The following is a 72,089-nucleotide window of genomic DNA, read 5'->3' as shown; positions in this document are numbered from 1 at the left end:
TAAACCTTAATTAAATGTCCAGAATCGTTCAGAGTGTGATACTAAACACAAATCTACAAATTAAACATGTTAATTATGCCTGAAAGATTGTATTCGTGTTCATTTTTGTTGGAACAAACCGTGAGCCTTAGTGGATGATTCTGAGTGCTTTGCTTGCTGAAAATGATTGGGATAGGTTCAGGGGTGTTTGAGGATCGTGTTTAGATAATTATTTGGACTTGAAATTAGCTTAAACTCAGAATTCAAAATTTAAATTTCTTTGAAAATTTCAAGTTGATACAAGTGTGATACAAGTATGATATTGGTTCAAAATTCGTGTGTGTTCTTGCTGAAGTGTTCTAAGCTATTTATAAGCAATAGAGGTGCTGCAAACTTAAGCTAACAAGCTTTGAGTGTCTTTGAACTTTTGAATTTTTTAATAATAAAAGCTTTGAATTTCTTGGCCATGGCTTTATTTTTCTTCATCCCTCTTGCCATAGGTATTCTGTACCTCTATGCTGCAGAACTTGGATCAAACTTGGTGACTCAAGCTAAGGACAAAAGCCTTGAATCATTATCTTGAACCATTTCTTTTTTAATTTAACTTTAAATGAAATTAAATTAAATTTAAAAAGAAATAAAAATGTCATGGGCCTAATGTTGGTCGTGGGAGCCCTTTAACATCATTAGAAACATGTTTGGATCATGAATGCTTGGCCTCTTTTGGAAAAAAAAACAATTTTGATCATTGCTAGTTTCATGCATTTTCCCAAAAAATAGCCAACTTCAACAAGGCATAACTCCCTCAATTTTGATCATATGAAGGAGTTCTTGTACTTTTTAGAAACCTCAAGATGTCCTCTACAAGCTACTTTGGAAGCTTTTTTGCATTTGGAGAAGTTATCTTGATGTTATGGGCTTTGACAAAAAACTGCTTTTTGTTGACTTTGAAAATGACCTGTAATGTCTTGGCTCATATTTTCCAAATGGTAAATCCAATGACCATGGGACCAATTTAATTTGAAAGATAATTTAATTTCCTTCATAATAAGCCTTGGTTGGAATTTTTTGGATGAACGAGGAGAGAGTTATGGCCGGTCAAAGTTTAGTTGACTTTTTAGGAGAAAACCCTAATTTTGAAACTTAGAGTTTTGTCGATTTCTGAACTTTTATTGATGAATTATGATCAACCATTGATCAAATGATTAATCTTTTGACAAAATATGGATGTTGACAAAAAACTTCATTTTTGACTATCTGTTGACTTTTCGGTCAAAATGGTCGTCTGTTGACTGTTTGAGCTGTTGACTGTGCGTCCGAGCGAATCGAAGTTTGAAAATTTGTCTGGTGGTACTTTGAGACATATGGAGATCCATGAAATCCATTTGAAGTCTCAAAAAACTTGTTCTCCTGAAAAAAAAACAAAAACCCTAGTTAGGGACTGTTTGTGTAGGAGACAGTTAAGCATACCTGATTTTTGTGCAGTGTTGAGTCTCTGCTGATCATGTGATTATCATAAGACTTCTAGAACAAAAATATTGGAATTTTGAAATGCAAAAGATTGACTTGACTGATGGTACAAACACGGAGAATCGTGCTGTCAGCGGGTTTGACTGTTAAAGTGACAGTTAAAGTGAAAACTTTAACAGTTAAAGTTAATTTTTCTTTTTGTTTTTGTTGTGTTAATGGTGAAAAATTATTTACATGATTTTTTAGAAAAACAAAAACATAATAAATAAATAAAATATACTGTACGCGATCGAAATTACCGATAATAAAATTGAAAAGGATTTAATGCACAGAAATAAATATTTAACTAGCAATAAACACACATAATATTATCTCGATAATTAAACGACGGTACAACAGATAGTACAATATTTAATACTGACAGTACAAATATTACATAAAAATATAGCGAACAGTACGACAAATATAATGAACGGTACGTTATTTGAAAGCGAAAGATACGACAAACTTTAATTATGACGATTAAAAACCCATGCTATAAACAACAATATATAGATGTACGGGAGTGCAAGCATCCCAGGTCCACATTTTTTAGGACTATGCAGACAGAAAAAGGACATGATCACCACAAAAACAGTGATGACAACAAGAAAAAATGTATCCACCCACTTTGCCATTTTTGCCGGGGAAGAAGAGAAAATAATTATGAGATAGTATGATAGAAATTTGGGAGATGAGTGAAATTTGATGTGAGAATTTATGGAAAAAATGAGGGGTATATATAGAGTGAAAAGAAGGATGGAGACGTTGGGGAATGAAGTGATACCGTACAAAAAAGGAAAGTTTGAGTGGTAGTAGGATTTGAAAGAAAGTGTATGGAATAAAGTTAGGATTTGATTTGAAAGAAAGAGATTTGAAAAGAAAGGAAAAGATTTGAAAACAATAATATAGTACAAAATTTAGTGGGAAACAAAACCAATAATAATTTAATTGTTACCAGTACAGTCTGAATTCCCGGACTCTGCGTCTGCAAAATTTAATTCTGTACCAATTGCGTCAGTATTATTTATCTGAAAATAAATCTCAAATAAACAGCGTGTGAAGTGATAAATAGTATTTGGCGTTTGTGTAAGAATGAATTCAACAGCGAACCAAAATACCGTATAAAAATATTCTAAAAACTGAGTATTCTTAAAATCAAGATATTTATGAAATAAAATCCAAGATTATATAAAACTCCAAATTTTTAGACAGAGGTCTGTTGTCTCCTCCTTGAAAAAAGATGCGGGCAAATTTTGGGGTATAACAATGAGGTAAGCAAGAAGGTAGATCAGAAGATCTACAGAAGTATGATAGGATCTCTTCTCTATCTGACTGCTTCTAGACCTGATATTTTATTCAGTGTATACTTGTGTGCTAGATTCCAATCAGATCCTAGAGAATCTCACTAAACTGTTGTTAAGAGAATTCTTAGGTATCTGAAATGTGCTACCAATGTTGGTTTAGTCTACAGAAGATCTGAAGAATACAACTTAGTAGGATATTGTGATGCTGATTACGCTAGAGATAGAGTTAAAAGGAAAAGTACTTTTGGAAGCTGTCAGTTTTTGGGAAGTAACCTGATCTCCTGGTACAACAAGAAGCAAGCAACAATTGCACTCTCTACTACAGAAGTATAATATGTAGCTACTGCTGGATGTAGTAAACAGATGCTCTGTGTAGCAACCTGCCCTAAAAATTAAACTTTTTAGAGTCGCCACCTATTCTACCAGGACGAATAGGAAACCCTACGCAGTTAAGAGATTCAGGGTTAGATTATTATAATCAGGTCAAAGAAAGGTGTTAGGCACCCTTAACCCTTTCCTAAGGTTTGCATTTTAAGGTAAAGGTTTATGGCAAAATTATTGAGGTTAATAGCTGTCATACCCCAAATTTGTCCTACCCTTTCATTTTTATCTGGCTTATAGCTTTTGAATCATATGCATACCTCCATTAGGGCATTAACAGGACTTTGCATTCATTCATTAAATAAAACATCTAAAAGCATGGGATCAAGGGTCATGAAGCAAACTGGGATTTCATCTAAGCCTTGACATATTTATTTCCTCAAAGGATGTTTGGCACTTAATCAAGACTGTGATTGGTACAGGTCTTCTAAAAGGGCATTTGATCATATGACTCATTGTTAGACCTAAGGTTTATTTCCTGGGACATTTGAATAAAAAAAAAACTTCTGATCAGAGTTATGGTCTCATGTATACTTCATCAGTAGATTCTGTTACGATGTTATGATTTGAGTTGAGGCTTTGATTCTTGGGTGGGAAACCATTGTTCGGGTTTTGTTTCTTATATCACAAGATATTAGGTTAATGGCCAATGTGAAGATTAAAGTGCAAATTCTTTTGATGTCAAACTTTGAGAGAAATAAGGGACGAGTGGTCATTTGAATTCGGAATAAGGAAAGAATTCTAAAGATGATCCCACTTGGCATAAGTTGATATTTGGTCAACAAGTCAACCTTGCAAGGTTGACTTTTGTTAACTAAGTCATGTGTATTTCCTCATTAAAGATGGAATATAGTTGATTTCTTTTGAAAGACATTACACTTATAGTGGATTTTGAAGCATGAAGAGAAATTCAAAAAAGAAGGTAAAACTCCTCCACTTGCTTGAGATACATATCAATACAATTGCTTGAGATACATATCAATACAAGATTCAAGTCACGGCTAAGCCAACATCCAGAGTCCAAGAATTCAAATTTAAACAAGCTCATGGAAAAGAGAAACTCGTTACAAAAATTCTACATCATTCAAATTCAAGAGTCAATATCATTCCTTCACCATTCAAATGTCCAAAGAAAATGTCCAGTTCCAAAAGAAAATCACATTATTCAAAATTCACTTGCAAAATAAAAGAAAATATATATTTTCCCGTTGGTTGACTTTTTGGTCAACTGTTGACTTTTAGTCAACTGTTGACCTTTGACCCTGACCATTAATCATAACATTGACCCTGATGACTATTCCTGAGCTCAATTTACAGAACAAGTGCAATCCATCTCTCCTTGGGCTTCATCCCTCTTCATGCTGGAAAATTATAAATACTGAAGCTTTAAAGTTGCAACCAAGTGCCCAATCCCTCAAAACTCTCTGCTACTGCCTATAATCCCCTGGAGATGCTTTAAGCATATACGTGATTGCACCTATGGAGAGTGACCTGAAGAAATATGCGGACAACCTCATGCGAGTTCTCAAAGGAAATCAATTCAAAACTTGCAGCATCAAATCATCATCATTATTGTTGCAGCCCTGCATCACAAAAAACCATCCTGCACATTGATTCAAACCAGCCTGCAAGTAAACCGAACCGATACCGGTTCAAACCAATTAACCAGCAGTCATCGCCCAGATTTGTCCATAACCATACAATTGGTAAACCATAACAGCCGGCTCTGCATAACTGTAAACAGATGCAATACACACATTACAAAAACCGATTCAAGATAGTTGTTCATTTGAAACCGCATCCGATTCATACCAGTTCACACTACTCTACTAACCTATACATTCAACCATACACAGGTTCATAGACCATTTGCATCATCCAATAACATACACCAAAATTCTTGCAGAAAAAAAAACAAAATACCTACATGCTATTTCACTATTGAGCAACAACCAAAACCACAGCTTGCATTTGAATAAAATCCAAACTGGAAACACACATCAGAAGAAAAGAATTAGAAGAAATCCATAACCCTAAACTAACTCTCTAACAGTTATAACCTCCATAACAGAACTCATAACCTTCATAACCAACTCTCAATCCCCACCCTTAATTCTCTAACCGAATCTCAGATCTAATGGCCCTCAATCCTCACTCTCTAACTGAAATCTCTTCCCTCTAACTGAATTCAATTATGACTCAACCTATATAACCACCCTTCCCTCCATAATTCACACAGACGCTCATTCTCAACCCTTCTCCATCTTCAATCCCTCTCCATAATCATCTTCAACCTCTCTCCATAATCATCTTCAACCTCTCTCCATAATCATCTTCAACCTCCTTCAATCACCATCACTTCTGCAACTTCTCTTCTTTCAACTCCATCACTCTCCACGCCATTTCACACTCTCTTCTTCTCCACACACACCATAGTCACCACTTTCACCTCATTCACCACCATCTTCTGGACCTCTCGTCATCTCCATTTCTCATCATCATCTTCATAACCTCATCTCCATCACCATCTTCTTCATCTTCTCCCTTCAACTCTCTCTGCAACTTTCACTAAACACACGCCATAATTCACTTCTCAGACACTTCATCACTCTCATTCGTCACTTCTCTTCTGCAACTCCCTCACCCTCACTCAAAGCTCACCAATCCACCATTGATAGAGCTTCAACGTTTGAAGCTCTTATCAGTCGAGCTTAGCCCCTGCGACTACACCATCTCTTAGCAACTCACGCACGACCTTTCTCCCTCAACGCAACAACAACATCGCACTCAAAGATTGCACAGAGAATTGGGAAGAAGAAGAAGAATCCTAAAACAATAGAAAGCGGAAAAGGAAAAGTGATAAACCTTGCTTGAAGTTTCTCACCGCAGGTAAGTTCCTCGAGTCTTCGGTCTTCATCTCTCTCTTCTTTGCTTGTTCTTGTCACTGTTGCGTAGAGCAAGACTCCATGAATGTTTCCCCTAAGGTTGTGCGCCTTGATTCCTATTGTATATCGTTCAATCGCGGTTTGAAATACTAGGTCTCGTATTAGTTTTTCTGGATTTATGGTGCGATTTGAATACGGGAAGGGATGAGAGGGCATTCGGTGGAGGTGGCCGCTCGGAGGAACGGTTTTCTCCGGCGCCGTCGCGGGCTTGAAGGAAAGCGTGAGGGTTCAGAGGTTGACGAAGGAGTTGAATCGTCACACCTAATTTTACCCTAACTCCCAATTTCACTTCTTTTCTTTTTTATTTTTAATAAAATCTTAATAAAAATCTGGAAATGAATAACAAAAATGCACTGGGCCACGAATTGTTAATGCACACCCCCCTGTGGCCCGTTCCATCGTTTTTGGCACGTGAGAGAAACCTGAATAAAAACTCTAGGCTTTTGCTGACTGCACCCCTATGGCCCAACATAATTTCTTTTTTGGTCAACAATAGTCACCTTGGGCCAAGCTTTGGGCCTCCTGCGCCAATTACTCTCGGCACCACTGATTTCACTAGTAAACCCCCTGACTCCATTATTCCATGTGTAGAATTAGTTTTTGTACATAGTTTTTTTTCCTATCTTTTTTAGATAATAAAAACACAATAAATTCATCATTTTCTAATTAGATTTTAGGTGTTTTGTTTAGAAATTAATTGTTAGATTTTTAGGATTTGTTAACAATAAAAATCAATAAAGATAGTAGTATTTTTTTAATTCATTTTTGCACTATGTTTTTGACTTGCTACTTCATGCTTGTGTATAATTTTGTACCATTGTATCCTTACTCAATTTTGCTCATGATGTGACTTTAATTTCCATGTTCTTCTATTCCTAACCTTAGGTAGAAACCATGATAACACTAGGTAGAAATTCCCTTCATACTTAGGCTAGTTTCTTTTTCTTTTATAACACTAAAACATCTATAAATACTCAAATAAAATCCCCTTTAAAACATACAAAGAAAATACTTAAAACATTAATAATCAAAGTGAAAATTCTTAAAAAGGGAATGGAAGCTTGAACGTCCCTTGCTTAAGGGAATGTTCGAGTGCTTGGATCTCCCTTGCTTAAGGGTCCCATTCAGGCGTAAGTTCCCAACGTTAAAAGACACAAACCAAAGAGTAACTCGAGTTTCCCTTGCTTTAGGGATTTCCTCGAAACACTCAAACTCTCTCTCTCTTTCTCTCCTTTCTTAAGGCCATTGTTATCTCCGCTCCATTGCATCCTAGGCTGTCCCCTTATGCAAGAGCGCGAGCGTTAACTCCGCCCAACTAAAAAACACAAAAACAAACAGAAAATATTGAGCCGAACAACGGCGCTCTGATTCCTGAAAAGGATACGTAGGCATCAAGTCGCGGGGCTTGAACGAGCACATTTGTAAATATTTCCTTCTTTTCCCCGTATTTCTTTTGCATGCATTCACATATAGGTAGACATAGTACACACCCTTTAGATAGAAACAAACATAGGTGGATACCATCGAGTACGATGGGCGTGAGGGGTGCTAATACCTTCCCCTCGCGTAACCGACTCCCGTACCTTGATTCTCTGGTCGCAAGACCCTGTTCCTTCCTTTGTTAGGTTTTCTGATATTCCTTTCCCTTATGGGATAAATATATTGGTGGCGACTCTGTTCATTTTTCGCGAGCGTGCGACAATAGCTAAGAAAATGAAGAGGGCGAAAAGTGAGATTTTGAATGAATTGAAATTTTAGTGAAGGGGACTCGCCTTGTTGCCAAGTGCCTACGTACCTCCTTAGGGAGGATCAGAGTCAACGTAGTTCGGGCAGGGTTGTACGCCTTAGAATGATATGAGGTTGTTGAAGGCATTTTGAGTTACCTTATCGTAGTTTTAGAAATTTGTAATTTGAGGATGAAAGGAGTGTTTTAATTATAGCGTACAACCCTAGTTTAATATGTTTCCGTTAGGTGCGATGATCAATAGGTTTGATCACCATAGTTAACGGATTAGATGAAGGATTGCTGACCACTCTGATCGATAGATTCAATTATGACGAACAGCAAATAAGATGTATTTTAGTTTTCAATAATTAAATTACTAGTTTTATCATTATCTCTCATAATCAATAGATTTGATTATCACATGATAACGAATTTCATTATTATATTTTATTGCTTTATTTCTCGCCAATGTGATAATTAGGTATGATCGGATCGAAGAGGAAATTAACCAAGGATCAACTAAATAAGAATTAATGTTAACAAATAAATTAATTTTTATTTTATTAAATTTATTTCTCGCCAATGCGCCCCTTAGATATAGTAGGATCGAAGAGAAAATTAACAAATGATCAATTGAAATTAATGTTAATTGTATAAATTAATTTGTTTGTTTTATTAACCTGGGGGTGTATTTTACTAAGGCTGGCCATTCAAGGGGTGTATGAATAGCAAATGGTCAGGCCCAGAAAGCTTTTCAATCCGTGTGATTGGGTGTGGTGAGGTGTATGGGGTGTGGTGCGCTACAGATCTAGGAGCGCTGGATTTTAGATCAAGGGTCATCATGCGGTCTGCATGCGTTTGATGAAAGGAATGTATAGGATGGATGGCGCACTGAATCATGTTCAGTGGCGCAGAAAAGTGGACATGGGAAGGCCACTTGTCATCATCCTGTGATGTGTAGACGCAAATAAAAGGGGCCTCTCTTCGATCTCCCCTCTTTTTCCTTTTCTCGTTTCTCTCTCTAACTTCTCTCTTCCTCCCACGCTCTCAACTCTCTCTTCCTCTTTTCAGAAAAAAACATAAACCACCACCTACCACCGGCCAGAAATCGCCTTGGCCGGTGGCTCCATCCTTGCAACGCCCTAAACCACCATCAGACCACCGTAAATCTCCAGTTTTCTGATGAAGATCATGATGATCTTCATCATTCCCAACCCAGAACCACAATAACCCTTAGAACCCTAGGTTACCCCTGAAGAACCCTAACAATCGTAACCCTAAACCTGCAAATTTTTAGGAACCCTAACCTACCTAAACCAAAATTTCCAGAACAACAAACCAAAACGCATGCAAACAAGCCAAGCAATCATAAGCTAAGTCTGGATTCAGGGTTTACCTTTTGTCTTTCGTTTCTGGAACGTGTGTGCTCCCTCGATCCCTCTCTAATCTCCTCTCTGTTCTCTTTCGTTTGCAGGTGCGATGAAGATGAGGATGAATGTTGCTCGGCGTTCACGGCCAAAGTTCAAGTGTCCAGAAAAAATCCCCCCTCATCTAATTCTTTTTTTTCTTTTATAGAGTTAGGGTTTAAATCTATTTTAAGTTAGATTAGATTTAAGATTCAATTAGTTTTTTAGGATCTGATTTGTATTTTTCGTTTTTAGTTTGTAATTGATTCTGATTGTGTAATATATTGATTGAATAAAATTTGATTTTTGTTATATCTTGATTATTATTTGATTTGATTTTGTTGAGATATGATTTGATTCTGAAGATTTGCTAGGCTTTGGATATTTGCGCCGCTAGGGTTTTTTTTTGTTGAAGCTTGCAGCGGCTAGGGTTTGCTGCGTGAGGCTGGAGGTTGGGGGAAGTGAACAGGACCCAGGTCAATTTGACCCGGTCCACTCCCTGACCCAGTTGGCCCAATACCCGGATCCTTGGCCCAATATCACTAACCCAACCCACTTTGCTTAATTACCCAATTATCTAATTAATAAAATTAATAATAATTCTAATAATGATATTAATGAAATAAACTAATAACAATAATAATATTATTAACAAAACTATAACCAATATACAATTAACTCCTTATTAATTAATAAATAGAAAAATTATATAATAACTTTACTAATAAAAATTAATAATAATATTAGTTAGTGAAAATACCAATGTAACATGATTTAAAAAATGGGTAAATAATACAAACTAAATTGTAGTAGATAAAAAAAGAAGTCCTTAGACTGAGATAATTGGGCCATCAGTTTGGGCCCAAATTTCTGCTAATTGCGCACCTCTGTTTAATTAAAAAGAGTTTCATAAGAGATCAGGTTTAACAATAGGTATATTAAACCCCACAGCCCTTAATTTTAACACCCTTAATAAATTAAAAAATGCGAATCGTATCGGGTAAATTTTGGGGTATGACAGCTGCCCCTATTTAATTACCTTGGATTGAATGGCGTGAGAATAGGCAGGTCTCACGCTTTTCGGATCAAAGAGTTATTAAATAATGGAAGACCCCTAAATTTACCTTCTACAGAATTGTGAAAGAAGGTGATTGTCTTGCTAACGCCTGAGACTTACATAGCGAAGACTCGCAGTTTATTGTGTATAAGATAATCAACTTGCTATAGTACTAGCAAGCTTTCGCAGTTTGTGAACCCCACTTACTATAGTTCTAGTAAATTTCCGCAGTTGGTATAACCCACTTACTATAGTTCTAGTAAGTCTTCGCAGTTGATATAACCCAAAAGGATCACTTGCTATAGTTCTAGCAAGCTCACCTGCACCAATAGGATCACTTGTCATAGTTCTGACAAGCTCACCTGCACCAATGGGAGTCACTTGCTCTGGTTCGGACAAGTTTACCTGCACCAATAGGATCACTTGTCATAGTTCTGACAAGTTCACCTGCATCAATAGGAGTCACTTGCCCTGGTTCGGACAAGTTTACCTGCACCAATAGGAGTCACTTGCCCTGGTTCGGACAAGTTTACCTGTATAGAAGATTGTTTCGTAAATGCGTATGCATCATGCGTATGCATATGACCTTGTTGTTTGTATAATGTAGATGTGTGAATGTTTACACATGTAAATGTTGCGTGTATGCAAATGAGTATGTATGTATGATAACTCCAACGTCTTATCTCCCTATCACCGATTGAATTTGTTTAACCTTTCCAAGCTGTTTGCGAATCCTAGTTCGGATTGTACTTGAATGATCCATTGATAATATCTTTGTAAGAGAATTGTGGTAGATTAGAGTGATCGCAGCGTAAGGCGTATGTAGCCTTCCGGAGGTTTTCGTAGTTTTATCCCATTGCTTTTGTATTGAAAGTTTGTAAGTTTCTCATATTAAATCCAAGTTAAAGTTTATGAAAATATTTTATCCTTTGCAAATGGTATTGAAATGACGAGAAAGAGTAGTATGAAAGAAAAGAAAACTTTTATTGATATTGCCTTGAATTGGCGAATGTACAAAAATGCGAGAAAAGAAAATGACAAATAGAAATGATATTAATACTGTCGTTGCTCCTTTGTTATCGAGGGTCCCAGTAATCCTTTGACCTTAGAAGGAGATGATTGCACGAATCCTTATCCTTCGTAGTTTGCCTTTGGCTCATAGCCTGTAATCCTGCTTTTGCTAGGCGTAATACTTCTTGACCGCATCAGAATTGATTGGGTGCGGTAGCTCATCCCCATCCATTGTAGTGAGAACCAGTGCTCCTCCTGAGAATACCGTTTTTATGACGTATGGACCTTCGTAGTTAGGTGTCCACTTTCCACGGGCGTCAATTCGAGGTAGTAGAAATTTCTTGAGGACGACATCACCTTCTTTGTAAGTTCGAGGACGGACCTTTTTATCGAATGCCTTTTTCATCCTTTTCTGATAGAGTTACCCGTGACACAAAGCTGTCAGTTGTTTTTCTTCAATGAGATTAAGTTGATCAAAACGAGTTTTTACCCATTCCGATTCTTCTAACTTTGTGTCAGCCAGGACCCTTAATGAAGGAATCTCCACTTCGATCGGGAGAACTGCTTCCATACCATAAACCAAAGAGAATGGCGTTGCCCCTGTGGATGTGCGTACCGAAGTTCTATAACCGTGTAGGAAGAAGGAAAGCATTTCGTGCTAATCCTTGTATGTTTTCACCATCTTTTGTATTATCTTTTTGATATTCTTATTCGCAGCTTCAACAGCGCCATTCATCTTAGGCCTGTATGGTGAATAATTGGGGTGTTCGATCTTGAACTCCTCGCACAGCTCCTTCATCATGTTGTTGTTTAGATTCGATCCATTGTCAATGATAATCCTGCTTGGATCCCCATACCGGCATATGATGTTATGCTTAATGAATCGGGTGACCACTTATCTTGTCACATTGGTGTAAGAAGCTGTTTCAACCCATTTGGTGAAGTAATCTATGGCCACCAGTATGAATTGGTGTCCATTAGAGGCTTTCAGTTCGATCATCCCTATCATGTCAATCCCCCACATTGCAAATGGCCATGGTGAACTCAGTATATTCAACGGATTTGGCGGCATATGTATATTGTCGGCGTAGATCTGGCATTTGTGACATGTTCTTGCGTATTGGAAATAGTCAGCTTCCATTGTCAACCAGTAATATCCCGCTCGCAGTATTTTTCTTGCCATTGAATGTCCATTTGCATGAGTTCCGAAGGTTCCTTCGTGTACTTCTTTGATGATCTCCTTGGCCTCATTTTTATCCACACACCTCAGTAGCATCGAGTCATAATTCCGTTTGTATAGGATATTCCCGCTCAGGAAGAACTTGGCTGCCAACCTCCTTAATGTCTTTTTGTCAATCGTAGAGGCGTTCTCCGGTATTCTTGTTTCTCCAGGTATCTTTTGATATCATGGTACCAAGGTTTATCATCAGACTGCTCTTCAATTATGAGACAATAGGCCGGTTCATCGAAGTGTCTAACCGTTATCCGTGGTTCATGGTTTGTCCAAGTTACCTTGAACATAGAGGAAAGCGTTGCCAGTGCATCAGCCATTTGATTTTCTTCCATTGGGATATAAGTGAAAGTGATTGTCTCAAACTCAACCATTAGCTCCAGTATGAGGTCCCGATATGGGATTAGCTTTGCATCTCGAGTATCCCATTCTTTATTGACTTGGTGGATTACCAGTGCTGAATCCTCATACACCTCAAGCAGTTTAATCCTTAGATCGATTGCAGCTTCTAACCCCAATATGCACGCTTCGTATTCTGCAATATTATTGGTGCAATCGAAGCATAGTCTCGCAGTGAAAGGTAAGTGACGATTGTCAAGAGATGTCAGGACTGCCCCTATACTATGTCCTAGTGCATTTGAGGCACCATCAAACATAAGTGTCCATATTGCCCCTGGTTCAGGTCCTTCGTCGGGTCTTGGTATTTCGTAGTCCCTCACCATCATAATGTCCTCGTCAGGAAAGTCAAATTTCATAGACTGGTATTCCTCGAGGGGTTGGTGAGCAAGATGTTCTGCCAATATACTCCCTTTTATTGCCTTTTGAGTGACATATTGTATGTCGTATTCTGACAGTAACATTTGCCACCTTGCGATTCTACCCGTGAGAGCCTGTTTTTTGAACACGTATTTCAAAGGATCCATCCTCGATATCAGCCATGTTGAATGGTTCAACATATAATGTCGTAGACGTTTGGAGGCCCATGCTAGGGCACAACATATCTTTTCCAATGGTGAATACCGAGATTCGCAATCCGTGAATTTCTTGCTAAGGTAGTAAATAACGTGCTCCTTTCTGCCCGTTTCATTCGGTTGCCCCAGTACACATCCCATAGACCTTTCGAGGACTGTGAGATACATGATTAGTGGTCTTCCTAGTACGGGAGGTATGAGTATTGGTGGTTCTTGTAAGTAGCTCTTTATAGCTTCGAAGGCTACTTGACAATTGTCGTTCCACTTAATCGGCTGATCTTTCCTTAGTAGCTTGAATATAGGCTCACACGTGGCTGTTAGATGTGAGATAAACTTGGAGATGTAATTCAAACGACCCAAGAATCCACGAACCTCTTTCTGTCCTTGGAACAGACATTTCTTGTATAGCCTTCACCTTGTCGGGATCTACCTCTATGCCTCGCTGGCTCACAATGAATCCCAATAGCTTTCCTGACCTTACACCAAATGTACACTTGTTCGGGTTTAACCTTAGCTTGACTTATTTAAGCGCTCGAACAGCTTCTGCAGGTGTGTAATATGCTCTTCTTTCGTACAGGACTTAGCAATCATATCATCCACGTATACTTTGACCTCCTTGTGAATCATGTCATGGAACAGTGTGACCATGGCCCTTTGATATGTTGCCCCTGCATTTTGCAATCCAAAAGGCATTACCTTGTAGCAGAAAGTGTCCCAGGATGTCATGAAGGTTGTTTTCTCCATGTCTTCGGGAGCCATTTTGATTTGATTATACCCAGAGAACCCATCCATGAAGGAAAAAACCGAAGCTTGTGCCGTATTGTCTACCAGTACATCGATGTGCGGTAGTGGAAAGTCGTCTTTCAGACTTGTTTGTTTAGATCCCTGTAATCCACACACATGCGTACTTTCCCGTCTTTCTTAGGAACTGACACTATGTTGGCAATCCATGGTGGATAGTCAACCACGACAAGAAACCCTGCGTCGAATTTTTTGAGCACCTCTCCTTGGATTTTGTTATCCATGTCCGGTCGAACCCTTCTGCGCTTTTGTCTGATGGGTGCACACCCTTCTTTGAGCGGTAACCTGTGTATGACGATGTCCGTATCTAACCCTGGCATGTCACGGTATGACCAAGCAAATATTTCTACGTATTCGTGGAGGAGCTTGATCAGCGTTGCCTTTACATCCTCGTTTAGTGTTGCCCCAAGTTTGATCTCCCTGGGTTCTTTGTTTGTACCCAAGTTTATGATGTCAATGGCCTCCTGAGGAGGGAGCATACTCTTGGATTCCTTGTCCATTAACCTTGACAATTCTTCTGGAAGTTCATCGTCTTCCTCATCCCCTTCCTCGGACTGATTAGCGAGAGCCTCGAGTTTATATTGAGTTTCAGCAGTATTATTATTGGTAGTGTTAGAAGGTGATCTGCACATGTTTTATGTTTTGCTTTTAGTATGCAGATATGGATGTGCTTTTTTTGTGCAAGAAATTTATTTGTCATTTTTGAAAGAGATAAATGCAAGAAGAGACAATGTTTTTAATACCAAAATGCAAACGATAATTTTAATAATAGACCTTAAACTTTGAAAGTAAATGGTGCCCTTACAAACCAACTTTATGCTTCGGGCGAGGCATGAGCGTTATTGTTTTTTTTTATTGAAAGGAAATAAAACAAAAAAAGCAAATTACTTTGAAATGAAAACTATCTCCGGTATCTCCAGACTTGTCCAATTTTTGAGCTGCTCTCCTGATCTGACCCTTCGGATGAAGTTGGATGTTCCCTCCTTAGAATCCATGTTGGATATCATAGCCACATGTTCATACCCGCCTGTCACAGAAGTCTGCATAATCGGGGGGAATCGTTGTTCCTCTTTCACAGCGCTTGTGATCTTCGACGGTTGATATCCTAACCCTAAGCGATCCTTCTTCTCCAGGATTTCTGGTACTTTGCCCCAGCCTTCCACATTCAAGTCTTGCAGGTCTCTCCAGGATGTTACCTCCCTCCGTATCTTTTCCACAGGTAGTGTGATAGCAGTTGCAATCTCTAGTGCTTGGAATGCAGTTTCTAGTGCCCCTTCTCCAACCTCGATGTATTGTATGAATCCAGGTTGCTGACAAATATATATTCTTCTCCATTGATGGTTACTATGGAATTTCCATCCACAAATTTTATCTTTTGATGCAGATTGGAGGTGACTGCCCCAGCTGCATGAATCCAAGGGTCCTAGTAGGCAGGTGTAAGCTGTTCAATACCCATTACTTGGAAATTGATGCAGAAGGTGTGAGGACCAACTACGACAGGGAGGTCTACTTCTCCAAACACTGGACTCTGCGATCCATCGAAGGCTTTAACTACTAGATGGCTTGGTGTGACAACAAGACCTTCCAAGGCTATCTTGTCGAGGGTAGATTTTGGCATCACATTTAGTGATGAGCCTGCGTCGATCAGAACCCTGGATAGATGAGCCTTTCCACATTGTATAGAGATATGTAAGGCTTTTTTGTGCGCCTTTCCTTGTGGAGGTAAATCATGATCACTGAACCCTAAACATGCCCCAGCAGTGAGATTAGCCACCATCCCATCGAACTGATTTACAGTGATGTCCTTAGTCACATGGGCGGCATTCAGAATCTTCATCAAGGCATCTCGATGCTTCTCGGAGTGCACCAATAGTGATAGGAGTGATATTTTAGATGGTGTCTGTTGTAACTGATCCACCACCCTATAATCACTCTTCTTGATCAAAGCCAGAAACTCCTCAGTATTCTTATCAGTGGCTTCCTTATCCTTGGGGATGGCCTCTACAGATGGTCTCGTAACAGCTTGATCGCTAGCTCGTGTCAAGTCTTCATTAGGCTTTGGTTGTGCCTATGCAGTTTTGAATACGCGACCGCTACGAGTTATGCCCCCAGGTCCAACAATGCTTGACACAACGGTATTAGTACCAGAATTGTATTCCCAGGGTACTTACTGCTTTCATTTTGTCCAAAGGATAGGGAGCTCTGATCGGGATGACCCTAGTATGCTCTTGTGTGGGTATCCGTAGTGGTGGTTTAGAATAGAGGATTATTAATGGCTTCCTTGCCCCTTGACTGGGTGTCATCAATGGATCATTCCTATCCACCATAGCCACATATTCCTCCTCAGAATGTTCCTTCAGCTAAATCAACCCTTGATCCATGAGCCTTTACAGAGTGTCTTTAAAATCTTCGTTGTGTACTAAGATGAACCCCTTTATAAGTAGATACCTCTTAAATGCATCTATGGGGGAGCTTCTTTGTTGAACCAACTCTTGCTTGGTAACGACTTCGATTGCATTAACTGCCCCATCATGGTGGGGCATAGGATTTTCCTTCACATTAGGTTTGTCAAAGGCGATTGCTCCTGACTCTATCAGATCCTGAACCTTATGTCTGAAAGCCCAACATTTCTCCAATGAGTGTCCGGGAGAATTAGCGTGGTATTCACACCTTTCATTAGCGTTGAATTTGGGTGTAACCTTGCCTGGAGGAGGAGGTGCCAATGGTTTGATTTCTACCAATGATTCGCTTATCAAATACCTCAGTATCTCGCTTTTGGAAGTAGGCAAAGGATCAAATCTCCTTTGAGGGCCTTGGAACCTATTTTGTTGTGGTGGAAATGACATAGGAGGTCTAGATTCTTGATGCACTACTGCGTTGGTCTCCCCTTCCTTATTTTTCGCGAAGGTTGAGGTGGGCCTCTTTGAGTGATAAGAACCAGATGATGCCCCTTGTATCTTTCCATTCTTGATTCCATTTTCGATTCTTTCGCCAATAACCACTAGATCTGAGAATCATGAGGATACACTTCCGACCATTTTATCGTAGTATGGTCCTTGCAAGGTGCCCATGAACATGTCTACCAGCTCTTTTTCCATCAAGGGGAGTTGGACTCGAGAAGCCATTTCCCTCCACCTGTGGGCATACTCCTTGAATGATTCATCCTTCTTCTGTGAGATTTTGTAGTTGCATCCGGTTGGGTGCCATATCCAGGTTGTATTTGTATTGTTTCAAGAATGTGTTAGCAAGGTCATTCCAGCTTCGGATATAGGATTTCTCCAATTGCATATACCAGTCAACAGACGCTCCGCTTAAGCTATCTTGGAAGAAATGTATCATCAGCTTTTGATCATGGGCATAAGCAGTCATTTTCCGCACATACATGCGCAAGTGATTCCTTTGACATGTGAGCCCTTTGTATTTCTCAAAGTTGGGAACCTTGAATTTTTGTGGAATAGTCAGATCTGGGACTAAACTCATCTCGAAGGTATCCACATCGAAGACATCATACCCTTCTACAGCCTTTAGCCTTTCCTCCAGCGCCTTGATTTGTCCACTATCCTTAGAATCCTCCCCAGAGTTAGGGGAAGTCAGCTTGTCTTGAGGTGCTTGGTTTGTGTCATCCGTGTCCCCATACTGTAAATCCAAGTAGTCCTCATCTTTAGGAGGATTGTTGACAGGGATGCAAACTGTGCGGGATACCCCCTCCTTTTGTGTATTAGGGATAAATCCTTCCTGAGAAGCCTCTCCTTCCTCATGGGTTCTGATGACTCTCTTAAAGGAGCGAGCATTTGTTTTGTGATGGTCACTACCTCGAACGTACCCCAACAACGGGTTGCCATCATCCGGTATTTCCTCATACTGATCCTGAACTTCCTTAGCCTTCTCCTGTTTATCCATGAGATCCTTCATAAAACTCAGCATTTGAGTCATCCCTCCCTTAATTTCCTCCACAGTACCTTTCAGTTGGGTTACTTCTTCACGAAGGTCGGCTTGATTCTGCTCTAGTTGTTCCATTGCTTTCTTCTTTTGAGACCTTGTTTGGTACGACGGTATGGTTGCTTGATTATCTCCTCCAATTGCGTGACTGGAGATAAAGACAGTTTTCCCTTTTTTTAATGTTTTGCAAAAGATAAAAATGATATGCATGTTATGAATGTTATGTTTATGCTATGTTCATGTCTTATCCACATTTATTATTATAATATATTTTTTATTTAAATAATTCTTTTGGTGAATATTGTAGGAACAATGAGTAACGTAGAAATAAACACACTTTATTAATTGAAAAACTTAAAAGGGAAATACCAATTCATTGTTGAATTACAAATAGAAATAGAATTGAAAATTAAACACCCAAAATAAATGCAACAAGGAAATAATAAAAATCTAAGAACGCCTTTGGATATCCGCCGTGAATTTGTCCACCATATCTCTACAAAGTTTCATGAATTCTTTCACTACCTCGGGAAGAATGACGGGAGAAGATTCCGCTCTTTCCAAACTCTTCGGAATGTCTAGGATTAAATCATTGCACAAGAAGACTAGCTTATCATAATTCTCACGACATTTTTCATAATCCTTAAGCATCTTAGGAACCATGCTCACATGCTCACTTGCCGTAGAAACAATTGTGTATTGTCTTCTCCAATAATCCTTTTCATCCCTTGTCTCCTCAAATAGCTCTCTTTGCTTTATAAATACTTGCCTAAGTGCGGCCAAAGCTAAAAGTGCTCTATTGTGCTCATTGGTGCGCTGTAAAAGTGCTTCTTCCGTGGTCAATCTCCTTGTGCGCTCTTCTTGTATAGAATTGCGGGCTTCTTGAAGGTCATACTTGAGATCCCTTATTTCCACCTCTTGATCTTTAGTCCTATCAGTTAATTCAAAGACTACAGCTTCTAAATTTTTCTCGGACTCCTCTTTGTCACGGGAAGCTTTTTCATAGTACCTTCTCCACTTTGCAATTTCCGCACTTGCTTGCTCTAACCTTTCATTATGTGCTACTAAATTGAAATTAGCACTTAGGACACCTTATGTTGCACGCTTTCTTTTACTCCTTTGTCAATCATTCTCTTCCTTAATGGCTTGAAGCTCTTGGTTCTTCTCTTTAAGGTCGAAGCATAGTTGGCTCTTTTCGTTGGTAAGTTGATGTATGTCAAGCTCTAATTTTTCTTTTTCCTTTCGGGACGCCTCTAGGGCAGCCCTGATCCCTTCTATCTCTTCGATGGATAGAGGAACAGGATTAGGAGAATCAGGCTTGTATGCGGGATCCACAACAAAAGGGAGCAAAATCTTTCCAACTCTTTCTTGAACCCATTTAGTATAAGGTTCCTTAGCAATGACATTCTTCGGCCCAAAGTTCTTTGTTTGAACATGCTTCCAAGCTTGAGTTACTTTCTTTAATGTCCTAGGATCACCTTTTCCGTTGTCATGCAAAACCAATTCCTCCACTTGTTGTTTGGAAGGCTCACAATCCATAGAATGACCCAATTGGTGCAATGCTAACACGGGGTTATAATTAATACAACCCAAAGTTCCCATTAAAGGCACATTGTTGAATTCTCCACATTTGTAAATAATCCTTTCGTAGTTCAATTTCCTTGCAAACCAGAAGATAGAATCCGCTTTGAGAGCCCTTAATTTCTGAGACCAATCATGCCTAGTCAAATCTTTGATCAAATAACTAGCTTTGTAAAGATGAGAAGTCAACCAAGAGTACAATAAATGAACGCAACAAAATAACATTCCCCTTTTTCTTTTCGCATCGAGCATGGATGGCATAATAAATATTAGCAAGGATAGTAGGAGTTGGATCCTCATCTGAAACCCTGAAGGATGTAAAAACATGAATCGCGACATGATCAACATACTCCGCCTTCTTAGGCAATAAAATAACACCAAAAATTAAGAGAGCCAGAAAATGTCCACAAATGTCCCATTGTTTCTTTTGAGCATAAGACATAGCTTGAGATTCTAAATAAGTTCTCCTAATCCCATGTACATTACCATCAGTCTTGTAATTAGGTTCTAAATCCGCAACGGACACTTCTAAGGCTTTGGCCAAATCAGCAATTTCAACTTTTTTTCCAGCACCTGTATAAAATCCCTTTTTAATCCTTGAAAATCCTAGCATAGTATCCATCTCTTCCAAGGTAGGAGCCAACTAAAAATACTGAAATGTAAAACACCTAAGCGGAGGATCATAGAACTGGACCAAAGCGGTGATAGCTTCCTCTTGAACCTTAACCTTGAGCAAATCCAGAATGTCACCATAGCGACCCACAAACCTGTTCAAAGCATTTGATGGCATTTTATCCTTGATTATCCTTAGCTTCTTGATATCAGGCATTGAGACAGTAAGGTGGATGATAGGCTTCTTAGCATTCATTTTCCTGAACATTCACCAAAAGAATTATTTTTTTATTATCCTTTTTTTTGTTTTTTTTTACCTGTGGATAAGACATGATAAAGATATGCGCATGATGAATGATGCGTGCAACAATTATATGAAAAAAAACATATAAAAAAAATAATAAAACATATAATTAAACACATAAGCACATAAGCCCTAAGTTCATAGGTTCGACGTAACGGCTTAGGGAGCCTACCCTTCCCATTGGTATGTTCTAGAAGGTCTCATGGGGTCGTTCGTAGCCGCCAGGACTTTTTGTCTCTTTGGATTTTAGAACAGCTCATTTGTCCATGAGGTTCGAGTTTTAGGGGTAGGTTCCCAGAGAGATCAGCTAAATACCAAGTCCTGCCCTCAACAAAGTCAAGCCTCGTATCAGACATTTCTGGATATTTAACCCACTCTGGGTGGGATTATCAATAAGACTCGTAGGCGATGCAAGTCCCCTCTAGTCTTAAGGATAATCCCCACGCTTAGGTTTAACAACAGTTTCATAATCCCAGCAGTGCAAATAATATAACAAATAAACTTTTTAATGCAAATATGACAATTAAACATTTAATGCAAATAAAAAAATATATAAATAAAACAAAATTAAATATTTATAAAAAAAATCACAAACCCTAAACCAAAACCCTAAAAATGGCAAATTAGCCAAACCCTAGAAATTTGCCAAAAACCTAAATAATTTACCAAAAAAACCTAAACCCTGCAAAAACCTATAGGAGCATAATATTCACTATAAAGTGTGTCCCCAGCAGAGTCGCCAGCTGTAGCAACCTGCCCTAAAAATTAAACTTTTTAATGTCGCCACCTATTCTACCAGGGCGAATAGGAAACCCTACACAGTTAAGAGATTCAGGGTAAGATTATTATAATCAGGTCAATGGAAGGTGTTAGGCACCCTTAACCGTTTCCTAAGGTTTGCATTTTAAGGTAAAGGTTTATGGCAAAATTATTGAGGTTAATAGCTAAGGAAATGTAGAGGGCGAAAAGTGAGATTTTGAATGAATTGAAATTTTAGTGAAGGAGACTCGCCTTGTTGCCAAGTGCCTACGTACCTCCTTAGGGAGGATCAGAGTCAACGTAGTTTGGGTAAGGTTGTACGCCTTAGAATGATATGAGGTTGTTGAAGGCATTTTGAGTTACCTTATCGTAGTTTTAGAAATTTGTAATTTGAGGATGAAAGGAGTGTTTTAATTATAGCGTACAACCCTAGTTTAATATGTTTCCGTTAGGTGCGATGATCAATAGGTTTGATCACCATAGTTAACGGATTAGATGAAGGATTGCTGACCATTCTGATCGATAGATTCAATTATCACGAACAGCAAATAAGATGTATTTTAGTTTTCGATAATTAAATTACTAGTTTTATCATTATCTCTCATAATCAATAGATTTGATTATTACATGATAACAAATTTTATTATTGTATTTAATTGCTTTATTTCTCGCCAATGCGATCATTAGGTATGATTGGATCGAAGAGGAAATTAACCAAGGATCAACTGAATAAGAATTAATGTTAACAAATAAATTAATTTTTATTTTATTAAATTTATTTCTCGTCAATGCGGTGTGGTGAATAGCAAATGGTTAGGCCCAGAAAGCTTTTCAATCCGTGTGATTGGGTGTGGTGAGGGTGTATGGGGTATGGTGCGCTACAGATCTGGGAGCGCTGGATTTTAGATCAAGGGTCATCATGCGGTCTGCATGCGTTTGATCAAAGGAATGTATGGGATGGATGGCGCAATGAATCATGTTCAGTGGCGCAGAAAAGTGGTCATGGGAAGGCCACTTGTCATCATCCTGTGATGTGCAGACGCAAATAAAAGGGGCCTCTCTCCTATCTCTCCTCTTTTTCCTTTTCTCGTTTCTCTCTCTAACTTCTATCTTCCTCCCACGCTCTCAACTCTCTCTTCCTCTTTTCCAGAAAAAAACAAAAACCACAACCCACCACCGGCTGGAAATCGCCTTGGCCGATGGCTCCACTCTTGCAACGCCCTAAACCACCATCAGACCACCGTAAATCCCCTGTTTTCCGATGAAGATCATGATGATCTTAATCATTCCCAACCCAGAACCACAATAACCCTTAGAACCCTAGGTTACCCCTGAGGAACCCTAACAATCGTAACCCTAAACCTGCAAATTTTTAGGAACCCTAACCTACCTAAACCAAAATTTCCAGAACAACAAACCAAAACGCATGCAAACAAGCCAAGCAATCATAAGCTAAGTATGGATTCAGGGTTTACCTTTTGTCTTTCATTTCTGGAACGTGTGTGCTCCCTCGATCCCTCTCTAATCTCCTCTCTGTTCTCTTTCGTTTGCAGGTGCGATGAAGATGAGGTTGAATGTTGCTCGGGGTTCACGGCCAAAGTTCAAGCGTCCAGAAACAATCCCCCCTCATCTAATTCTTTTTTTCTTTTATAGAGTTAGGGTTTAGATCTATTTTAAGTTAGATTAGATTTAAGATTCAATTAGTTTTTTAGGATCTGATTTGTATTTTCGTTTTTAGTTTGTAATTGATTTTGATTGTGTAATATATTGATTGAATAAAATTTGATTTTCGTTATATCTTGATTATTATTTGATTTGATTTTGTTGAGATATGATTTGATTCTGATGATTTGCTGGGCTTTGGACATTTGCGCCGCTAGGGTTTTTTTTTGTTGAAGCTTGCAGCGGCTAGGGTTTGCTGCGTGAGGCTGGAAGTTGGGGGAGGTGAACAGGACCCGGGTCGGTTTGACCCGGTCCACTCCCTTACCCAGTTGGCCCAATACCCGGATCCTTGGCCCAATATCACTAACCCAGCCCACTTTGCTTAATTACCCAATTATCTAATTAATAAAATTAATAATAATTCTAATAATGATATTAATGAAATAAACTAATAACAATAATAATATTATTCACAAAACTATAACCAATATACAATTAACCCCTTATTAATTAATAAATAAAAAAATTATATAATAACTTTATTAATGAAAATTAATAATAATAATATTAGTTAGTGAAAATACCAATGTAACATGATTTAAAAAATGGGTAAATAGTACAAAATAAATTGTAGTAGATAAAAAAAGAAGTCCCTAGACTGAGATAATTGGGCCATCAGTTTGGGCCCAAATATCTGCTAATTGCGCACCTCTGTTTAATTAAAAAGAGTTTCATAAGAGATCAGGTTTAACAATAGGTATATTAAACCCCACAGCCCTTAATTTTAACACCCTTAATAAATTAAAAAATGTGAATCGTATCGGGTAAATTTTGGGGTATGACACTCTGGATGAAAAGTCAGCTAGAAGACTATCAGATATATGAGAGTAACATTCCTATATTCTGTAATAATACTTCTGCTATTTGTTTATCTAAAAATCCTATTTTACATTCTAAAGCTAAACATATAGATATTAAACATCACTTTATTAGGGACTATGTTCAGAAGGGTGTTCTTTCTTTAAACTTTACAGATACAGACCATCAATGGGCTGATATCTTTACAAAACCCCTTGCTGAAGATAGGTTTAAGTTCATTCTGAAGAACATCAGTATCGACTTATGCTCAGAATGAAGGTGTTGAGATGATCTGATATGTGGATTAGTTTGAAGATGTTGATTTATTTATTTTCTTATTTTACCTATCAGATGTTATGTCAATGTATGTTTATATAGATACTCTGAATCTGTTATCACTAACGTTTCATGTGTCTAAGTATGATACAGAACTTCTGTTAAAGCAAAACCGCTGTCACCAGCTATTCCAGATGATGACCACGTGTTCATTCTGAAGGGACAAGCATGCGTGTAGTTGATGAGATGCCGCCCTAGGTAACTGTGCAAATCTTTTAAAATCTCACGCTATCTCCATTAACGTCTCTCAACATTAAATGTAATTGATTCATATTTTGTAACCGCTTGCATTCAGAATCTCATTGCATTTCTTTTTCAAATTCGTGTCTGTCATACCCCAATTTTGACCCTAAGATCACACATCATTTGCATACCAATCATCAATCAAGAAGTTTTAACTCAGAGCTCTACTTGTGATATTGTGCTCAATTCATCTGCAAGGGAATCATCGAGCACCCATGTTTTAGTCTTATATATATTGTTTTACTAACCAAAATACCAAAAATATTGCCTTGTGCTTTTGTGTGTTTGTGTTTTGTAGGTACCAAGTCAAAATACCCATCAAAAGGAGCATTTTTCAACAATTTCACTGTGCAAATCGATTTGCATAAGGTGTAAATCGATTTACATAACTGTTTTTGCCCCAGATTTTTCCTTTTTCAGCAATGTAAATAGATTTGCATAAAGTGTAAATCGATTGCACTAGTGCGAATTTGAAAAAATGATGGCAAATTTCAGCTTTTGAAAGTGTTGACATCATTTGCAAGCATGGGAAGCATGACTTAGCTCTTGTATTTGATTACCTACATCATTTAATCATAAACCCTCATGTGATTGCATCAAGACCATTGGATCTCATTTTTTTGGCTCCAAATCCTTTTCCCAAGCCTAATTCTATTTTCCAATCCTAACTCCAAGCCACAAAATTTCCCAAGCCTAAGTGCTATAAATTGAGGCATTCCCCTCATCATTTTTCAAGCTTTGATAGCCAAGAAAACTCTTGCTCTTTCTCTCCTCACCTCTTCCAAACCCCTCACTCAAAGCTCTTTTCTTCTTCCATAAAAATTAGTGAGTCACATCTTGAACCTCACTAATTTAGAGCTAAACCTCAACATAAACACTACTTTCTTCATCAATTGAGAGATCAAGGCTTGTGGTTGTGTGTTCTTGAAGAAGATTCAAAGTTTGTGGAAGATTTGGTAAAATTCTAGATCCTTTCCATAATTCAAGATGTGATCCATTGTTGTTTATGTTTGATGCACCTTTGGTGCTACATTGATGAGTTTTGCTTGCTTACTTGATACATTTTCGTGCACAAATTGATCCAAGATCACAAGGTGTTTGGTTTTATGTTTAAACAAGTTTTCTTCTCTTGATTTGTTGTTTTTTGAAAAGCTGTGTTGTGCAAATCGATTTGCATCTGGTGCAAATCGATTTACATAACTGAAAAACTGCGCAGATTTGAAAACAGAGCTATGCAAATCGATTTACACTCTGTGCAAATCGATTTACATCTGAGCAGAATGTGTTTTTTGCCTTTTTTTTACTTGTTTTTGGTTCTAACTCATCTTCTACTCCTTTCTTTTGATATTTTCTTTGAATCACAAGTTAGAGGTCTAATTTCTCTCTAATTTCAATGGACTTAGGGCGTCGATAGGATGAGAATCCAAATCCGCAAAATTAAGTGATTGAAATTATGGATGAAAGGAGCTTTTAATGTGGTTCCATCTTTTGTTTCTCTTTATTTTGATCGATGAAAGTCTTAATACCTTGAGAATTCTTATGGATTCTTGGTAAAGACTAGATCACTCACCATTATTCTTTTCGTGCGGTATTGCTTTCGGAGAATGATCTACATATCATTTCTCTCGCATGCATTAGCACATAAAGTTTTGACCGGCCTCGTTGTAGGGTGATTTCTACATAAATCACTTGGCGATCTGCTTAACATAGCACAATATTTCGTGTCCCGAATAAAAAAGATCAAATATGGAAGAGAATTGTATGCGGTTGATTTAAGACTTATGGAGGTTTATCGTGTAGTCGCTATGATTTTATCAAGCTTCTGATAAATGTCCATTGAATTTAAATCCGAGAACATCCTTCACTCACCATCGATCTTCATTACTAACTTTGATAACATACTTGACAAGTTTCAAGATGGTTATCATTAACATCTAACAATTGACTTTAATTTCCGCAATTTATTATATTGCTCTTTATATTTTGCTTTATGCTTTATCATTTCATCATATTTACATTCCGCTATTTTCTTTTTGTCCATTTGGACACTATGTTTATGTTTCCGCTATTTTCTTTTGTCCACTTGGACCATACTTTACTTTTATGCTAAAACACTAATAAATAACAAAAATCTAAAAAACACTTAAGGCTCTCTTTTGGACTATTGGTTACTATCCCGAGCATTAAGGAGATTTGGACTTATGGACCTAGCACCTCTGGACCCTTATTCTATGGTGACTCTGCTGTTATTCTGTTTGTCTGGCATTGGATTGTTGTCTGTTTATGTGTGCAGGTATTTCCTTGAAAGCCCTTGATGGTTAATTCCAAGGCATTGATATAAGGATTTTACCCGAAAACAGCCATTACTCTGCCCGATTTTCGTCAGAATTTTAATATGCTTAATGCAAAAGTGGTGCTAAAGATAATAAGTTCATCTGGATCCCCAAGTGGTAATGCTCCGGTTTAGTATTAATATTCCAAAGGATGGGAAATCTACCTTGACTCATAATGTCAAGTGTTGGCTTCTTATTTCGGTTAGACCGTTTCTTTCCTTAGCTTTTATTTTACGCATTAGGTTAGCCTCTTCATCTCCTCCCATTCTTAAATTTTCAAAATCTTCTCCCTTTTTCAAAAACCTTCTTATGTTTGCAATCTTTTCAAAACCTTTTCTCTTAATATCTTTTGCCCTTAGTGGCCTTTTTCTTCAAAAAGTTTAGACACTGTTAATCATCGAAACGAGTGGTTATACCCCACGATTTTGAAATTGATTGATATAACGAGATCTTTTCCGCGTGAGAGAGCTAGTGGCATACTCGTTGATTTTATCCGAGTTGGAGCCCTTCTTTCATTTGCGATGCAAAGAACTCGTTTGTTCTCATGCTCAAGATCAATGGCTGAGTATTTCTCTCCGACGATGATAAAGTGTTTATTTGTTTTTTTTAAAATGTTTTCCCTTCAAGCGGAACTACATTAGCTCTGACTTCTCCATTGCACCGAGGAGGTATGTAGACACAAAGCTTAATGCTTTGCCGAGCTTATTTTAAAAATAAAACAAACCTTTTTTTTAGCACACACGACACAGATTTTCAAAAAGGTTCCTGTGGAGTACCACGGATATGAGGGGTGCTTAAAACCTTCCCCTTGTATAAGCAACACCCGTACCTAAGATCTCTTCTTTTTGTTTTAAAAACAAACTTTGGGTTTTCTTCGTTCTTTTCCCTTTTCCTCTGGAAATAATAAAGCGCGGTGGCGACTTTCACTGAAATATTGAGTCGAGTCAATCCTATGGCTCTGATCTCAGATTTTCCCCCTACAGAAAAATGGCGACTTCACTGGGGATCCAGTTTTAAGTGTGTTAAGCCTATTTTTGTTTATCTGTGTGTTTTATTTGTATATATAGTTGTGTGCTTTGTTTGTTTATTTTCTTTTTTCTTTTTGGTGCTCGATGGTTCCTCTGTGATGAGATAAAGTTCTAACCCGAACTTTGGTGAGTAACTTGAGATAGGAGGTGGTAAGACCAATAGTCGCATGTCAGGAGCAATCCTTACCATGAGCGTCATATGGTGGAACCCCAATCAGTGGAGGCCTCATGGAAGTTACGAGAGGTTGTTACGAACCATCGTGATAACGCTATTACTTTCAATAGTGAGTGTCTGTAGAAGCTGAATGGCCTAGAACCTTTTTAACCAATCTAAGCCTTTTTTAGGATGTAGTGCAGAAACAAGATCAAGTACCAATTTGAGCTTGTTGTCATGCGATACTACGCTCAGACGAGGTCTTTTTAGGCATATTGTTGGCGCCCATGAGCAATTGTGCGTGCCGGTAATATCCGATAGAAGATTGAAAACTCTGGGAACCTTTGTAGAACCCGATCGGCAGGTACAAAATTCCTTAGAACACACCTCGTGGGATGGGTAGACCCATGGCTCCATGCTCGTGACGTCGAACCTTTGAACCTGGACTGTATGATTTTGTGTGATTTGATGTGATCTTGTGTGTTCTTGATTGTGATTGATGCATAAACCATGCATTCATGCATTCATAAAAATGACCTTCACAAATGGTTTTTAAGGAACTTAGAGACTTTCTTTGTAAACATCACAGGTACTATGGATCAAAAGAGAAGCATCAAGAAGTACACCTTCAGGAATTCAAGTGCAAAAGAATTGAAAGAGCTAGCAACTTTGGTTCCTAATCTTGACAACTTAAAAAATCGTTATGGGAAATTGATCTCTATCTTGAAGACCAATGTGGAAAAGGGAATTCTTGAGACTCTTGTGCATTTTATGATCTGGTTTATCATTGTTTCACCTTTCCGGATTATCAGCTTATGCCCACTTTGGAGGAGTATTCTTATTGGATTGGTTTGCCAGTTACGAATGATATACCGTTTAGTGGTCTAGAGAAGGAGCCTCAGGTTGATGAGATAGTAGAGCTTCTTCATTTGAAGATATCAGATGCGAAAGCAAACATGACCAAAAAAGGAGGAATTTGGGGGTTGACATCTAAGTTCTTGATTGGAAAGGCTTCTATGTTGGCTAGTAAAGGAAGTATGATTGCTTTTGAGACATTTTTGGCCTTGCTCGTCTATGGTTTGATACTCTTTCCCAACATTGACCATTTTGTTGATGTTAATGCTATCCGGATCTTCATGATTGGGAATCCTATGCCTACTTTTCTTGGGGATACTTATCATTCCATTCACCATAGGAATGATAAGAAAGGTGGACTTATCAACTGTTGCACTCCTTTGCTCTATAAGTGGTTTATTTCGCACTTACCTCAAGCTAAGAATTTCTTGAACAATCCTGATGGTCTCTCATGGTCTCAGAAGATCATGCCTCTTACTAATAGGAATATCCATTGGTACAATCCTGCTTATGACATTGGCGAGATTATTGATAGTTGTGGAGAATTCCCTAATGTACCTCTTCTTGGTATACAAGGAGGAATTACCTTCAACCCCATTCTTGCAAGGCGTCAATTTTGTTACCCCATGAAGAAGCGACCCGCTAATATTCTTGTGTTAGGAATCTTCTATCTTAATCAAGATGGAAATTCGGATATGAGAAATCGGTTTGTGCGTGCTTGGCACCATGTTGATAGGAAGAGACATTTGGGAAAGAAGCAATGTATTGCTCTCAAAGACTACACCGATTGGGTTCAAGCTAGAGCTCACACTTTTCAGATGCCTTATTTACTTGAGGAGCCTTCTCTACTCATTACTCCACCTTTGTCTTCCACTATTCCTGTCGAAAGTAGTGAGGAGCATCTAGAGCTCATAGCTAAGATGAGAATGGAAAGAGATGGTTGGGAGAAGAAGTTTCATGCTTCGGAAATTGAGAATAAAGAGTTGAAGATACATTTGAAAGAAAAGGATGAAATGCTTGATATCCAAGATGGTTGGTTGATGGAAAAGGATGATCAGATTTGTCATCAAGAAGAGTTACTTCAACAACATGGAGAAAAGCGAAAGAGACAACAAGAAGATTCAGTTGCATGGAAGGAAGTTGCTGATAAGCTGATGGTCGAGAATGCTCATTTGAAGGCCTTTTATGAAGATGAATTGGAGAAGCTCCGTAGGAAGCTGCAGAAAGGAGTTGGATCTTCGTCAGAAGTGTTCCCTTCTAGTTTAGCTTTTCTTTTGTTTTGTAATCCTTTTGTAAGCTTTCCCATTACTAATGAAAGAAGGTTGTTATGTTTTATGTTTTTTTTTGCTAATGTTTACAATTAATGTCTTAAAGTTCCTTGAAAACCAAAAAATAAAAATCATTTGCATTGCATTTCATGCATCATTCTGCATTTTGGTCTTGCTTCCGAGAGTATTCCCGAGGTCTTATTCAGTTTTCTTCATACAGAATTGAATCAAGCTGTCTCACCGGTATAACACTCGAGCTAACTGCAAGAAGAAGATGGAAGGTCTTGAACAAGAGAATCGTGAGCTACGTGAAGAGGTTGTTACTTTGAGATCTGGTGTGGAACGTCTCACTGCTCTAGTTGAGACATTGATGGCTGCTTATAATCAGAATCAGAATCAGGTTCCTCCTCCCAATGCCCAAGCTCAGGGTCAGACCACTGTGATTTCTGAAATTGTTGCTACAACAATTCCTGCTGTTCTTGTTGGTGCTACTCAGCAACGTATGCCTAATGGATATCCCTGGGGCATGCCCGAAGGTTATTTGTCTGTTCCTGAGATGACTCATCTGTTGACTCCTGTTATGGTCAACACATCTCCTATTGTTCATACTGGTCCTTTTGTCCCAGAGCCCATTTATGATGCTGCTCCAAGTGAAATTCATGACAGAATGGATGGTTTCAAAGATCAGTTTGAAGAACTGCAGAAAGAGATGAAAGCCTTGCGTGAGAAAGAACTGTTTGGAAAGAATGTGCATGATCTTTGCCTTGTTCCCAATGTGAAAGTACCTGCTAAGTTCAAGCTGCCTGAATTTGAGAAGTATAAGGGAAATTCCTGTCCTCGGGAACATCTGGTGATGTATGTAAGGAATATGTCCACTCACACTGATGATCAGCGTCTGTTGATTCATTATTTCCAAGACAGTTTCACTGGAGCTGCTTCTAAGTGGTATATGGGCCTTGATAGTAGCCATATTCACACTTTTAATGACTTAGCTGAGGCGTTTGTGAAGCAATACAAGTATAATGTGGACATGGCTCCTGATAGAGATCAATTGCGAGCTATGATGCAAAAAGAAAAGGAATCCTTCAAGGAATATGCTCAGAGATGGCGTGAGGTTGCCGCCCAAGTGATTCCTCCGATGGAAGAAAAAGAGATGACTAAGATTTTCCTGAAGACTCTTGGTCCATTTTACTATGAAAAGATGATTGCAAGTGCTCCTGTATATTTCACCGAGATGGTGGGTATGGGTGTCAGGCTGGAAGAAGCTGTGCGAGAGGGCCGTTTGGTTCGGAATGATAATTCAGCTGGTGGTGTGAAGAAGTAAGGTTCTTCATTCCAAAAGAAGAAGGAATCAGATGCTAATGTTGTTTCTCATGGAAGGAATAGTCGATTCAGAAATCAATCTCAACAAGTGGCGTCAGTAACTCCTGTTGTGAATTTAGTGCCTGTAGCTCCTGTTAATCAACAACCAGCAAGGCGGAATCCGTATCCTCGAGTTAATATTGATCCTATTCCCATGACGTATACTGAACTGTATCCTGCTCTAATTCATAAGAAACTGGTTCGACCAAGGTCACCGCCTCCTGTTCCAGAGAAACTCCCTTGGTGGTACAAAGTTAATGCCACTTGTGCTTTTCATCAGAATGCTCCTGGGCATGATTTGGAAAATTGTTGGTCTCTGAAGAATGAAGTTCAGAGATTGGTTCGTTCTGGTATGCTTTCCTTCATGATATTGGCCCAAATGTACAGAAAAATCCATTGCTGACTCATGAAGTGTCTGCTGTGAATATGGTGTATGGGTGTCCCGGAAAGTATAAGATTTATCGTGTGGAACACATCAGAGGATCATTGGTAGAGATGCATGCCACTCTGTGTGAGTATAGTCATTATGAGCATAATCATGCTGCTTGTAGGATTTGTTCGGTCAATCCTCGAGGATGTTACGTTGTGAAAAGAGACTTGCAAGAGATGATAGATCAAAGGCTCATTGAGATTCTGAGGGATAGAGATGAAGATGATGTCAATGTGATTGAGCCATGCTTTAAAATCCTGGAATGTGTAGAGATTGGTTATTATGGAAAAACTGTTGTAGAACCTCTTGTGATATGTTTGCCTGGATCTGTACCTTATAGTTCTGACAAAGCTATACCTTACAGATACAATGCCACCATGCTGGAAGCTGGAAAAGAAGTCGAGATTAAGCCTCTGTCTTCCGTGGAGAATATAGCAGATGTTAGTAGGGTGACTAGAAGCGGACGAGTTTTTACTCAACCTCAAGCAGTTGTGGATGTCCAGAGGAATCCTACTCAAGTGCCCGTGAACAATAATGACGCGACAAAAGTGAATGCTGGGTCATCTTAGGGAAAGGAGATGGATGAGATTTTGAAGCTTATCAAAATGAGTGATTATAAGATCGTGGATCAGCTACATCGTACTCCGTACAAGATCTCTATAATGGAACTACTGACGAGTTCTCCTGCTCATAGGGATTCTTTGATGAAAATACTTGACCAAGCCTTTGTGGATCATGATGTGACGCTGGATCAGTTTAATGGGGTTGTGAGTAATATCACTGCGTGTAACAATCCGAGCTTCAGTGATGGAGATTTGCCTGAGGAAGGAAGGAATCATAATTTGGCTTTGCACATCTTTGTCAATTGCAAAGAGGACTCAATGTCCAATGTGTTGATCGATACTGGCTCATCGCTGAATGTCATGCCGAAATCCACTCTTGCTAAGTTGTCTTATGGTGGTACACTAATGAGATTTAGCAACGTGATTGTTAAGGCTTTTGATGGATCAAAGAAATCAGTGGTTGGAGAGGTTGATTTGCCTATTAGTATTGGACTGTTCGTCTTCAAGATTACTTTTCAAGTGATGGACATCTTCTCTGCATACAGTTGCTTATTGGGACGCCCATGGATCCATGAAGCTGGGGCAGTTACTTCAACTCTTCACCAGAAGTTAAAATTTGTGAAAGATGGAAAGATGGTCGTTATAAATGGAGAACGAGCTTTGTTGATTAGTCATCTCTCTTCATTCCGTACTATAGAGGCTGATGAAGTAGTCATTGGAACTGCATTCCAAGCCCTGTCTATTAATGATGAATTCAAAAAGGATGAGGCTTCCATTGCCTCCTTCAAAGACGCTCAGCTGGTGGTTCAAAATGGACATTCAGGAGTGTGGGGACAAGTGTGAGTCTGCAAGAGAACAAGAATAGAGCTGGTCTGGGATTTTCTGCTTCAGACAAGTCTGTGATGAAGCCTGAATCTGCTTTTCGTCCTTATCAGGAAATGTTCCATAGTGTTGGGTTTCTACATCCGACTCCTCCAGAAGTGAACGCTATTGAAGACGAATCAGAGCCAGAAGTGCCAAACTTTGTGACCCATGGGAAGATGATTAAGAACTGGATCACCATTGATGTTCCTGAGTGTACTCATGCTTCAAAGTAATTTGCTTTTATGTTTTTCAAAAATCCTTTCATTCTGCCCAAGATGAAAGAGAAGTTTGTTGGGGCTTTTTCCTATTTGTTTTAAACATTAAAATCATCAATAAAAGTCATTTTGTTTCTGCATATACATGCTTTTTTTAATCTTTTTGCTTCTTCTGGAAAGTGGTAATACAAAAAACCTTAAAAATGTTTTCATTTGCCATAATCTGCACGATTACATGTTTGCATATATCTTTCATTTTCCTGAAATAATAATCATTTGTGCAGATTAACCAATAAAACCGTTGAAAGTAATGACCCTGCACCCTCTCCCAACTTCGAGTGTCCTGTGTATGAGGCAGAAGGAGAGAGTGATGAATGTATTCTTGATGAGATTTCCAAACTGCTTGAGTACGAGGAAGACACCATTCAGCCGTATAAAGAGCCGTTAGAAGTCATCAACTTGGGTTCTGAAGAGGATAAGAAGGAAGTCAAGATTGGGGCACTGCTTGGTCAAGATGTTAAGAAGAGGATGGTAGAGCTTCTTAAAGAGTATGTTGACATTTTTGCGTGGTCCTACCAAGACATGCCTGGGTTGGACACAGATATTGTAGAGCATCGTTTGCCTTTGAAACCAGAATGTCCTCTTGTCAAGCAAAAGCTAAGAAGGAGTCATCCCGATATGGAGGAAAAGATTAAGAATGAGGTCTTGAAACAGATAGACGCAGGTTTCCTTGTCACTTCTGTATATCCTTAATGGATTGCCAATATTGTGCCTGTTCCGAAGAAAGACGGAAAAGTTCGTATGTGTGTTGATTATAGAGATTTGAATAAAGCCAGTCCGAAAGATGATTTTCCTCTATCTCACATTGATATGTTGGTAGATAGCACGGCAAAGTTTGAGGTTTTCTCCTTTATGGATGGTTTTTCAGGATACAACCAGATTAAGATGGCACCTAAAGACATGGAAAAGACAACCTTTATTACGCCATGGGGAACATTCTGTTACAAACTGATGCCTTTTGGGTTGAAGAATGCTGGAGCGACGTATCAGAGGGCCATGACCACTCTTTTCCATGATATGATGCACAAAGAAATTGAGGTTTATGTGGATGACATGATTGCCAAGTCCCAGTCAGAGGAAGGGCACATGGAGGATCTTTTAAAGTTGTTTCAGCGTTTGAGAAAGTATCGTCTCCGTCTGAATCCGAACAAATGCACTTTTGGAGTCCGTTCTGGAAAATTATTGGGTTTCATTGTCAGTCAGAGAGGAATTGAAGTAGATCCTGATAAAGTCAAAGCAATTCAGGAAATGCCACCACCAAAGACTGAGAAACAAGTGAGAGGTTTCCTCGGACGTTTGAATTATATCTCCAGGTTCATTTCCAATATGACTGCTACCTGTGAGCCAATCTTCAAGTTGTTAAAGAAAAATCAGGGATGTGTGTGGAATGAAGATTGTCAGAAAGCTTTTGACAACATCAAAGAATATTTGCTTGAACCTCCCATTTTGCTCCCTCCAGCTGAGGGAAGACCTCTGATTATGTACCTTATAGTTCTTGAGAATTCAATGGGATGTGTGTTGGGTCAGCATGACGAGTCTGGTCGAAAAGAGTATGCAATATACTACCTTAGCAAAAATTTTATCGAGTGCGAAACAAGATACTCGCTGCTTGAGAAAACTTGTTGTGCTTTGGTGTGGGCTGCTCGCCGACTGAGACAGTATATGTTGAATCACACCACCCTATTGATTTCCAAAATGGATCCGATTAAATACATATTTGAGAAACCTGCATTAATTGGAAGGATTGCTCGCTGGCAAATGCTATTATCAGAATATGATATTGAATACCGAGCTCAAAAGGCTGTGAAAGGAAGTGTGTTAGCAGAGTACCTCGCTCACCAACCAATTGATGATCATCAATCTATCAGAATGGACTTCCCAGATGAAGATATAATGTATTTGAGATCTCAAGATTGGGATGAACCATTGCGAGAAGAAGGACCAGATCCTGAATCCAAATGGGGTTTAATTTTTGATGGAGCTTCTAATGTTCATGGCCATGGAATTGGCGCCATTATTGTCACTCCGCAAGGATCACATGTTCCTTTCACTGCAAGGATATGTTTTGATTGTACAAATAATATTGCTGAGTACGAAGCTTGCATCATGGGGCTTGAAGAGGCCATTAATCTGAGAATTAAGATTCTTGATGTTTATGGAGATTCTGCGCTTGTGATTAATCAGATTAAAGGAGAATGGGAAACTCGTCATCCTGGCTTGATCCCTTACAAAGATTACGCCAGAAGGTTGTTGACGTTCTTTAACAAAGTTGAATTCCACCACATCCCTCGAGATGAGAATCAGATGGCTGATGCATTAGCCACATTGTCCTCCATGTACAAAGTGAACTTTCATAATGAGGAGCCTCGGATTACAATCAGGCGTCTTGATAGACCTGCTCATGTATTTGCCGTTGAGGAATCAACAGATGAAAAGCCTTGGTATTTCGATATTAAGCATTTCCTTCAGACTCAAGAGTACCCACTTGGGGCATCAAATAAGGATAAGAAAACTTTGAGGAGATTGGCTGGTAGTTCCTTCATCATTGCGGATGTTTTGTATAGAAGTGTCACAAATGTCTAGTGTGTGCTGACAAGATTCATGTGCCTCCGACACTTCTCAATGTCATTTCCTCTCCATGGCCTTTCTCTATGTGGGGTATCGATATGATTGGCATGATTGAACCAAAGGCTTCGAACGGACATCGATTCATCCTGGTAGCAATCGATTACTTTACCAAGTGGGTAGAAGCTGCTTCATATGCTAATGAGACAAAGCAAGTTGTGGTCAGATTTATCAAGAACAACATCATCTTCCGATATGGTGTACCGAGCAAGATCATCACTGATAATGGCTCGAATTTGAATAATAGCATGATGAGAGAACTGTGTGAAAGTTTCAAGATTGAACATCACAACTCTTCGCCTTATAGGCCAAAGATGAATGGAGCTGTTGAAGCAGCAAATAAGAATATTAAGAAGATTGTGCAAAAGATGGTTGTTATGTACAAGGACTGGCATGAGATGCTCCCATTTGCTTTGCATGGGTACCATACATCTGTTCGTACTTCAACCGGGGCAACCCCCTTTTCTTTAGTTTATGGTATGGAAGCAGTGCTCCCTATTGAGGTTGAGATTCCATCATTGAGAGTTTTAATGGAAACCAAGTTATCTAAGGCTGAGTGGTGTCAGAGCAGGTTTGATCAATTGAATTTAATAGAAGAAAAGAGAATGACGGCTTTATGCCATGGTCAGCTATACCAGAAAAGAATGAAGAAAGCTTTTGATAAGAAGGTTCGACCTCGTGTATTCAGAGAAGGCGACCTCGTGCTCAAAAGGATCTTGTCTTTCACCTCCGATTCAATGGGCAAGTGGACTCCTAATTTCGAAGGACCCTACGTTGTTAAGAAAGCCTTCTCTGGCGGTGCATTAATTCTTACAACTATGGATGGAGAGGAGCTCCCACGTCCCGTGAATGCTGATGTAGTCAAGAAATACTTCGCCTAAAAAAATAATAAAAGAACGGCTCGCTAAGTTGAAAACCCGAAAGGGCGGCTTAGGCAAAAAGGAGCGTCTCGGTGGATCGAAAACCTGAAAGGGCGGTCCAGGCAAAAATTAGAGACATAAATAGAATAAAATACCCGGTGGACTGAAAACCCGAAAGGGCGGTCCAGACAAAAGTTAGGGATTCATGGCAAGTAACTACATCAGACAAGACTTGATCATCACCAGTCATCTGTTTATCATGAGAAGTTCAACATATTTCAACGGAAGCCTTTGCTCAGGAATTCCAAGTTGAGAGAGAGGATGGGGTTATTACATTTCAATGTACCTTTTCCACAAAATTACCATTTTCCAAACTTTGTAATAATCTGTGGGGTCTTGCCTTTTGCAGGCTACCATTCTATTAAAAAAGTTTGAGCCTTTACCCTTTATTGGCAATCTTATTTCTTTCATATCTCTCAAAATGTCATTTGTTGTTGATAGTAATTTTTGAAACAAAGAGAAAATTGATCTCAACAAAATCCTTTTTGAAAAAATATATAAAAGGAAGTTTTACTTTGATTCATGAGTGCATTACAAGGAATGGATATGTTGATGTATTCATCTGCAAAAGAGGAAGAATATGTTCCACTCAATGTACCTTTGGCCTGGTTCGAGTATGATGTAAAACTCAGATGCTGTGTTCTCTCAGCTCCAATGTTTCCCTGGTGTTGGGTAGCATTTATTCTGAAGCCATCAAAAGATTGTTATAGCAGTTTTTGCTCTAGTGTTCAGCTCGAGACATTGCTTGATTATGTTATTTTTGTATTCCATCTTTTGGGTTAATTCTTGTGCTAAGTTTTGGCAGCATATGCATCATTAACATGCATCAAAAACAGTCATGCATTCACATTTGCTATCATGAAGTTTATTGCCAAACAAATTGCTCTTTCATTTAGAGTGTCTTAAGCAGAAAATGCTCACTTTCCTTGAAATCCCCACTGAATTTGTTTCTATGTGGATAATATGTTTCAGTTATTCTGTTCAGATGCCTACGAACAGAAATCCAGTGAGTTTCTCCCTCACCTGGTCCAGTCTTTTTGGCAGCTTCTTTCCATTTGGCCATGGATTGAATTGTGGTCGTTGGATGATGAATGTTGAGGTTGTGCATTTGTGTTTGCATCCTCAATCTTTGAAAAAAGCAAGTGCTATTGATTGCTCCTTATCGTCAGTGGTACGGTGGTACATCCCTTTTCTACCTCCAGTGGAACGTTGGTAGCTCACCTTCAGTGGAACGTTGGTGTAATCTCCTTCATCGTCAGTGGTACGTCGATGAATTTCTCTTTAATACCTTCAGTGGAACGTTGGTATATGTTATCGTCAGTGGTACGACGGTACATCTCTTTCATCGTCAGTGGTACGTCGATGAATTTCTCTTTAATACCTTCAGTGGAACGTTGGTATATGTTATCGTCAGTGGTACGGCGGTACATCTCTTTCATCGTCAGTGGTACGTCGATGAATTCCTCTTTAATACCTTCAGTGGAACGTTGGTATATGTTATCGTCAGTGGTACGGCGGTACATCTCTTTCATCGTCAGTGGTACATCGATGAATTTCTCTTTAATACCTTCAGTGGAACGTTGGTATATGTTATCGTCAGTGGTACGGCGGTACATCTCTTTCATCGTCAGTGGTACGTCGATGGATTTCTCTTTAATGCCTTCAGTGGAACGTTGGTATATGTTATCGTCAGTGGTACGGTGGTACATCTCTTCCATCATCAGTGGTACGTCGATGAATTTCTCTTTAATGCCTTCAGTGGAACGTTGGTATATGTTATCGTCAGTGGTACGGCGGTACATCTCTTTCATCTTCAGTGGTACGTCGATGAATTTCTCTTTAATACCTTCAGTGGAACGTTGGTATATGTTATCGTCAGTGGTACGGCAGTACATCTCTTTCATCGTCAGTGGTACGTCGATGGATTTCTCTTTAATGCCTTCAGTGGAACGTTGGTATATGTTATCGTCAGTGGTACGGTGGTACATCTCTTCCATCATCAGTGGTACGTCGATGAATTTCTCTTTAATGCCTTCAGTGGAACGTTGGTATATGTTATCGTCAGTGGTACGGCGGTACATCTCTTTCATCTTCAGTGGTACGTCGATGAATTTCTCTTTAATACCTTAAGTGGAACGTTGGTATATGTTATCGTCAGTGGTACGGCGGTACATCTCTTCATATCATCAGTGGTACGATGGTGTGTTTTCTGTTAACAGAAGATTGGCATTCTGATTCAGGATGCATATTTTCTCATCCCCAGTGAAAGAGGATGCCCCTTTCTCACCTCCGGCGAAAGGTGATGCTTTAACCTCTCTGATGCGAAATGTTTTCCCTAGAGAAGTTTCTTTTCCCACCAAAGTTTCGTCTCTCCAACAAAGTCTTGCCTTCCCTAGTGAAGTTCTGCCCATAAGACATTTGTTTCCCCAGTGGAATTCCTTTTCCTCCCCGGTGTTGCTGTGTTTTATCCTCATCATATACATTCATTAAACATTGCATAGCATCTTAGGTTCAAAAATTGTGTTTTATATATTTAAGTCTCTTCGATTTCGTCAAAACGAAGATTTCCAATCATCGTATCTCCGGATCGAAGAAACTTAAATAGGGGCATCTGTCATACCCCAATTTTTGACCCTAAGATCACACATCATTTGCATACCAATCATCAATCAAGAAGTTTTAACTCAAAGCTCTACTTGTGATATTGTGCTCAATTCATCTGCAAGGGAATCATCGAGCACCCATGTTTTAGTTTCGTATATATTGTTTTACTAACCAAAATACCAAAAATATTGCCTTGTGCTTTTGTGTGTTTGTGTTTTGTAGGTACCAAGTCAAAATACCCATCAAAAGGAGTATTTTTCAACAATTTCACTGTGCAAATCAATTTGCATAAGGTGTAAATCGATTTACACAACTGATTCTGCACCAGATTTTGCTTTTGCCATCAGTGCAAATCGATTTGCATAATGTGCAAATCGATTTACATAACTGTTTTTGCCCCAGATTTTGCCTTTTTCAGCAATGTAAGTAGATTTGCATAAAGTGTAAATCGATTGCACCAGTGCGAATTTGAAAAAATGAAGGCAAATTTCAGCTTTTGAAAGTGTTGACATCATTTGCAAGCATGGGAAGCATGACTTAGCTCTTGTATTTGATTACCTACATCATTTAATCATAAACCCTCATGTGATTGCATCAAGACCATTGGATCTCATTTTTTTGGCTCCAAATCCTTTTCCCAAGCCTAATTCTATTTTCCAATCCTAACTCCAAGCCACAAAATTTCCCAAGCCTAAGTGCTATAAATTGAGGCATTCCCCTCATCATTTTTCAAGCTTTGATAGCCAAGAAAACTCTTGCTCTTTCTCTCCTCACCTCTTCCAAACCCCTCACTCAAAGCTCTTTTCTTCTTCCACAAAAATTAGTGAGTCACATCTTGAACCTCACTAATTTAGAGCTAAACCTCAACATAAACACTACTTTCTTCATCAATTGAGAGATCAAGGCTTGTGGTTGTGTGTTCTTGAAGAAGATTCAAAGTTTGTGGAAGATTTGGTAAAATTCTTAGATCCTTTCCATAATTCAAGATGTGATCCATTGTTGTTTATGTTTGATGCACCTTTGGTGCTACATTGATGAGTTTTGCTTGCTTACTTGATACATTTTCGTGCACAAATTGATCCAAGATCACAAGGTGTTTGGTTTTATGTTTAAACAAGTTTTCTTCTCTTGATTTGCTGTTTTTTGAAAAGCTGTGTTGTGCAAATCGATTTGCATCTGGTGCAAATCGATTTACATAACTGAAAAACTGCGCAGATTTGAAAACAGAGCTATGCAAATCGATTTACACTCTGTGCAAATCGATTTACATCTGAGCAGAATGTGTTTTTTGCCTTTTTTTTACTTGTTTTTGGTTCTAACTCATCTTCTACTCCTTTCTTTTGATATTTTCTTTGAATCACAAGTTAGAGGCCTAATTTCTCTCTAATTTCAATGGACTTAGGGCGTCGATAGGATGAGAATCCAAATCCGCAAAATTAAGTGATTGAAATTATGGATGAAAGGAGCTTTTAATGTGGTTCCATCTTTTGTTTCTCTTTATTTTGATCGATGAAAGTCTTAATACCTTGAGAATTCTAATGGATTCTTGGTAAAGACTAGATCACTCACCATTATTCTTTTCGTGCGGTATTGCTTTCGGAGAATGATCTACATATCATTTCTCTCGCATGCATTAGCACATAAAGTTTTGACCGGCCTCGTTGTAGGGTGATTTCTACATAAATCACTTGGCGATCTGCTTAACATAGCGCAATATTTCGTGTCCCGAATAAAAAAGATCAAATATGGAAGAGAATTGTATGCGGTTGATTTAAGACTTATGGAGGTTTATCGTGTAGTCGCTATGATTTTATCAAGCTTCTGATAAATGTCCATTGAATTTAAATCCGAGAACATCCTTCACTCACCATCGATCTTCATTACTAACTTTGATAACATACTTGACAAGTTTCAAGATGGTTATCTTTAACATCTAACAATTGACTTTAATTTCCGCAATTTATTATATTGCTCTTTATATTTTGCTTTATGCTTTATCATTTCATCATATTTACATTCTCCTATTTTCTTTTTGTCCATTTGGACACTATGTTTATGTTTCCGCTATTTTCTTTTGTCCACTTGGACCATACTTTACTTTTATGCTAAAACACTAATAAATAACAAAAATCTAAAAAACACTTAAGGCTCTCTTTTGGACTATTGGTTACTATCCCGAGCATTAAGGAGATTTGGACTTATGGACCTAGCACCTCTGGACCCTTATTCTATGGTTACTCTGCTGTTATTCTGTTTGTCTGGCATTGGATTGTTGTCTGTTTATGTGTGCAGGTATTTCCTTGAAAGCCCTTGATGGTTAATTCCAAGGCATTGATATAAGGATTTTCCCCGAAAACAGCCGTTACTCTGCCCGATTTTCGTCAAAATTTTAATGTGCTTAATGCAAAAGTGGTGCTAAAGATAATAAGTTTATCTGGATCCCCAAGTGGTAATGCCCCGGTTTAGTATTGATATTCCAAAGGATGGGAAATCTACCTTGACTCATAATGTCAAGTGTTGCCTTCTTATTTCGGTTAGACCGTTTCTTTCCTTAGCTTTTATTTTACGCATTAGGTTAGCCTCTTCATCTCCTCCCATTCTTGAATTTTCAAAATCTTCTCCCTTTTTCAAAAACCTTCTTATGTTTGCAATCTTTTCAAAACCTTTTCTCTTAATATTTTTTGCCCTTAGTGGCCTTTTTCTTCAAAAAGTTTAGACACTGTTAATTGTCGAAACGAGTGGTTATACCCCACGATTTTGAAATTGATTGATATAACGAGATTTTTTCCGCGTGAGAGAGCTAGTGGCATACTCGTTGATTTTATCCGAGTTGGAGCCCTTCTTTCATTTGCGATGCAAAGAACTCGTTTGTTCTCATGCTCAAGATCAATGGCTGAGTATTTCTCTCCGACGACGATAAAGTGTTTATTCATTTTTTTTTTAAAATGTTTTCCCTTCAAGCGGAACTACATTAGCTCTGACTTCTCCATTGCACCGAGGAGGTATGTAGGCACAAAGCTTAATGCTTTTCCGAGCTTATTTTAAAAATAAAACAAACCCTTTTTTTTAGCACACACGACACAGATTTTCAAAAAGGTTCCTGTGGAGTACCACAGATATGAGGGGTGCTTAAAACATTCCCCTTGTATAAGCAACACCCGTACCTAAGATCTCTTATTTTTGTTTTAAAAACAAACTTTGGGTTTTCTTCGTTCTTTTCCCTTTTCCTTTGATAATAATAAAGCGCGGTGGCGACTTTCACTGAAATATTGAGTCGAGTCAATCCTATGGCTCTGATCTCAGATTTTCCCCGCTACAGTGTCTATATAAACTCATCACATATTCATTTTCTTTCTTTTCACTCCTTCATCATCTTCATTGTTTATGCATTTCTGTCTCCTCTTTTGCCTTCATAAATCCCTAAATCTAAGAAACCCAGAAATCTCAAGTGTTCTTCAATGGCTTCGTCATCTACTCAAATCAATGCTTCGTCTTCTCAACAACAAGAACAAGAACAACAGCAACAACAAACTGTTCCTTCCCCGTTGAAAACCTGTCTGATTCCAATGGATGAACTAGAAGTTCTTAGTGAAATAATGGTTGATTTTGATAACCTTCAGGAACACAACTTCAACTTGAAGAACAACATGATTGTTCAAGGATGGGAACCGTTCTTCAACCGTCTGATTGGACCAGTTTACCCAGAATTGGTTAAAGAGTTTTGGGTTCATGCAACACTTATGCCAAAGGCAATTCTTTCTTTTGTCTGTGGTCAAGAAATCTCCATAGAAAACCTGATCAGAAGATTGCTAGGTTTGGAAAACTATGAAGGTGCTTCTGGAGCCATCATAGGCAGAACAGATTAGGACGCTGTATATGCTGAAATATTCAAATCTGGAGAAGGCTCTACTAGTATCAAGGATTTGAAGGATCCCTACAGAATTCGGGCCAAGATCCTTATGGGTTGCATCTACCACAGAAAGGCAAATGTCTCTCCTAACTACATCAATCAAGACCAATAATACATTCTGTACTGTATTGGTAACGGCGAGAAGGTGGATCTTCCTTATATTATGTTTATCCACATGTGGAATTATGTGAGGGACTCTAGAGAGCAAGCTAGATTGAAGACTCCAAAGATCAGAAGGAACATCATTCCTTTTGGAAGATTGATTTCTGATATTCTAATTGAGACTGACTTGGTTAATGATCTGGTGAATACTGGACTCGTTAAAGATCTGTATGCAACATGTGGAAGCACTATGAATTCTCACACTCTGAAGAAGATGAAATTAATAGAGACCATTGCCGCTCCTCCCAAAGTGGTCAATGAGATCTAGACCAGAAGGATTCCTGCTCTGGCTAATTTTGAGCTCTTCTACAAGAATGAGCATCCCAACACAGTCCTCTTCTATCTGGAAAAGTTTCTAGAGGATGGCTCTGATTTTGATCCAGTATGGGTGAGCAACAGAGTGCTTCCCACTTTAGCTGATCAAGATCCATCAAAGGAAAAGGTAGAAAAGAAGAAGAAGAAAGAGAAGAAAGACAAGAAGGAAAAGAAAGAAGAAAAGATAGAGAAGAAGGAAAATAAAGAAAAGAAAGAAGAGAAGAAGGAAAAGGAAGAAAAGAAGGAGAAGAAGAGAAAGTTTGTTGGTGATGGACCTTCAAAGCCTCAAAAGAAGAAGAAAAAATCTTCAGGTGTTTTTATAACTGAGTCTGTTCCTATTCCTGTTTTAAATTCTGAACGTATAGCAACAGAACCTCAACCAGAAAAATCACCAAAAAATCATCCTTAAACCACCAAACAAACCTCTCAATCTCCATCTTCTGCTTCCTCCAAATCTAAAGGCAAACAGCCTATCCATGACTTTGAACCCATTCTTGATCCAAAACCTCTAAACACCATCTTTCCTCATGAAAACATTTTCTCTTCTGCTCAACATCCACCTTCTGAAACTCAACCTCAACCTTCTGACCCCCAACCGTTTGTTGACACTCCAGTGTTCTGCAACTTCAATCTCCCTTCTTCACCATCATCATTATCATCTGACTCATTCTTTTGTAACCATCGCCCTTTTAAACCTACCCCCTACTTCATCTCCACCTGTTGTTGTAGTCTTAGACTCTGACAATGAAGCAGAATCCTCTCTTCAACCATCCTCTTCAAACACTTCTTTTGTGTTTGAAAGATCATCTGAACCATATTCCATTTCCAAACCAGAAGATCCAATAACCATTGTCAGAACCAACCCTCCACCACCTTCTGTTGATATGCGTTTTGAATTGTTAAAACATAAGGTAAGAACGGGGTTAGATTATCTTAAAGTTTCCCATGACTCCAAGCTGGATCATGTGGCTGCTGAAAAGCTATGGAAGGCTTTCTCTAAAGATGTGCAAAAAGAGTTTCTAGATCTCCAGAATGATTGTCTTGCTGTTGCTCCTGGTCCAGCTGGACTGGCTCTGAAGTATGATGTGGGCAAGTACTTTCATCCCATCTCAGACTGGAAGCCTCTAGAATAAGCTCCATTTTTTAATGATCTGAAATCAGATTCTGATGATATGTAAGTGGACAATCCTCTGCCTCTGGTTGTCTGGACGGATAAGCCTCTGGTTCCTTATCCTCTTTCAGTTCTGACGGGAGACTTTCAAACACTGTTTGAATGGTTCCAGGAGAATCCTCTTGAGGAGAATCCTGATGTGGAGAATCCAGCTGAAGAGATTCCTGCTGAAGAGGATCTGATTGCTGATAATCAAATAGTTCCAGCATATGCTGTTCCTACTGCTGAGGAAAATCCTGTTGCTTCTTCTGCTGGCCCTTCAACCTCTGCAGTTTTGGAAACTCTGAAGGAACTCCAGCAAAATCAAGCTTCAGTGTTCAGCCGTCTGGATAAGCAGGATGACACCAATGCTGAAATCAGAACTTGGATGCAAAGATCTGAAGAATCTTCAAGGAAGCAAGCAGAAGACACCGCTGAGATTAAGAATCTTCTGGCAGCCTTAGCCTCTAAGCTTAACCAGTCTTAGTCTGAGTCTTGTGTCTTAGTAGTTTTCTTTGTTTCTTGCATCTTTTTTTTATTGCATCTGATTGTACTCTTCCCTTTGGTATCAATAAAAAATTTCTCTCTTCACTCTGTGTGTCTTTCATCTGAATCTTTTATGCTTTTTGATGTTATGACAAAAAGGGGGAGAAACGTGTTATTTGAATTGATTTATAATATCAATTGCTGGGCTTAAGTCTCAACATTCCTAACAAAAATTGCAAGTTTTTTTGTCTATGATAGTTTTGCAGGAATGTGATCATCTGAACAAGCTCAAAAAGGGGAGAAATGTATATGAAGAAAATCTTTCAAAAAGTTGAAGCAAACAAAGCTCAATGTTCTGATACAAGATTTTACAAGATCTGAAGCAAGCTATGCTATGATACAAGAATTTAAAGCTCTGCACAAAATCTGAAGCAAGTCATTTTGATGCTCTGATAACCTTAAAGACAAATTCAAAGCTCTGAAGCTGTCCAATGGAAGCTCTAAAAGAAATCTCTGAATCATCTGAAGATTAAAGTTCAACGTGAAAGTCTCATCTGAAATGGAAAATACTCAGGGAAGTCTTTTATTTATAAATTCTTCTAGTATTAATTTCAGGGGGAGATTGTTAATCTCAGGGGGAGACATATTCAGACACTCTGATTGATATGCTTTTATGCTATATCTGTGTATTGTCTTTTTCATTTGATATTTTGGATACAAATTCATATCAATTCTGTATGTTTTTGTCATCATCAAAAAGGGGGAGATTGTTAGAACATGAAATGTTCTGATCAATATTTCTAGTTTTGATGATAACATTATATATGAATTTTGTATAAGACAATGTGGTACTCTAATTATTCACGTTTTCCATTTTAGGAAAAGTCTAAAAGAGTATGCACAAAATCAGCATTCAGAAGCTCTGACCCAGAACATCTGGATGGCTTCGTCAGAACATGATCTTGCAGACATTAGAAGATGGACTTGAGAAAATCAGATCATGATCTAGAAAGCATCAGAAGATGGCAGTCAAAAGTAAGGCTCTGAAGATCTGATGGTATCACGCTCCAAAGCACTTCCAAAGTCTGATGACTGAATTTGCATCTACACCAATGCTGAAGACTCTGATATTCAAACGTTATTCCAATAGTCTGAGTCCAGAAGCAAGTACAAGATGAAAAGGCTACAACGTCAAATCTGACTGACTGACAAAAGGAACGTTAGAAGCTACAAAAGGCAAAGTCAGCAAAAGCAGTTGAAGCATGGCTCGAGGTAGTTGACAAAAGAGTGAAACATTAAATGCAGCAGTGTACTATTCACGCAAAGCATTAAATGCTATTCAATGGTCATATTTCTTATTGCCTATATAAGAGAAGTTCTGATGCTGAAGCAGCTAACAACGCTCACTCCAAGTAACCTTACGCTGTCAAATTAACTCCAAACGTTGTCACACAAAAACAACAAGAAACTTCATCTTCAACCTCACAACATTGTAATATTTTAGTGAGTGTTTATAACTTAATCTTGAGAGAAAAATCACTTAGTGATTATAGCTTATTAAGAAGCACATTAAACTCTTGTAATATTTGTTTACATCTTTATAAAAGGAATTGCCTAGAGTGATCAAGTTGTGATCTGTATATTCTAGAAGACTTAGAAGTTGTCTAAGTCGAAAACCATTGTAATCGAGATTGATTGGTGGATTAAATCCTCAGTTGAGGTAAATCACTCTGTCAGGGGTGGACTGGAGTAGTTTAGTTAACAACGAACCAGGATAAAAATAACTGTGTGATTATTTTTTATCTGCCTTTTTAGAAACAACCCTTATTCAATCCCCCCCTTTCTAAGTGTTTTTCACTCCTTCACTCAAAAGTTTCATCCTTAGTCTTCTGGATGAATACCCATAACTTCCTGGAATAATCATCAACTATGGATAGAAAATACCTTGCTCCTGAATGTGATGGACACCTTGCAGGCCCCCAAAGATCAGCATGGATGTAATCAAGGGATTCATGTGTTCTTTGTTTGCCTTTGTTGAGCTTCACTCTACATGATTTTCCAAGTACACAGGGTTCACAAAACTTTAGCTTTTCGATTTTGTCTCCACCAAGCAGATTTTGCTTCCCCAATTCGATCAGACCCCTTTCACTGACATGGCCCAATCTCATGTGCCAGATTTCTGTCTTCGACAAAGGTTTCGTGGATGCAACATTTGTCGAACCACTTACAACTTCAGCCTCAAGAGTATAAAAGCCTTATTTCTTCACGCCTCTCAAGACTTCCTTCGACCCCTTCACGACTCTTAGGATACTTTTCTCTCCTTTAAAAACATATCCTTTCTGGTCGAATTCACCAAGAGAAAGCAAATTTCTCTTCAAATCAGGAACATACTTGACTTCAGTCAACAACCTTATTGACTCATCATGAAGCTTGAATCTCACAGATCCAACATATGCAATCTTGCAAGCTTTGTTGTTTCCCAGCAGTACTGATCAACCATCTTAATCACTTAGTTCCTCGAACAAGTCTTTGTTTGGAGTCATGTGCCAAGTGCAACCTGAATCTATAATCCAATCCTTCCTAGAGTCACTGCTTGAAACCACAAGGACATCAGATGATTCGAAATCATCTTGAACAATGGCTGCATTACCATTATCCTTACCTCAATGATCTTTCAGGCGTTCAGGGCACACCTTTCTTGTGTGACCCTCTTTCTTACAATGATAGCATCAAATACCAGATGCTTCGCCACTATAAGACTTCTGCTGACTTTTTCCTTTCTTCTTATCGAACTTACTATCCTTTCGCAAGAATTTTCCTTTAACGGCCAAACCTTCACCAATAGTCGAAGGTTTATGCTCCTTTCGTTCATTCAAATCCTTAGAATACAGGGCTGATTGAACTTCTTCAAAGGTCAGGGACTCCCTTCCATATAGGAGAGTTTCTTTGAAGTGAGTATGTGATCAAGGCAAAGCGCACAATAGTAACAGCGCTTGATCTTCATCATCGATCTTCACATCAATATTTTCAAGATCAAGAATCAGCTTGTTGAACATAACCAACTGCTCAGCTAACACTTTGTCTTCAATCATCTTGAATGAATACAAAGCTTGCTTCAGGTATAGTCGATTTATAAGTGATTTGGTCATGTACAAACTTTCAAGTTTCGTCCATAACCCTGATATCGTCGTCTCCTTTGATACATGTCTGAGAACCTTATCACCAAGGCTCAACAAAATTGCGTTGTGTGCTTTCCCGATCATAGTCGTCTTCTCCGCTGCCGTTAATGCAACATTCATGATTGCCTCTCCCTTCAACGCTTCCAAGCAACCCTGCTGAACCAGTAGGGCTTTCATCTTCAAGTGCCATAGACCAGAATCATTCACTCCGGTGAACTTTTCAGTCTCATACTTTGTTGAAGGCATCTTCTCCACGCTCACTGCACCAATTTGTTGTGAATTCAATGCCAATAAAAAAGTATAAAACAAGGAAAGAATAAAGAACAAGGAAGAAGAAGAACACAAGAATTTGTTATAATTTTTATTCTTTTACTTTCTCTTAGAAAAAAAGATTACAAGTTTACGAGAATAACAAATAACCTCTCTCACCCTAAATTAGGATTTGTAACGTGCAATGATGAGACACTAGTATGCTATTTATAATAAAACCTAACATACTAAATAATGGGCTTTTTCCATAAGGCCCATTACAAAAGCTAACTTAATAAACAAACTAACTTAACAAATTAGTGTTTAAACACTAAAACCTAATTTAACATGCTAACAACCCTAGCAACTTCAACACCAGCATGTGAACAACCTTCGACTTCATTCTTAATCCTGTCGAACCAAGAAGCTACCCTTCGACTATACTAGAGTTCGATCCAATATCTCACAGATCCATTCGCCTATTTTGTCGCTTGGATTATTTTATCATTTATTCTACTTTTATTATTCTTTTAATATTTAGTTGCATTTGATATGTCATGCACTTTTTTTTATATTAGATATGTCATGTACTTTGAACTCTCTTATTCGTACTCTGTTCATTTTTCAACTCTTTCTTATATATAATATTATTTGTTATAGACAAACACATTTAAATTTTTAGGCTTACTTTCAACCTACAATATTTATATTTTTCTTTTTAATATTATTTACATCATCTTTTAGTCAATATCTTTATTTTTATAGTAATATTAAATATACTAGTAATAAATAAAAAGTAATTTTTTTCCGCATTTATATAAATTTTGTATCTACCGTATAAGAAAATTGAGTCTACTTTTCCCACAGCAACTCACGTTGCTTCTGCTTCTCCCAAATAATGACACGTGTCTTCATTTCATTCCTCTTTCTTTTCATTTGTTTTCCTCCTTAATCACTTCTATAACGTTTCCTACAAATTGATATGTCTTCATTCCATTCCTCTTTCCCTTCATTTGCAATCACTTTTGTAACCCCAGCCTTTTCTATTTTCTTTATTCATTACATTCCATGATTATTTATTATTCCATCATCAGTTTCTGATTTTTGTTCTTCTTCCAATCTTCCAACTCCTTCCATTATTCATGTAACTGTTTGTATTCCAAATGAATGAACGGTTTTGCGTTTTTCATCATATCAATTAAATTTGATTATTTTGCTTTTAGGGTTTGAAGCTCCGTGAAGCCATCATCATTCTTCAAGGTAGGTCTGTGGTTTGATATGAGTATGTCATATTTTGGGTTTTTCTTGTAGCCAACGAAAGAAGAAATTAGGGTTTTACGGTAATCGATTCACACTGTGAGGTATTTATATTCATTTGTAGATACGTGAATCATGATCTTTGCAGGTTATAATTTCACAGGTATTGCTTTTAATTTTGTTTTTATGTTATAATTTCACAGTTATTTAATTTTGTTTTTATGTAATAATTTCACAGTTATTGCTTTTCAATTTTGTTTTTATGTTATAATTTCACAGTTATTTAATTTGGTTTTTATGTAATAATTTCACAGTTATTGCTTTTCAAATTTGTTTTTATGTTATAATTTTACAGTTATTGCTTTTCAATTTTGTTTTTATGTTTAATTTCACATGTATTGCTTTTCAATTTCCTTTCTATTTTTTACGAAATATGATTGTAGAACAATTATTTATTGATTAATTTTAATTATTATATAACTTTTCCCATTTTCGATCAACTATTAAGATAGTTACAGCTTCTCTAATGTTTGCTTGAATTCATTGAATTGAATTTCAGAACATTTACAAGAGGACACATGGAAGAAGATTTGGCCACAGGAAAGAAGATCTGAGGAGAAAAGTTGTGGAAAGAGAAAGTGACGCTATGATGGCTATGCAACAATCATGTCAGGAAGGAGATTTCATTCTGATATCTTATTGGAATATCATAATTCCACACTAGACATACTCACATAATGTATTTTTATTATTAAGAATCATGATTTTTCGTAAATAAATAATTATAATCATATTCTTATAAAACTATATGCGGAATTATGTGAGTTGATAAAAAATTGAATGGAAATCGTTTTATTTTATTAGAAATATATTATGATTTGATAAAATGTCATTTATTTATTATCAAAAGTTGAACAACATTATTTATTTTTGTTGGTTTTCTTGTCTTAGTACAGTGTTTGTTGGTTCAGATTGACACATTTACTTCAAATCATTGCAGATATGAGGAAGACTTGAGTGTCAATGTTGCAGATCCAGAAGTATGAATATTCTGGTGACTTTTATTTTGTCATATTGTAGGCACTTTCATGTTGCCGTTGTATGCTATTAACTTAGGTGTTGCAAGATTGTTTGCAAATTCACCTTTTTCGATTTTTAGCGATCTTGAATTTGTAATGATTGATGTATTTTCCAATTTGAATGAATGAATATCTTTTTAATAAAAAAAAAACGTGTCAATCATAAATGGTAATTCATAACCATTAAAATAAATAATTTCACAAAATAATTAAACTACACAAATATATTATACTAATAGTTACCGTATTTCTTAACCTTTTAAATTATAAATGATTTCTTACAAATAGATATAATTCATACTAAAAATAGTTGACATACTTTTGGTAATAAATAAATTTTAAGAGATTAAATAAAATATTTTTCTAAAAACTCACGTAACTAATCAAAAAATGTGAATTTCTTAATAAAAAAAACTTATCAAAAAACATACTTTTAAATAAAAATGTGAATTTATAATAAAATATTATTTACCCTCAATTTTAAACAATCTTCACCATTTTTTAATAAATAAAATTATATTCATTTCACTTAAAATATGCTATAGAGTTGATAATTTTTTAAATATGGTACAAATTTATATTATAAAATATTATATAACAAAGACAAAAAGCAAAAATTAAATACTGGCCGCATAATAGTTACGTTCTAAATTGAAAAACAAAATAAAAAATGAAATTGATAAGTTTCCTCTAAATTTAAATATTTCAAAAACATTTATTTTGTTTATTATTTTTTATTTTTTTTCGATCAACAATCAAATTATTATGTATTCATTATTTATTTTTTTTAAATTTATTAAACATATTTTGAGTTTTCATACATATTTTATTTAAAATTTTATCAATTTCATTATTTAATTTAAGTGTTAGAATTTAATTTTTTATAAAATAATTAAAAAAAAAGAATGTGAAATTTGTTTAAAATAAGAAAAAATTATTATTGGTTATTAAGAGTTGTGATATTTTAAAGAAAAATATGTACACAATTATTCTATTATAAGTTTACAATATATAATTTTTTTATAAAATGTTTAGTAATGTATTTAATAAAGTATAATTAAATATTAAATTTGAGAACTGTAACATCCCGATTTTATTAGTATTTATTTTATTATATTATTTTATTTTATTTGGTGTGTTAATTAATTATTTAAATTTTATGTGATATCATAATTAATTGAATTTATAGACTTTGTATGTATTTGTGTTTATTTGGTTTATTTGGCTAATAGAGATATTAAGGGATTATATCAATTGAGCCTAATTATTAGAAGTAGAAGTAAATTGGGGGTGTTATTTTATCAAGCCCATTATGACAAATAAGTTAGTAAGGGTGATGAGAGTTAAGAGTAACATAACATTTGCTCATTTCAAGAGAAGAGGAAGAGGAGAAGAAGAGCAAAAGAGGAACAAAGTGAGAGCTAGGGTTTCAAGAAATTCAAGAGGTAAGGGGGAGAATCTTTATTATTATGGGTTAGTATGATTGGGTCAATGGGTAGATTAACATGATTAGGTTTGTTGTTGGTTGAAATCCACAAAAAAATTGATGTTAGAAAAATGTTTGGATATTAGAAATTGATACATTGGTGAAATTAGAGGATGATTGAGAATCACTAATTGGCAATTTAATGGATATAATACCAATTGGATAATAGACATATACTGTAGTGAAGATGGTTTGATATGTATTCCATATAATGTAATATGTATTAGGGGTGGACAAAAGAAAACCATCCGTGAATAACCGACCGGTCCGAATCAAAATAAAAAATTCGGGTCGGATGAAATCGGGTCGCGGGTTAAAATGGGTGATTCACTCGGTTTAAAGTGGACTGCTTCGGTTCGGTTCGGATTAAAATATTGGGCCCATCGGTGACCGAATCCGACCGATCCAGTTATTACTTTTTATTATTTATTAACACTGCTAGAGTTTCAGAACACAACCCAAATTTCTCACTTCATTTTTCTTCTGTTCCAAATAGCACCGCTCCCCTCTCCTCTCATATGTTCTTCATCTTCAAACTTTTAACCTTATGTCTCTAGATCTTAGAAAAAAAGAACCACCACCTTCAATGTTTTCATCACCACCACCTTCAATCTTTTCATTACCTTACTCACATATCAGTTTTGAAACCCAAACCATATCCCTAAATCCAGAAAAAGATCACAATAACAACTTGTTGTTAGAGAATCCTTTAAAAAAACAATACATGTATGTCTTTATATTTGTTCGTAGTTCTCGGTCTGCTTTGGATTCCACACTTGTTCGGAAATAAGTATCATTTTCATCTTTCTGTATTTTATTTCCAGGTGCTTGACCAACTTAAAGCTATCACATGTGGTACTCTGAATATTACAAAAGGTTAGTTGTTGTTGATTTTTCTGTATAAGTGATTTAGATCTATGGTTAGCATTTGAGTTTTTGTGAACTTTTAAGATTAAGTCCGATTTGTTTTGATTTTAGTTGTGCTTTGATTTTTAGGTTCAACAAAGTGATATAATGAAGGTGATTCTTCTTTTAAGGTAACCGTTCTTAAGACTTTGATTAGGTTTTGATTATTCTGATTTTTTTCTAATTTGTTTAATCTTGTTGCAGCTTGAAAGATCTTAAGTTTCCGGAAATTATAGATCTTGAAAAGAGAACTCTCTAAACAACAAAGATCTTGATAAACACCTAAGACCAAGGAGTATTCTAATTACCTAGTTGTTGAAGATTTTTCCTATTTTTCTATCTATTTAGTGTAAAGTTCATTTTCTCTTACTTGTTTGAAAAACTGGTTTACTATCCCTATTTCATAGTTTGACTATTATCTTCTTGTCTTTGCAGACAAAACTGGTTTGCAAGAGTGATGACTTCCTGGTTCAGATCTAAACTTTATACAAGTAAATCTAACTTTTTTACAAGTTTTGTTTACTCTGTTTATGGTTTCTGTTTATTGTGATTTTGATGGGTCATGTGATTTGTGTTTGATTTGTGTTTCTACCAACAGGGTCTAACATTATTCCTCCACTGTAAGTTTTTTAGTTTCATTATTTTTTATGATGTTTATTATCATTTCATATTACCATGTTCATAGGATGTAATACTGGTTCCTTATGCTTGTTAGTTCTTATGATCTTTCTAATATTTTTCCTACAATTTCAACTACAGAAATCATTCTTTGAAGAAATCAATAAAAATGTGCTTTTTTCCTGCTATTATAAGAATATCATTCTTTGAAGAAATCAATAAAAATGTGTTTTTTTTTCTGATATTATAATTATTGAACTTTGATATTATAAGAATTTATTGAACTTAAATGTTATTGAGTCAAATCAAATATTATCATTTATTCAATACTAATTTTGCATTAATAATTTTTTTAAGCTATTATTGTTTTGTTTAAATGTTTGACAGGTATTACATGAATTTGAAGGTATCTCTTGGAGGAAGTATGGACATATCACACTTTATGATACAGAAGGATGGATATTCAATTTAAATGTCCATTTAAGGTGTAATAATAATATATTTGAAACACTTTATATTTTGTTTTTACTATGTTTTTCAATGTTTTAATTAAAATAATGTTTGTAAAGATGATTTTATTTTTCTATGTAAAAGTGAAATATAATATATTTTTTTAATATGGTAGTTAAGTGAAGATAATTAAATTATAAATTTTAAAATAGAAAATATGAATTTAGTTGGGCTTGAAATATAAATTGGCCCAACAATTGAGTTAAGTTAACCTGAAAAAAATAGAATTCATTGACATCATTTTGGGCTTAAAAATCAAATTGATCCAATAAAATTAACCGAAAAAAACCGATGTTGTAAACCGAACCATTTTAAACTGAACCCGAAAAAATCGAAGGGTAAAACGGTCGGAAGTTGGGCCTAACCATCTCACCTGTGGTTTGGTTTGGTTCAGTGGTTTGGGCCCGAAACCGAACCGAACCGTTGTCCACCCCTAATATATATATATATATATATATATATATATATATATATATATATATATATATATATATATATATATATATATATATATATATATATATATATATATATATATATATATATATCATGTTCATATAGGTGGCATATGCACTTCCATGTAGCTTGTTTTCTTACTGTAGCGACAAGCATTACTTGTTACATATAGCTCTTTCTTCTTTTCTTGTAGCGAGACATATATATAAAGGAAATTGAAGGTGGAAGAGGATTGAACACTAGAATACCCAGAAATTTGCCCTAGCTGATGATGAAGGGGCTTTTGTCGGAGATGGGCTTGAAGATGCCATCCAGGTGTATTATGGGGATGGGCTTAAAGATGCCATCCCATAAATCATGCATTAGATTATGTTTGGAGTGTTTGAGAAGTAGTTGTTTGAGTGTTGATCGTGTCATTACTGTTCGTAGTAGACGAATTAGATCTTCGAGCGTTGACCGTTACGGAACCGTCCGAGGTTACCGCTTTATATTTTAAATGTTAATCATTACGGAACCGTCCGAGGTTTCTGCTTTATATTTTGAAAAGTTGATTGTTTAAGGAACCGTCCAAGGTATCGAGTTTAAATCTGAAGGTAGATCATTAAGGAACCGTCCGAGGTATCGACTTAGATCCAAAGGTAGATCATTAAGGAACCGTCCAAGGTATCGACTTAGATCCGAAGGTAGATCATTATGGAACCGTCCAAGGTATCGACTTAGATCCGAAGGTAGATCATTTAAGGAACCGTCTGAGGTATCGACTTAGATCCGAAGGTAGATCGTTAAGGAACCGTCTGAGGTATCGACTTAGATCCGAAGGTAGATCACTTAAGGAACCGTCTGAGGTATCGACTTAGATCCGAAGATAGATCATTAAGGAACCGTCTGAGGTATCGACTTAGATCCGAAGGTAGATCATTAAGGAACCGTCTGAGGTATCGACTTAGATCCGTAGGTAGATCGTTAAGGAACCGTCCAAGGTATTGACTTAGATCCGAAGGTAGATCATTTAAGGAACCGTCTGAGGTATCGACTTAGATCCGAAGATAGATCATTAAGGAACCGTTTGAGGTATCGACTTAGATCCGAAGGTAGATCATTAAGGAACCGTCCAAGGTATCGACTTAGATCCGAAGGTAGATCATTTAAGGAACCGTCCAAGGTATCGACTTAGATCTGAAAGGTTTTGAAGTTGTTTATTTGACTGCAGCAGTAACTTGAAAAAAGCAAAGTTAGTTTTTTATGCCATGTCATGATGCATGTAATGCGTTTATGTGACGGGATTCTCAAAATAAATGAGAACCTTGCATGTTATGTACGCATTTGTCGCGATGCATTATGTATTATGTATGAACATGTATGCAATTGTATGAGTATGTTTATGATTTATGACGTATGACTATGATTTATGCTATTTTGACACATCTTGATTGAGAAGGTGGATCTCCATGTCATTGTAATTTTGATATTTGATCTTATCTTGAAGATGCTTAGTTGGGGATTTATGATTTCTTGCTTGGGGATACGAACCATTTGAATGATTGATCTTGATGTACCCTGAATGGGGATAAGAAAGATGAATAACCCTATTTGAAGGAGAGAAACGTGTCGGGGAACCAGCAATGTCGAAGATGTAAACTCCGTTGAGGAACTAAGTCTTTGTTGGGACGAGGACATTTGAAGATATCTTCTTAATGATTACTCTGTGGGGATATGATCTTGTGAACCCGGCTCTGTGGGGAGACATGAGTGTCTTAAAAGTTTCCCTCAGTATTATAGTAACTACCATTCCTGGATTTGATTTAGGACATACCACTGAGTTTTGATAAAGATGTCAAACTGGACTTGTATAGATTTGCCCCTGTTAGTAGGGATTTTGAAAATATTCGCCTTGCGATGACTTTATGAGATGTGCATTATGGGCGACATGCCCCTGGTAATCATAGGCCCAGAGCAATGTCCCATGTTGATTGGGAAGTAGCTTCAGATCTGCTTGGATGCATGCCCCTGATTGTTTTGGCATCCTTGAGAGATTCTCGGAATCTCGACTTGATTGCCCCAGATTGTTCGGGAAATAGTTTAAAACCCACTTGGGATGTATGCCTTTGATTGTTTGGCATTTGAGAGATTCTTGGAATCTTAACTTGATTGCCCCAGATTGATTGGGCAAAACGTTCCATGCCCCTTGTATACGTAGGAGACAGTGCTTTTTTTTTTAGTAATCTTTGTTGGTCGAGATAACTTTGAGTCATTAGTCATACCTTGTGCAAATTCTTTCTGTTGCTAACATTTGAAATTATGTAGCAGAATTTGTTTAATAATGAATTCATGAGATGCAATGCATACGTTTGTCTTGAGTTTTTTTTTGAAAAATATTAAAACAGGAGATGTAAAAGCATGATGTTTATAAAAACGTGATGTTTGTAAAAACGAAATATCAGCTCAGCATTTGTGGTAAACCTTAAAGAGTCAGGATACCCTTTTGGTGACAGTATGCTTTCGAACTAACCATGCTTCAATTAGGACATTCAAGGGTTGTAACGTGGCTTGGTTCACGGTTTAAAAAACAAATGATAAAGGCTCAAAATTTGATTGTACCCACCCCTCTTCGTGATGATCTTCGGTCCTAAACTTAGTTAATTCCACTTATGCATTCAGGTTCCAAGAGACTTTTGGATTTGCACCTTTGATAATGATGATGGTTCACAAGCAAAGAGAACTTTTGAGATGGCAGTCACTTCTTCCTTTTGGTAGTCACAATATTGTGTTGTTCAAGAATTTATTGACTTCTCTTTTTTCGTCTTTGGATATCCCTGAATTTTGCGTGAACTGTCTATTTTGAGCTTACAGTTAGCGGGATGCCTTGATTTTTGCCTAAGTCTTCTTTTTGATTTTTGACTTAGCAAGCTTTTCTTTGTATATGTGTTTTTTTTCATCATTTTTGTTTTTGACAGATATTGACTGCCTTGCTTAATGATTGATGAACCATCGTTGGCTTTTGATTGACATCTCCAACACTTCTTTGATGTGTGCGGATGAACACTTGTGATTGAAACCTTTATTGAAAGGTGTACCGAACGATTCTCTTAAAATAGAATGCACAGCCAAATTAACTGAGAACTACCCTGCCCCAGGTTATGATTAAGGGTTTTAATTTGTTCAAGAAAGAAAACTTCCACTCCTTGGGCTCAAAGGGGTTGACGAGGGATCAACATCCTTATATCTCCACTGTTTAGGGGTTGAAACAATGCATGTACATCGTCAGCATAGTCCGTTCGAAAGCATATTGTATGAAGTTGCGGTATCATTTTCGTCATCCTCCCTAAAAAGGCTGGCAGCTTAGTAGGAGTTGAATATCACAAAACATATGCAAAGTGAAGACATAATTTTAAAATGAGTGATAGCGAAATAATTTATTCAAGACAAACATATGCAATGCACTGATGATGATTATTAAAACATATAATGTCTATCATAAGTCGAATGTTTAAACAAACAGGAAAGAAATTGCAAACTGAAAGTAAAACTAATGATCTTAAAGTCCATCCTTCTAGACATTAATCAGTCTTGTCATGATTAGGCATGGGAGCAGTGATCACTACAGGAATCTTTGGATGGTTGAATTCAATCTCCCGAGGTCAATCATATCTTGGATCTTATTATTCAATGACCAACAATTATTCGTATCATGTCCAAGGCTATTGGAATGATATGCGCACCTCGCATTGGGTTTATAGCCAGTAGCGGAAGTGTTGGGCTTCGCCGGAGGATCCCTTACAGTAATCAAGTTTGCCTTCAGCAGATGTTGCAATACCTGAGCCAGTGACATATTGATCTTTGTGAACTGACGCTTAGGCGTGCCTTGCTTGTTTAGATGACTTTGTTGTGGCGTCGGTGTAGAGTTTCAGAGTATCCAGGGTTCGAGCTTTTCGGAATGTGTATCTGATGAGAATGTTTCAGAATATCCAGAGTTCGAGCTTTCGAAATGTGTATCCGATGAGAATGTTTCAGAATATCTGGGGGTCAAACTTCCAGAATGTTCATCTGATAGAGAATGATTTATTGATAGTATTTGTCTGACCAGTTGGTCGACCTGAAAGGAAAAGTTAGTTCTATGTGATGTTATGAATGCAAGTGCAATCTTTCAATGATCTTTAGGAAATTCAGTTAGCAACATTAAAGAACGATTTGGTCGCGTCTTTGTCTGAAGAATTATGATTCTTGGACATTCTTCTAAGGGAATCGAGCTCACCATATCCAGTGGGTCATAGCCTCTGATTTGGGATACTTCTGAATTTGAAGGTACACGGCTAGAGGAAAATAAATCCTCTTGCCCCTTAATAGGTGCTGAGTCTCTGAATTGGAAGGTAGGTGGCCAGAGGAAAATAAATCCTCTTGCCCCTTGATAGGAATTCAGTCCTTGATAAGAGTACCTGAAATTGTGCGCCCTAAATTTCTAAGATCCTTGAAAGGGTTAGTTAAATCATGTTATGCTTATGATGTCATGATGTCATGATTTTATGCGAATGCAATGCATCAGGCAAAGCGTGAGATAGTAAGGGCAAACAAGTCCTTTAACAAAACCTGCAAGGAAACAAAGGTTAGTAGTAAACACAAACAAGTCACACAAGTGCCCTTAAGTTTAGAGGCTTGCTTGAAGTTCGTAGGTAAGTACCCCCCACTGAAGTTTAGTTGGTTCAACCTGTCCTATTTAAAGATCGGGTTCTAGGGAGCTCATATCATTGACCTTTCTCGAAGGCGCTTATCTCAGTTCGGCAATCGAATCACCAACCGAGAAGGTCCCGAAAGTCCAGTTCATATGAGTGTAGGTTCGAGTATCAACCAACTTCAGTCGGAACCAAAGCCAGCCACCTCGCTACTTTCTAGTAGGCCAAAGTCAAGTTCAACTAGGGTTCTAAGGGCAAATTAGTGCTTAATGACACCACGCAGCAGCCAAGTGTTTCCTCGAGTCGGATCCCAAGGAACACCATGACAAACCAATGTGTCACACTAACGATGGCCACCATATTAACCACATCAGTATACGTTGTGCAGTCTCCTTGGTCTCATGCCATTTACCTAAGGTACTCAAATCCGGGTTAGGATCTTTCACACAAATAAATACCCAAAACAGCCTTTGAAATATAAAGCAGACAAATCAAACAATTAAAGTGATCCTAAACTTTATGGTAACCCCTCTTTTTTAATCGAAAGCATCCCCAGCAGAGTCGCCAGTTCTGTAATACGGTGAACTGACTTTTTTATCGAAATGTACGGTTAAGCATGAGTCGCCACCGACTTTTATTTTATCCAATTTTAGGAATGGATAAAAGAACAGGAAAAGACCTTTTAAAAAGATTTTGAGTTCGGGGGGTAAGTTATACAAAGGGAAGGTGTAAGGCACCCTTTGCATCCATGGTTATCCATGGGCTCTTAATTGCTTAGCTCACTTTGTTTGTTTGAATTGTTTGAAAAGATTTTGAATGAGTTTGAATAAGAACTTTAGCTTGTAAATAAGCGTAGTCTTTTTGAAAGGTTTCTTTAAAAAGAAGTGGGAAAAGGTTTTTGAATTTGAATTTGAATTTGAAAAGGAGCAAGCAATTAATAGCAACTACCCTAAGTTTAGAAACTTGTTCTTTTAGCTTTTCAGGGCGAAAGGGTCTATCCATACCATGAGAGGGCAGGAAGTCTTTCAATTGGATGTTAAGGGTCATCGAGGTTTATCGTTCGCCACAAGACTGTCCCATGCCATAAAGAGGGCAAGTAGTCTAAGGGAAGGAAAGAATAGTCATTAATCTTTTTAGGCATCATTCGAGGATACCTTAGCAACTGGGACAATCATCATGTTTTACCGAGGCAACTTCGAGGGACTAGATGATTTTTATTCTTTAAGGCAACCTTGCTTTAGGTATCCTCGGAATCGAGGGACTTGACTATTTAAAGGCAACAATAATTAAGGCAACAAGGCAACAAGAGGGATCACCCTAAAGATGTGTGGGTGCACAATCACGTGGTTCAATTCAGTTATTTATCTTTTAATTAGTGAGCTAATTTGTTTTAAACAAGGCTTGCACTCCTTAGGATTACTAACCACGCAGTTAAAAAATAAAGGCAGAAAAACGTAATATCCTTTTACAATAAACACCTGCGGGGAAGGGGAAATTAAAGACAGAAAATAAGAGGGAACAATAATTAAGATTCAATGGTTATTGTGTTACAGATTCAATGGCTATTGAGGCAAACCCTATTAAAAGGCAAAATAAAATTAAAAGGAAAATAACCAAGGGTTAGTGTATTACAGATTCAATGGTTAGTGTATTACAGATTCAATGGCTATTGAGGCAAACCCTATTAAAAGGCAAAATAAAATAAAATAAAATAAAATGATATTTAAACAAGAGAAATTAGAAAACTTAGCTTTTTTGATCTGATAGGGCGCGTGGCTGAAAGATCTTGATTAACCCTGAAAATTAGGCACAAAGAAGAGAAATGTTAGTGCACGAGTGATCTCGACAATTATAACGTGGCAAAAAAAATAATAATAATAATAATAATAATAATAATAATAATAATAATAATAATAATAATAATAATAATAATCTAGGAAAACAAAAAAGGCATGGCAAAAGGCAAGCCCCGAATACTACCAGTGTTTATAAATGGATCGAAGTTAACAAAATTTAAAAGTATGTACAAAAATAAAAGTTTTTATTTAAAAAAAAACAATTATGAAAAAATTGTGGAAAAATCGAGTTTTCGATTAAAATAAATAATTATGAATTTATTATATAGAAACTAATTTTGCTAAAAGATTAAAATAAATAAAAGAAAGAAATTATAAGAAAAACAGGAAAAGAAAATAAAATTCATGCCATTAAAAAAATAAATAAATAAAAAGAAACAAAAGGAAACTTAGCTTCGATTGGGTGTGCTAGGCTTGTGAGGGTACACCGTGAATCATCATCTCTGGCCTTTCTGATCTGGGCGTATAGAGATCCACTGGCCGTTTGCGAGTAAGAAAACTGAGAAAAATATCGTAGAACACCTGGGTTCGAACCCAGGTGATGGAACCCAAACTCTGATTCACTTGGCCAATTGTGCTATATATTCTATTTGTTAGTATAACAACAACAAATAAATAAATATAAAAATAAAAGAGATCAATAGAAACAGTCAAACGTGGGGTCCATGTATCGGCGCAGCATCCAATCAGAAGGAGAGAGTAAAGGCTTGGACCATTGACCAGCCTATAAAGATGAGAGAGAGTGGAACGCTTTGACCAGCCAGCCTGGTGGTTACGCGTGCATCCCAATGTTGTTGGACCACTGCTCATCTTTTTCTCCGCTGTACCTGGGACTTTTCCTACGAAAACTGCCACGGATTTACCTGCGGATTTTTCCGCAGGTCCACCTCCTTCTATGGCCACAATTGATAACTTGCGAAAACAACATGATCGAAACACAAAGACCACCCAGACCCCCTATTTAGGGTGTTCTAAATTCAGTGGTGTGATTATTTTGGCCAAAAAACGCACGTAACACAGAAAACGAAATCGAAGCCTTCTCTTGCCCTAGCCATGGTGACTTCTGATTCGCACGTGAAAGCTTCGAGCTAATGGTGGTATTCTCCTCCAAATTTCATAAGGAACTTAAATACGCAGTTAGCATGGATTAAAACATGATTACATGCATGGTGTAAGAATCAAAACTTGGATGAACATGATGAACGTAATATGAACAATCCGTGTGCAATAAAGCTTACTCATTGGTTCATATTTACCTTATGATCTCCCAGGAGCTGAATGGGATCCCTTTTTAGCTTTGAAAGCGACTGCCCATATGTGTACGAAAACTCAAGTTTTTCTTCAATTTTTTTGGAACTCTGAACCCTTCTCTTTGGCTGCAGCCTTGCGTGACCCCCTCTGCTGAATGTATTCTAGCATATATATATAGAGATTTTTTAGGTCAATTGTTTTGGAAAGATATCATATAATTGGAGAGATGGAGATTTGAATAGGAAATTATATAATATCTTTCAAGTTTTGACAAATATCTTCTCTTCAATCTCTTTCATGATTTTGGCCTTCTATGTGATGACATTTGGACCATCTTGATTGATTAAAATTTATTAAAAATCAAATCTTTGATTAAAACTAATTATTTTATATTTTACATGATTTATTAATATTTAAATGAATAAAATTCAAATAAATAAAATAAATGTGATAAAAATATAATAATTAATTTAAGGACGTTTATAAAGCCCATAAACATGTTTAGGATCCATTCTTTAGGCCCATTAGTCCAAAAACACCAAATTGTGCAATTAGGGTTTTGAGTTTTTTCTTGAGAATCAACTAACTTCTGAGCCTCGTATCTCCTTCAATTTTTATCACATGGAGATGATATAGGACTTTTTGGAAAGCCCTAGATGTCCTCTATAACCTCCTTTTGGTTTCATCTCAATTGAGTTTACCATGTTCAAGTTATGAGCTTTGAGAGAAAAATGACTTTTTGCGATCCTTTAGAAGGACCTGTAATGTTTTAGCTTATATCTCTCAAGTGGTGCATTTATAGCCTTGGCATGTGAGAGACAAAGTTGTAGAGAATTCAATTTCCTTCAAATTGAGCTTTGGATGGAAAATTTCTGATGTTCCATGTGAGAGTTATGGCTGGTCAAAGTTTAGTTGACTTTCTCCTATGAAAACCCTAATTTAGAAACTTTTTGAATAATAGATTTTTGATCTTTCCTTGATGAACCATGATCAATACTTGATCAAATGATGAATGATACTTCAATATTAGGATCTTGACAAAAAATCAGGAGTTTTGACTTTACTTTGCCCGCAGTTGACTTTTAGGTCAACCCAGTCGACTGTTGACTTTCTGTACATTTGAGTGATCAATCTTTTAAGCTGAGACTTGATACTTGTCATAGAGATAATGTAAGATACTTTGAGCCATATGGGATGCCTTGGAGCCATTGATTCATTGATTTTCCTTTGAACAAACCAAACCCGAGTTTCTGAGCCTTGTATATGAGAATGTATCTTGGAGCTTTATGTATTGATTTGAATTTGTATAAGAGAAATAGTATGGGAAAATTTTGGGGTATGACATTGTGCATTCTTCTATCCAGTCGTATTCTTCCCTGTTAAGAGCACATGAAAATATAAATTGAGCTTTAGAGTTTAGTAGTACCTTATCGTTTTCTTCCTTTGTCCATTGGGACTGAATTTTTGGAACTGACGCAATTGTGTCTGTTGCAGTAGTCATTGGTGTGTAGTTTCCATTTTCAACAACAAACCACATGTTGTTATCTTGAGATAGCAAAAACAATCTCATCTTACCGTTCCAATAGTAGTCAGAACAACTAAAGTAAGGAGGTCTATGTGAAGATCCTCCTTCAGCTATAAACTTTGTATCAGCCATTCCTGTTTTTGATCGATTAACTCTAACATGGTTAAGTGTTCTGTATATTCAGAGCCCGAAGCTCTCATACCAATTGATGGAAAAAGGTAAGACACAACAAGGGGGGTTGGATTGTGTCCTTTTTAAAATTTATCTAAGTATTTAAAAATGGCTTTGAAGAGATGAAAATAATTAGTAATAACTTTAAAGGTTTAAGTAATTAATTTTAATGTGTGTGATAAAATATAGTTGTGAATAATATAAGAAAAGATTATAAAGAAATAACACAAGAAAACTTATCCTGGTTCACCAAGTTGGCTAGTCCAGTCCCCACACCCAGTGAGATTATCCTTTATTGAATCTTACAATAACTTTTTCTTCTATGTATTCTTAGCCTCACCAGGCTTACACTTCTGAATGGTATAGCTTACAGATAGCTTACAAAATGATTGGTTTGTATATCTATGATATACTTTGTGATCTTAGGATGTTTACAATGAATTCCTAAATACTCTCCATATGGCAGTGAGTACTTCTAATAAAGATTGTGTATGATAACTCTAATATTTGTTTGTTCACTATATGGTAGTGAAAGTTAAAGATAATATATAGAGTGTATGATTACTTTGTGATTGAGAACTTTGGCTTTCTTTGTATGCTTGTAGGAATTTTCGGTGCATGAGGATATAGCATATGACTTGTATTTATACAGCAAGGCAAAGTGTGAAGGAGAAGAGCCGAGGATTACTTTGAGTAATGCTGGGAGCTTTGTCTTTATTTGATGTAAGACTTGGTCTTGGTTCAGAGTAATGCTGACAACAGTAAATTCTGACATTTGACTCTTTCCACAAAGACTATTTCTTGGCAAAGTAATTCTGGAGGAGTAACTCTAGGACAGAAACTTTGGGACAGTAAATCTGAGAGAGTAACTCTGGGACCATAATTCTGAGAGAGTAACTCTGGGACCATAATTCTGAGAGAGTAACTCTGGGACCATAATTCTGAGAGAGTAACTCTGGGACGTTAATTCTGGAGAAGTAACTCTGGGATAGTAATTATGGAAGAGTAACTCTGGGATGTTAGACGCTGGCCTAAGGATCTAGAGGGGGGGTGAATAGATCTCTCAGAGTTTTTCGGAGTTAATTGAACTTTAAGCGAAAGCGGTTCTGAATCGACTCGCGTCTATTCCGAACCACCATTGAAACAATTGTATATGTGTTAAAACCACTAAACAGCTTGAGATAAACGATAAGAGAATGTCCTATAGAATCAATATGTCGCTCTAATGAAAATCGATTAACTTCTTATATGATGAACGATGTTTACAATGCAGTAATAGTGAAAGAAGCAAAAACACAAACACTTGGTGATAATGATCAAATTGATAGTAATTCAATGTGTGATGAATTGTGATATTTATACAAGTTCTTAATTCACAATTTTAACACTCGAATCGTTGATCAATTTGCAATTATGACCAAATATGAACAGAACTTAAATGAAAAGATAAAAGAGACAAGAACACGATATTTGTTCAGGCAGTTCGTCGATCGTCCTCGCTACGACTACGTCTGCCCCCAATTCCAAATTGAAATTGGGAAATCTTCCATTAATGTTGAAAGCAGTTTATACAAAGAAGATAACAAAGCGATAAACAATAAACCAAATTTTTCGATCCTTTGAATCTTCTTCCCCCTTAATCTTGAGTCAGATTAAGGTCTTCCAAGAGCTTCACTTTGATCCCTTTCTGCAGTATCTTGAATTGCTCGAACACTTGTTCTTCAATCTTCACACTCAGCTGGATCCTTGATGAAGCTTCTTGATAAAAACCCCCAAAATTCACCTATCTTGGAGGACAAAACCCTCAGATTTTATTCACCAAAAACCCCACAAATCTTCACCCACTAGGAATCTTCAATTCCGTTCCATGGACGTTATCGAAATCGATCACTAACCCTCAACACAAGAATGATTATGTGTAATTGTGTTGGAGATGATGAAGAACGAAGATGAGAAGCCTTTGTGTATCTTTCAGTTGTTGGTGTTCAGAAGCAATAATGAACCTTGGACAATATATATGAGAGCTTATCAGTTGGAGCAAAGAAAACCAGAAATTTTGGCATTTTTGATCAAATAGGTCGACCTCTTGTAGTGCTTAGGTCGACCTAACAGAGCTGCATATCCTTTGAATGTCATTTGTTCCCAGTTAGGTCGACCTGTTAAAGAAGTAGGTCGACCAGAATCCACTTCAGATGCGTTTTGGGGACCTTTCTTCAGTTTAGGTCGACCTAGTTGTTGTGTAGGTCGACCTAGCAGAATGATATGTAAATTTCTTCATTTTAGGTCGACCTGGGTTGGGAGTAGGTCGACCTGACTGCTATTTTTCTGAGTTCCTCTTATTTTGGTTGGGTTGAGTCGACCTATATGCATAGTAGGTCGACCTGCTCTGTCATGAATGACCAATGCTTGCTTTTCTTTGAGTTCTTCTGCTTGTGCCTTGTTGCTTGTATGCTTGTTGAGTTTGCCATGAATCAAAAACATCTTTGTGAGTGTGATCTTGTATTTACATACTCCCCCTTTTTGATGATGGCAAACCGGTAGTAGAAGCTTTGGCAGTAAGTGGTAAAAGCTCCCCCGGACTTGTATGTGTAAGCTTAAGTGGCTGCATACTAAGCTCCCCCGTACACTCAACTGAGCTCCCCCGTACACTCAGCATCTATCTCCCCCTTTGACAACATCAAAAGAGATACAATGAAATAGAAGAGGAGAGTAACGAGAGAAACATAGATAAAACGCTAGCATTCATAGTATAATAGATAAAAGGTAGATAGTTATAGCATGAGAAGCAAACATGTTTAAAGGTACATTTTAACATACATAATAATCCAAGAGAACAACAAAAAAAGCCAAGTACGACAACATATAGGAATATAACATAATGATAATGAAATGAAATGCAATGATATGATGATATGATGGAGAATGCATCCTAACGCCTGCCCCTTCTTCCTCTTCCTCTTTGAAATGTATGAGGGCGATCTTCTTCAACTTGTTCCAACAGATCCAGCACAGATAGGTTGAGAGTGTTGAAGCTTTGGCTTATGTTGGCATGACGATGCAGAGCAATTTCTTCAAACTGATTCTGTCTTAGGGTCGAGTTGGATGCAAATGTCTCAAAATCGCTCTTGTGGTCTTGAACCAGGTTGTATAACGCGTGATATTGTCGTTGTTGTTCGTCATAGCGATCTTGTTGGAGCTGTTGCATCTGTTGGAATTGGAGCTGCTGTGTGTCGAAGTTCTGTTGTTGTAGGAGTTGCATATTTTCTAACATGGAAATGATGTTGGTTTGATCTGGCGGGGGCGGAGCTGTGTATCCCCAAGGGATATCCTCTTGTTGTGGAGGAACATACCTCCAATTTGCATCCGTATCTTGTGCAACATCTTCCATGTGGTGATCATCATCATTTGCATTGTCTTGATCAAGTCCTTCTTCTTCATTACCTGCATTGTTTCCAAACTCCGTGGGATCATCATAATTGTAAATAACCTTCCCGGTTCCCTTTTGAATGAGATAGTAGGTTTTCCTAACTGGATTCCAATGGTATCCCATAAGGGTCAAGGTGGTTTGTGAGAATTCTTGAGATTGGTGTATGCTGATGTAGTGCAAGTGATCAAGCCTCATGCCGAAATGGTTGACAATTGTTTGAATTATTGATCCATAACACAGGGCTGTAGTTTTCTGTTGGACCTCATGAAACTTAGCAGCTAGGAAGTAAGGCCAATGTATACGCGTTCTGTTTTGCAGCAGATACATGAGCACTACTTCATTCCTTTCAATTCTTGAGTACCCTCCTGCTCTTGGTCGAATGATTCTTGAGATAACCCAATTTAGGAGCCTAGGATCTCGCTTCAGGTGACCGGCTGTTATTGTTTCATTTGGTTTGTCAAAAATGGAAGGGTCTTTGAGGATAGATTTCATGTAGGCCACATGGTCATAGTTTCCCGGTACATCCCCGTCTTCCATACAGAATTCATCACCTACAATTTTGAGACCAAAGATGCTAATCCAAGCCCGTTTGTCAACAACATGCGACCTAGAGCCCATTTTGAATCGGAAATTACAACCATCCCCTTTTGTAAATCCTGCATAGAAAGCCCTGACGGTATTTTCACAGTACGGAGTATCACATTGCACTAAGGGATGAATATTTTGATGTTCAATCAAATCAGAGACATCGGGAATATGCATGTTTTTGACAAGATTTGGATCATAGGTATATTGCTTAACAATTTTTCGTTTCATCTGCCACTTCTCAAAATTTTCCCTACAATCAGGATGAACAAGAGCACTTACCGGTTGAGATGATGAACCAGAGGCAATTTCCTTTCCCTTTCTTGATTTTGGAGGCATGTTTGTTGAGTAGTAGAGTGAGAGAGATGATTTGTGACAGATTTTGTGCTTGAGGAATTAGGGTTGGCCGTACAAGTGATATGCAAATGAGCAAAAGAGGTAAAAGAGATGGTTATGTATGAAAGGGTATGGGTCGGGTCGACCAACAGACCCACTTTTGGAAATTTTTGACGCAGTAGGTCGACCTAATGTAGAGCTTGGTCGACCTAACAGAAAAGCTGTTAAAAAAAATTGCAGTTTAGGTCGACCTAAAAGAAGGGTAGGTCGACGTAACTGGGCGTTTTAACAACATTTCTGAAATAAGACTTGTTTAGGTCGACTCAGAGACATATTAGGTCGACCTAAATCCCAAAAATTTTGAAAATGCTCTATATGTGATGTGTTTATGCCTAGTTACTTGATGTATGTTTATAATATGATATGCTATGATTGATGATGAAGCACATACATGAGTACGAGAGATATATGAATGAAGTCACTATAAGCATGTTAATTGATAGCATAATATAGTCATCAATAATATTTTTGGAAGTGAACAACAATCACATTACCGCCTTCTCAATATGTAGGTGTCAGCGTTTAGTGGAAGCCTTTAGTCAATGTGGAATGATGCCTGGCTTGATAATGAACTACCTTTACACTAAGAGAAATGTTAGCTTGAGAATGACCAATATGTAGATATAAAGTAAAGGAATAACTTTAAGAGAAAACAAACGTAATTAGCCCAAATTAGAGATATTGAGTATCCCTAATTCCCTACGAATGTTGAAGTATTGCTCCGTTGCTAGAGGTTTGGTGAAGATGTCAGCTAGTTGCTTCTTGCTTTCTACATGTTCAAATATAACGTCTCCTTTCTCTACATGATCTCTTAGGAAGTGATGCCTTATTTCAATATGCTTGGTTCGTGAGTGTAAGACAGGATTTTTACTCAAGTTTATGGCACTTGTGTTGTCGCACATGATAGGTATACGATCAAGCTTAATACCAAAGTCAAGAAGTTGTTGCTTGAGCCATAATATCTGCGCACAGCAGCTTCCGGCAGCTACATATTCTGCCTCAGCAGTGGATAATGCAACCGATACTTGTTTCTTGCTATGCCAACTTATCAATGAATTTGAGAATAGATGACATGTTCCACTGGTGCTTTTTCTATCGGATTTGCAACCAGCAAAATCAGAGTCGGAGAATCCTACCAAATAGCACTCATTTCCCTTTGGATACCATAGGCCATATGTAGTAGTTCCACGTAAATATCGCAGAATTCTTTTGACAGCTTTTAAGTGAGATTCTTTTGGACAAGATTGATATCTTGCACACATACACACACTAAACATAATGTCTGGTCTTGAGGCAGTAAGATACAATAGTGAACCTATCATACCTCGGTACAATTTCACATCAACCTCTTTACCTTTCTCATCTTTGTCTAGGTTAGTATTTGTTGCCATAGGTGTGTCAATCTCCTTCGCTTCACTCATTCCAAATCTTTTGAGCAGCTCTGTACAGTATTTAGTTTGACTTACAAACGTTCCATGACTGAGTTGCTTGATTTGTAGGCCAAGGAAGAAATTTAGCTCACCCATGAGACTCATCTCAAATTCACTCTGCATAAGCTTAGAAAAATCTTTGACAAGTTTTGCATTAGTAGATCCAAATATAATATCATCTACATAAACTTGGACTAAGAGTACATCTTTATCTTTTCTTTTAATAAAGAGAGTGGTGTCAACTTTACCCCTAGAGTACCCTTGACTAAGAAGAAATTTGCTCAAACGTTCGTACCAAGCCCGAGGGGCTTGTTTAAGACCGTATAGAGCACGTTTCAGCTTATAAACATGAGTTGGATACATGTAATTCTCAAAGCCGGGTGGCTGAACAACATAGACTTCTTCATTTATATAGCCATTTAGAAAGGCACTTTTAACATCCATTTGGAATAGTTTGAAGTCTTTAGAACACGCATAGGCAAGTAAGAGGCGAATAGCTTCGAGACGTGCTACAGGAGCGTATGTCTCTTCATAATCAATACCTTCCTCTTGATTGTAACTTTGGGCAACTAATCTAGCTTTGTTTCTAGTAATAACGCCGTTTTCATCAAGTTTGTTACGAAAAACCCATCTAGTGCCTATTACTTGATGATCTCCCGGATGAGGGACTAAGTCCCAAACATCATTCCGTTTAAATTGGTTTAATTCTTCTTGCATGGCCATTAGCCAATGCTCATCAAGTAATGCGTCCTTAGCGTTTTTCGGCTCAACTTGTGAAACAAAAGCAAAATGATGACAAAAGTTACTTATCTTTGAGCGTGTTGTAACGCCCTTTGAGATGTCTCCTATTATGTTGTCAATTGGATGGTCTTTCACATTTGTCCAGGCCTTAGGAAGTTCTTCATTGTTTGAGATGCTTTCCTTTTCATTTTCATCATGAGACTCATCTTTCTCTTTTTCAGCATCTTTCATTACAATATTTTCATTCTCGTCTTCCTTATCTTGGACAATGTCTTTAGTGGATGGACCTGCACCATTAAACAAAAGACATTTCTCGACATATTTTGTATAAGATTCATCACAAGACACGTGTACTGACTCTTCTACTATAAGTAATCT

Source organism: Vicia villosa, linkage group LG1, assembly GCF_029867415.1.
Source record: "Vicia villosa cultivar HV-30 ecotype Madison, WI linkage group LG1, Vvil1.0, whole genome shotgun sequence".
NCBI lineage: Eukaryota > Viridiplantae > Streptophyta > Magnoliopsida > Fabales > Fabaceae > Vicia > Vicia villosa.
This window is presented reverse-complemented; position numbering follows the sequence as displayed.